Genomic DNA, 72089 nt, shown 5'->3' with positions numbered 1-72089 from the left:
TTGGCCTAATAGGTCAGGTCAGGTCAGGTTGGGGAGCATGCACTAGTACAGCATGTTGCTGCACCCACCATACAATGAAATAGCTCAGGATCCTGTTTGACAGGGCAGACATGCACTCCAGTCTCGCCCTCTGGAAATGACTATCTATCTGCTGCAGCCAGGTGTTACAGTATGTGGGAATCCCTTTGGCCTAGTCCAGCCATTCAGGTCCTCAAGAATTAGGATCCTGCAAGCTGGATCATCCCCGGGGAATCACTCCACATGGCCGTAGTGGTGTAACTGACGCTCCCTCACAATGCAGTTAATTCAGAACTCTATGAGCAGCTGCTCATTCAACACAAAGTCTAACCAGCGGTACCCAAGGATTCTCCGAAGAGACACAGTACCAAAAGAGTCAGGTCTTTATCTCGGGTCACTGGATAGCATCCATGTCTTGCAACCATATAGCAAAACAGGAAGTACCAGGACTCTAAAGACATGGACCTTCGTCCTTTTGCATAGATATCGGGAGCGCCACGTACGTCATTCCAGGGACCGCATGACCCCCATGCCACCCCAGTCCATCTACTAACTTCATAGGAAGAGTCACCAGAGACATGAATGTCACTGCCGAGGTAAGTAAACCTCTAGACAAGGTCGACATTCTCTCCGCAAACAGACACACTGCTGAAGGCTGTGCCTAAGAGGTCATTAAAGGCCTGGATCTTGGTTTTTATCCAGGACACTCGCGAGCCCAGACACTCAGACTTCTCACTCAGCCTCTCAAGAGCCCTGATCAAAGCCTCAATTGACTCCATGAAGATAATAGCAACATCATCAAAGTCAAGATCAGTGATTCTTTCTTCACCACAGCTGCTGAACCCCATGACCTTGCCCAACACCCAGTCCATGCAAGCACTGAACAGAGTAGGAGCAAAAACACACCCCTGACGAACCCCAGAATCAACTGGGAAAAACCCAGAGGTTCTGCCTCCATTATTGGCCTAACAGCATTCTAATTAATTGTATTTGTTTACTTTTGGTGTATTGTCCTTCCATATTGAATGAGATTCCTTTTATGTTTTTTGCCAATAATTTTATCTCTGTCATAGGTGATTTGACCTGCAGCCCTTTTTTTCTCATTGTGTTTGAATGAGTTTCGAGGTCTGGTTGTTGAGGAGATTCTTGCGCACAGCCTTATTGCACTTTGTAATTGATGAAATGAGGGTCCACTGTTTGTGGTTATGAAGCAGAATCAGCCAGGATGGAGGATTCCAGGAGCTGTTTACTACAGTTTTGTGTTACTTTCACAGGGTTGTCAAACATGCAAGTTAAAGCCATGGGCTTCAGCCGTATGGGTCCGGTGTCATGCTGCCACATCTGACAGACATCCTGGAGATGAAACATAAGTCAGTGTTGTGTCTAGCACGAGGAAAGGAAAAAAGAATTAATGCAATTGATCAGGAGAGGCAAGAACAAGGCAGAAAGTCAAAACTAAGAGCCTATCATTCATCTATCCAAAATCATAAGTCAAAATCGTAAGTAAGAAACAAAAGATTAAAAGTCAGGAATGAGTGAATCTAAATAACACTACTACACATACACACACACAAAGAGGGTATTTAGTTTAGTTTACTCACAAGATAGAGATTGTGCTGGAATTTACAGTGTTGCACTAATGATATCATAATGTGCGATTTCTGGAAAAATCTCTCTAGTAATCTGATGTCATGTTCAGGCAATGGAACTCATGGAGTGTATTGAGGGAACAGTCCAAAAACAAAACAAATGAAAATAAAAAGGACACAAATTACCTTTACATATATTAGAACACCCAAAACCTGGAGAAAAAAACGTAAGAAAAGCAAAAATATATGATTTATAAATCATATCATCAGGGGAGTCCATTGGCCCCTCTATCCAGCTACATATGATAAATGCAATGCAATTAATAGTGCAGGGTAATGTCAAATGTTTTGTGCCTTATAAAGTGTATACTTCTGAGTAAAATTAATTAGGAGGCCTGGCAGTAATTCAAGAGAGAAGCAATTGTAGCATTCCACTATAGTACAGATTTCATTTTTAGAATTCTTCTTAGTTTCTACTTTCTGTGCATCTGTAAGGTCAGGTTGTATTTGTTTTCCAGACAAATGAAGTAAAGTGAGTTCTGCGGCTAATCGGCACCTTTTTAAATAAATAAACAGCGTACTCGCATCTTAGTCGGAGGGGTGCAGTAGTGTGGCGAGAGCAGTTCCCAGGTGCGATGCAAAAGTCAGCAGTTCTACACTAAGTACACAGGTGTGGGATCGTCTGTGACCCTACTTGGTGCCGGGAACTGCTAATAGTCACAGCTGTGCCATGCCCCCATTTTAAAAGGGGAAGCAGTGTGAGGAAAGGGGGGAGAAAAAAAAAAAGAAAGACAGTCAGTCAGTCAGTCAGTCAACAGAGTTTAAGGAGAAAAGAAGGCAGGAGGCCGTAAGAATTGGTGCGGGTGTGAACGAGGGACAGAGAACAGCCTTGAGGGAGTGAAGGCAGGCAGCTGGGGGGATTGCCCCTGGAAAAGAGTGTATGGCTAACACTCAGGGGCAGATGGATTGGGTTGCTCCTACTGAGCTGTTCCAAGGAGCCAGAGTGACCAGGAGTGAGGACAGCTCACCACGTAAGGCCAGGAAGGCTGCGGGGGTCAAGGAGGCTTGGAAGGGGACAGCCCCATTGTGAGCACTCAGGCCGTTGGGGACCCGATTCTCAGTCTGCCAAGGGAGCCTGTATGAAGCCATGGGAACGGAAGGCAACTGGACCATTGGAAGGTCATCTGCACCTGCTGAAAGAGCAACTCCTCTGCTGCAAGACCCATCTGAGATAAGCAGGGGAGCCGCCAACCTAAAGGAGAATGCACTGAGTTTTTAAAAAATGGATAGCTTTCTGCCAGTATTATAACCACGTTTTTATTGGACTTATTTATTGATTTTAACCTCCACTTTTCACTCGTTTTTAACGATTATTTATTTATTGAACTTTCAATTTTGAAACACTGCACTATTTAGTTGGCCACTGTTTAGTTTTTTTTTTTTAATAAAAGCACTGAAGACTTTTGCACCATCCCGGTGCCTGGAGTGTTCTGTCAGCTGGCAGTGCTAATGTAGTGTCCTACAACTCCACTCAGTGCAACACCTTACTCCCTACTGTTTCTTAGTAATATCTCTTTTATTATTTGCATATCAAAATCTTGTTAATTTTGTAGATGCAAATGCAACCATACATTTTCAACATTATTCAGATTCAAAATCTTTTAATCTAATTGTATGGTAAACATATAGCAACATCATTACTCCTAGTACATACTAACTACTGTAAATGCCATACGGGATGGACGAGCATCCTCCCAGGAGGCCCCAGGTGGATGGATGGACATCACGGCCAAGAGAGAAGTTGTTTCCTTGCCCGGAAGGGAAACCTCAGGCTAATGGACAGGCTTCTCGACTGGATATACTTACAATACAGGGAAGAACTGTTTCAAAGGGCTATTTTTTCCCTCAGGAAGCTAGATGGCAGCAGCCCTGGATGTCGATGCCCATTTGGACACCAGCAGGGAATGCTGGGAATTGTAGTCCAGCAGCGCAGCCCTGTGGGAGTCTGTGGGTGCCACAAGAGGGCACTGTAAGGAGTTGCACTCGTTACTGTTTGGTACTTCCATACAACCTGGACGTTCTTCCAGTAGGCAAAGCCCTGGCACCAGAAGTATTCCTGGGTCCTCAACAGAAGGCGAGTCGAAGCTAGGAGGGAGGAAGGCAACACTTGACTGCAGGAGAGCAGTGCGGTACAGAGAGAAGAGGAGACAAAAGAAGAGAAGAGACGACTTGTTTTTGTGCTTGTGTTTACAAGGTCTGTAATAAACACCCTTTATTTGAACCAAGGACTGTGTTGGTGTGTATGAATTTGGGGACTGGAACTCACTGGCGTCCCTAACCTTCACACTACATAACACTGTAGTTCTGAGTACACGGTAAGTACACTGTAGTACCAAATGCAGGCTAGAATCAGTCAGCAATTAAAGTATAGATTAACATTAACAATCTGCATACCGAAAAAAAACAAAGTACCAAGAAATGATCATGCATTTTGCTATAGTACAAAGAAGACTTTTAAAGAAATGTGCAGTTCTTTCAAGCCAAAAAATATAATCTCAGGCTAAAGATCTAAATTAGACTGCTATACTTGAACCCGCTACTTTTCTGCATTATGTGACTTCTGATAATGGCAGTCAGCATACACCTACACTCAAACGCTCACCGTGTCACCGAGAAGGATGTGGGAGACCAAAGGTAAGTGCTGATAAGAATCAAATGATGCAAGTTGATTGATGTCAGTATTTTTTTCTTTTATTCTGTAAAAAATTTCACATCTTTTCTCTTTTTTTCTGTTGACAAAAGAGGCTAAGTTGTATGAAGCCAAGATCAGATGATTACTGCTGTTTCTTTTTTGCTTGCTGCCCATTGTGGTTCAATTGTTTTTGTAATGTGTTGCACTGCATGGTTAGGGTTGTTCTAACAGCTTACAGCATGTTTAGCGTCCCCTTGCTTATGTGATTATCATACCACCTAAAAAAAAACTACAGATAAGGTGCTCTTGATGATTAGATGATAAACATGTGTACCACTGCCAAAGGTGTCTGTCCCATGGAGAGAAAAAGACATGACAGCAATGGAAAATGACAACGGAACAAAGGCACCTTTGCTGTCAAGAAAGACCCCTTTAAAATCTACAAAGGGTCATAGAAGCCTGTCACCTATGCATGGCTCAAGGAGATGCATGCCTGCCAAACTCTAAATTTACTATGTGATCAGTAGGATGTGGTTCAGTGAGTGAGCTGTTATTATTCTGAGATACATCTGTGTGGGACCAAAGGATAAAGGCAGCACAGAAGAAATCTTATTCTTATACTTCTTCAATAATCACTCATCATCTATCTATCTATCTATCTATCTATCTATCTATCTATCTATCTATCTATCTATCTATCTATCCATTTGCTTTTCTCTTTGGGTTATACCCTAATGTTCACTCATCATTCTATCCAATCTTCCATTTTCTGTACCCATTTACTCCAATTCAAGGTCGCAGGGAGTTAAAGCCTCTCCTGGCAGGGTCAGGAATCCAATTTTGGATGAGATATCAGTTAATTTCAAGGCACATTGATGCAAATGTCCATATTCATTTATAGCAGGTACATTTAAATATATTATTTACCCTAAGTACAGTATATCCTGTCTCTGATGCCCAATACCAGGCTGGTTCCTGCCCTGAGCTCACGGCTTGATGAATAGGCCTTGGCTTCCCTTGAACCTATAAATGTATTTAGAGCATTCAATTATAGATGGATAGAACAGCATTCAAGATTTATTTGGATGTCTACTGTTTCCTCTTCTGGAGTAAACTGTATTGTTTCCTTCCTTCATTTATTTACTTTGAGCAAAATAGAGTGCTACCTGTTGACTGAAACCCATTTTAGTTCCGATGACTTATAATAAGCACTATTGTCACTATTAAATAAGACTTTCGGAAATAAAAAACATTTCTAGCTGTCCACTGGATTTTCTTAGTTGGAATATTAAGAGCCTGAATCACGTATTTAAATGAAACATAACACTTTCTCCTTAATACTTCTATTAAGGCAGACATCATCTATTACTAGGTGATATATTTATTTATTAAATACATTATTAAAAAACAATATTTCCCTGTAATTTTCACACCAAAACCGGAAGAGAAGGACACAACCCAGTTTTAACTGTACCCTGTCTGAAGTGATCTCAAATTTCAGAAGTCACTGTGATGTCACAATCATGAAATTGCCGATAATTTATTTGATTCTTAATCCAAATAAAAGTTATTTTTACCTTCTTTTCTTTATTCACAATTCTTCCAAAACAATCCATCAAGTATTTGGTTTGTGGAGGTTCCTACACCCATGCATAAGATAATACTCCTTTTTACATTTTTTCATTATTGATAATAGCATAATGCCTTCAACTCAGATTTTATCACAGTGATGTCATAATAATGGCTGCTTAATTTTTGAACTTGAGACGACATCTCCTTGTTTTGCTTTTTCTTTTTTTTTTGTGAGCAAGTTTTTATTAAATAAAGACAAAATGACAGGATAAAATCAATAGATGAACATAAAATAAAAAGGGGCCCAAACCACCTACTTCCACCCTGCCTGCACCAGCTCTTCATAGCATTACTACAATCTGTGACTCTCCACAAGTTGTGTCAACTTCATCAACAATGAGTGGTTTCTCATCAGCACTAATGTTGGAGAACTTGACGCCGAATACTATGCTTCCTTAAAAACAATGTAAACTTTTTATATTGTTCATTTTTCCACTAAATTATACAGAGAGACATTCTGCTTTCTTTTGACTAGCTGCAGATATATCAATCGCACAAAAGGAATAATCTGCCATTGAGCATTGTCTGAGGATGTGAAGGTACCTATTACCAGATCCACATTACTAGCGGATAGTCACAGCAGGAGTGCACAATGAAAACATGTAACTATATATTATTTTTAACAGCTAATATAACAAACATATATATATAAATAATACTTTTTAAAAACCATGCTTATACAGTATTAAGTTAAAAAGTGCACTAAAAAGTAAAAAATAAGTCTCTCATACATCACTCTCCAAATAAAAGGTTAATATTTTAAGAAGTGTTTTCTGAATGTTGATTAATGAAAAGCGCTCACGCTTTTATTTTACGAGTGATGTATGAGAGACTTATTTTTTACTTTTTAGTACACTTTTTAACTTAATATAAGTGTGGATTTTAAAAAGTAGTTTTTATATATATATATTATTTTCAACTTTTTAGTCTTGGGTTTGTTTTAGTATAATTTTGTAATCAATATTTTAACACTTCCTTTCACATTTCTGTTACTACCGCCATCTATTGGTGAAATCTTGAACTATTCTTCATATGAAAATTTCATTTCTTAATTAACATGGATTAATTAATTAATTAGTGAAACTGATTATTGATTCATGTATTGTCATCAGAAGTAAGTAAGTGTGCAAAATGTCAAATCAATTGGACAATAGTAAGTGGGTAAAATATTGATTACAAGATTTGTATGTAATAATAATAAAAACAACACTGCTGTAAACACATTATTGTCACTTATTACATGGGGAAAATTTTCATTCTTTGTACTTAAAAGTAATAATATCTGAACATTGACACATTTAAATATATGATTTTTTTTAAATATGCATTTTACAATATACACAGTATGTTAATGATTTTAATGTTGTATTAAATTCCTATTTATTCCTTATTTGTCATCATCTCTTTTTGTTTACATTAAATGTATTTGTGTTCACAAATATTCATGTAAAATGTTTGCAGAACTCTGAATTAAACACAATTGTAAGGTAGGTAGTCATCACAGTGGATAGGGCACTGGATTTATAATCACAAGTTTGAGAGTTCAGTTTCCACTTCCAACTCATTGTGTGTCTCTCCATGCGCTCTCTCAAAGATCAGTGCTATTAATGTAAAATATACATGTTGTGAGAAGGTGAACCGCCATGAACATGATGACATAGGACAAAGCTAACTCTTATAGGTGACTTCCGGCCATAAAATAAGCCACACTGGTTGTAGAAGCGTCCTGCTATGATGGAGACACCAATGTGATGAAAAAGATGGCCTAAGCGAATTAAGCAGTACCAGTGAAGCATATTTCTTTTTCTTTAAGCACATTAATATATTTCATTTTTATTATTGACTAGCTGTGTTACCCAGCTTTGCCTAGAAAATTACGTGCGACAATGGGTGTCAGTTATACTGCCATCAGTTAATCGGGTCTATCTAAGTACTATGCAACTAACTACCGTATATATTCGTGTATAAGTTGGGTCTTGAAACCCGAAAAATCAATCATAAAATCAGACCCCGACTTATTCGCCCGTTCAAAAATGCAACACATTTTTTTTTAACATTTTCTTGCTTCCTCCAATCTTGCTCCAGTTTCTCAGACACATCGAATTTTGTTGCAGCAGCGCAGTTGCCAATTTCTTTTGCCACTTCAATGACATTTAATTTAAAACCAGCTTCATTTTCTTCTGATCAAATGCTCCATCGTAGTTAAGGGATGCTCTTACAATAAAGGTGTATGAGGATGTGAGATACCAAAAACACAAAACAGTGCAAACGTCGCTTCAGAATAGTTTGGGTATTACCGTGTGGTCACGTAGGCACAATAAAAAAGGCAGTGTGCTCTGTGGTTACTCTCTCAGGTGTACGTTAGCATCACATTTTCTCTTTGACTAATAGTGTGAGTTTTCCGCATTCAATTTATACAACTGACATTATAAAATACCGGAAATTATACAGTAAAATCAAGCCCCGACTTATCTGTGGGAGAACTTAAACGCGAGTGTATACGGTAAGTGCTTTTCTGCATACACTATTTGAAGGTTTAAGGGCCAATGTTATTGGCAGGCTATGTGTTGTAGCAGTTAAGGATTGGACCTAGGATATCAAAACCTGTGGTGGTATGTTCAAATCCTGCTACAGTCACTGTGTGACAATGAGCAAATCACTTCACCTGCCTGTGTTCCAAATAGAAAACTGTATCTTAAATGTTATAAGCCACTTTGGATAAAGGCAACAGTCAAATAATAAGTAATAATAATATTATTAGGTCATTTGAGCTGCTTACTCTTGAACATGCTATACACACTTGTCAATGAGTAAAACATTCCTGCATTAGATCAATTCCTGCTTTTTCTCTTTTCCTAGTGACTTTCTTTTGTTGTTGTTCATTGTAAAACACAATTTTACAGGAAAGTGTATTATTTTCAATTGAAACAAGTAATCAGTAGAAATATTATTACCGTATATCTTCCAATAGTAGCCCCGGCGTTTATTCAAAAAATTATTCAGACGGCCCGACATTTAAAAGAGACCAGCGGTTGTTGGAGACCAGCTATTATTCGCCTCAAAGACGGAATGGTGATGGGTAAATGGGGTTCATTTGGCAGCAAAATACAGTATGGTACCGTATTTACGTCCACAAAATGTAGGCAACAACACCGGATGAACATTTCAGGATTTAATGAAATTATCAGTACAGCAGTACAGTATTATTAAAGCAGTATACGGTATTACCGTAAGCATGAAAAACAGGTACGGTAGACGTCTACTGAACTTTCTTGCCAATGATTCCACCAGCACTGGCCTGCACCAGTCCGAATTTCACACGAAAGCGCTCATCAGCCCGACAAGTCCCCTGTGGAACGTAAGGAAATGCAATAAGCTCCAAACTCACGCATATATATGTATACGTTACGACATGAGATTGGATAAGATACAATAAAGTACAGTACTTACCATCTACTCGTCATCTGAATCGGTAATGATTGCTTCATTATTTGCTAGTTCTTCTTCATGTTCCTCTTCTTGTGATGACAATACAGGTACTCCCATTGCTTGTTGTCGCGCAGTAATCAGTTTTGCACTCCCAGCATGGCATGGCTGGCCCTCCTTAAAGCAGTGGATAAGATTGTCCTCAGATCCATCGCATGCATTGATGATTCCACAATCCTTGAAGGATTTTTTTATCATTTCTGGGGTGATTTCTTGCCAAGCTGATATTATCCACGTTACTAACAAATGTAGTGCCGGCGCTTTCAAATTTCTGCCAGCTGTAAACCCCTTATCTTCTTCCCCTGCCATCCAATTATCATACAACTCTCAAAGCTTGTCTTTGATGGGCTTGTTCCAAACAACATCAGCAGGTTGGACGTACTTGGTGCAACCACCAGGGATAACTGCCTTTGACATTTTATATTTCTTCAGTTCTTGTTTCGTTTCCTCACTGATGTGACAGCGGTAAGCGTCCCAGACAAGAAGTCTCTTCCGTAAACAGAAAACACCGCAAACTTTCTGCAACCACATTATTGTTAATTCACAAAGGCGGTGGGTCATTGGAGATCGGCGCTTAAAGGGAACCGGCTACTATTGGAGACCGGCGTCTATTTGTCGCGACATCTCTTCAAACCCGGCGTTTATTGGAAATGGGCGTCAATAAGAGCCGGCCACTACTAGAAGATATACGGTATATATCTTTTTACCATCATCAAATGTTTACAGTTTTCATTTGTTTATGTCGTTTACTCAAGTACATTATGTCTTTTCATACTACTCATCAGTTGTATGTCTGAAGATGTATATGTAAAACAGTGCTTGAAGTGGATATACATTAGTGCTAGTACCCTATTTGTTACACTGCTGTGTTAAAGTGAAGTGTGGGAGAATGTCACCCCTCAAACTTATCAGACAGAACAACCCAGGCAGGAGGAAGCTTGTCAGTGCACATTTATTTTCTTCTCATGAGATGGAACATTCCTGTAGCCAACTGTGTAGTGGGAGGGATGATCCCAGAACAAAGGCAGAGAGTCCTGTTTATAACCACTTCATTTTCAGACAAGGAGTACACAACACATGATATAACAGCTAACATTTAAACTGATTGGTACTTTCAGGGCATGCATTAATCACGCAGTGCAGTACTTCAATGATTTGCTTATTTCTTACATGTACATGCTAATCATGAGCTGTACACTTTATCTCCTTTTCTCTCATTTGTTAAAGTGTATTCATCCACAAATAGCCATTTAGCCTTGACAGTTTTGTGCATATATACACTTTAAAATGTTTACCATTCCACTTTTTCATATCTTGCACAACACAATTTACAAAGCTGTTACATTTTAACCTTACTTTCTCTTAGCAGGCTAAAGCTAGCTATCACTCCCAATGAAGCAAAAACACTACAATTTTTCTTTCACAGAAATATGAGGATGATGGAGCTTCAAGAGCCACAATTTCTGTGGCTTCTCCATTTGAAATTCAAGACAGACATTTTTCCCTGTATTAAGTACTGCGATCGAAGAGTGGGAGTGGAAAATTGGGTCAGTTTTCAGGAGGTCAACAAAGAGGAACAGATAACTAAGATGAGAGCTGGTACACATCTAAGAGTGCTGGTAGTCAACAGAATAGAAACAGCTCTCTTTGAACCATTCAGCTTTTTATCTTCTTTGAGCTTCCCCAAACTTTCACTTTCCATTTCATAAGGTGATCATGTCTCTTTTATCCTGTCCAGGACACCACCCTGCCTTTACTTTCCAACCACCCTTGTTGGTTAGTGGTGCTATTCATGTGGCCTGTCCATTAATTCTTCCATGTCCTTCATTTGCATAAAGTGTACTCTTAGTGAAGTGAAAAACGTAAGTTATCATAATATTAACCCTTTAACCGCCAACTCCCTAAATATTCCCCAAGCCAGGCGAAATCTGAACAATTTTTGTTTTTTTACTTTTTTACATTTTTTTTACATTTTTTACATTTATTCAAGCAGTATTGACCACTAAATGTTGTGCAAGTTGCCAGTGTATACACGAAATCTATAAATGTAACCTGAATTCTCAGCTAAGCAAAACATCTTGATACCAAACCGTGCCCTTTTCAATGGTAGATACTGTCGAAACTGTAAGCGGCCCTTCCACGACAATAAACTTTCATCAACTGCAACTGACGGTCCTGGCATGTAGGGCAACTGAAATGCTTCAAATAAATGATCAATCAAAGGACGTAGCTTGAACAAGTGGTTGCGGTTTGGATCTTTCTTATCTGGCTCGTTTCTGTTGTCATTCAAATGAAAGAATTTCAGCAGCAAAGAGAATCGGTTACGTGTCATGACAGCTGCAAAAATAGGTGTTGCATACATAGGATCTGTAGACCAGTACATCTCAATATCTGGTTTTCTGATTATTCCCATCAACATCAAAATCCCAATGAATTTTTTCATTTCGTTTTCATCAGTGTCAAACCAAGCACGAACACGGGAATGTGGAGGTAAATTGGGATTTTTCTCAATAAACTGTGCTGCATACAGATTTGTCTGATGAACAAAATGTCTAATCAAATCAGGTGACACAAACAGCTCATAAAACTGCTCAGCAGTGTAATTGTTTACATCAACAATAAAGCCACACGTTCCCTCAAACGAATGCAGAAAAGGTAGTTCACCACGGGCAGCAGCCCAGCTGAGATGCTGGGGATACACCCACTCAGCGCCGTCATCCGATGCGTCTTCATTCACAATATCATGCAGCGCACGTTGCTGCTCATCACTGTCACTAAAATCTTCTTCAGAACTGCTACAATCATGATCAGAACTGTCCAAAATCGCCTGCAAAGCCTCACTTGAAGTCAGTTTACGTTTCGCCATATTCACAGCTGTTACATGCGAATCACGTCACATGACCGGCCAAAACAACCACAGACTTGTCGAAATACAACGTAGTAATAATACCCACGCCAAACCGTCAGTTATACTACTTGCCAGGCATTCATATAACCACAGGCAAATGTGCCGGATAATTCCGGCAATATGGCGTTAGCATTAAAACAGCGGTGCCGGATATATCCGGCAGAGGGCGGTGAAGGGGTTAATAAATATCAAAAATTTAAAAATTTATCAACAAATAAAAGAACATGTATTGGCTAACTTTCTTTTTTCTATAATGTCACCAGATTTCAGTATAATCCATCATAGCATTTATGTGATTTGAAATATTTCATTTTTCTATTGTGGGGGGTGTACCCTTAATTATTCTTAGCAGACACCTACTGCCCTAGATGTACCAACCTGTCAAATTTCTGTTTCTAAACTAAACAGGAAATTGTGTTTTTGTTGATGAGCAAGTGAGTGAATGAGTCAGCCAAGTTTGCATTATATGCTGTAAATAGATTAACGGCTAAAACAGCGATTACAATTTATTGTTATGCAACACTGAATTACAGTGATTTTTTTTTGTTTTGACACTGATCATCAGAAAATAACTCTGTAACACCAATAGAAAACAAAATGCTGCAAAGTGATCTAAATTAAGTACAAATTTAAACACAAATAAATTGAGTATTCACTTAAATCATCACAGGTACAGACCATTGGTTTTAGAAACCACATAATTGGTTGATTAAAGATCACATGCATTTCAATTTTGGTATCAATGCACCAAGTGGCTGCACCAATCAAGCATCATTCATAGTTTTAAAGATTATTTTGTAATGTAGCCTTTCTGTGTTCTATGCCCCTAATGGAGATAAGCTTACAGGAAGGCACCATTCAAAAGTACACCCTCATCCCTGCAGTGGTGTATATTTGGGAGTGTTCTAGCAGACCTCCAGTATGTTGACGGAGACACATAATTATGATAGTTTCATTCTACACATGCTAACTTATTAGATAAATCATTTAGCTTTGACTCCATTGAACATATATAATTTTCTTCATCATCAATACACAGTTATGTCTTACAAATGGAAGTGTAAGTCTGTGATGCAGTTTGCACATTTGTAGCTGGAAATCCACAAAGGGAGAAAATGAATCACATATCTTACAATAGTTCTTTATTACTAAGCTTTCAACTCCTATCAGGAGTCACCATCAGAGGAAAACAATGAGACGTACATCTTGGAGTTAAATCATGTCTGACATGTTACATGCAGGAGCATAGCTATTAATTAATTTTATTGAAGGATGTGGAAATACATAAATCATAATTCCAGCTATGATAAATTAGTTGGAACTATCATAAAATATATTTCAGGTAGAGTTTATATCCTAATTCTTCTATCCCCCATCAGCTACACCTAAGCTTATTCATAGTTCTACAGAATAAGGTGTTGCTGTAGGGCAAAAATTTACATTAAGTATCTCTTATTAGGGTAAACGCATATAACAATTACTCAGCAATGACCAGTACAAGAACAGTGTAACTAAGCATTATTACTATGTAACACCTGCATAATTTGTGTTGCAGTACATTTCACATTCTTATTTCATATTTGTTTTTGGGCTTACCGCTACCTTTTCATGTATTGCACAGTAAACTCGCAGTAATAAAGATTAGTTAAACCACAGTACTGTATAATCACTGTTATATTCTGTTTTGGGTCTTGTTCTGGGATCAGATTTTTGATTGTTTTGAATATTTTTGGAGCTGTTTTGCTTTAGTTGAGATTATGTTAATAGATGTTGTTAATGCTGCTAGATCTAGCTGATTCTCTTTTAATATAATTCAGCATAATTTAATGTTTATTTATGTTTGATGGTGGTGGAGTTGCACCCTAGTTAGATTAGTGTGTTATAGTTTTTCTGTGGCTCCGTTTCTGGCCTTGTATTTATTTTTTTATTTCTCTTTTTACTTTTTCTATTTCACTTTATGTCTGTTCATGAATTTCTTTCTTATTGTACTGAATCATTTTTAACTAAGAATGTTCTTCTGTTTAATCATTTTGTAATTTTTTTGTTTAATTCTGTCATTTTAGTTTGTTATCTTCTTTTTAGTTTGTATGTTGAACCCAAGGGGGTGGGCCCTCCTGATGCTGCCAATGTGTAGTTTAAGGGGCTCTTCTCTGTGGCCTATTTAAGGATCTAATTTCTGAGACATTATCTAGCTACCTCTTGTTTTTTTATTTTTGTTTTATTCAACTCCTCTTTTTTGTACTTGAAAACTGTATGTCTTGAGGTTATCTGCCACTGCGACAGCGTTTCTCTTTTTTTTGCATAGTGAGGTTCTCTTTTTGGTGCTCTCCTTCTGCTGCTCTCTGCCTTTGCTTGTTTTCCGTCATATAGTAAGATATAAATCCTGGCCAACTACTGGTTGATAAACACTGTTCTACATCACAAATTGTAAAAAAAAAAAACATATTTTCTCATGTATTTGTTCATAAATCTTTTTCAGAACTTGCCAAGAACTCATTAATGAATTTGGATAATAAGCATGATGGGTCTGTATAATGCAGAACCTATGCTGATTTTTTTTATTTTATTTGCTGTTTTATCTTATGTGAAGAACTATATTAGAAGTGACTCTCTAGTCATAAATCTCTCTTAGTCAGGAGAAGGTTGAGTACTGAGGTTTATAGAATTTTTTTTATTTTATGCTATTATACTATGTTATTCTCATTTTATTGGTATTGTTTTGTTAACACAGTATTGTTTGCTTCTTAAATAAAAATAAATAATTAATGAAATGTTGCCATTCATTTATTGACAAAAGTTAGCTTTGGCTCATGCTCTTTACAGTTTGCTTCAAAAGTGAATCATTTATTCTGCACCCATATTTTCATGCTGTTTCTTTCAGTGCTTATCTTTGCACTTATTTGACCCAAAGACATTTTTTGACAGAGCTGTTAATTCTAACACTTTGGTTGAGCAATGGTCCTTTACAGTTTTCAGCATGCTCTGCATATACTACATATGACTTTTATTTTCTAACTTCTTGTTAACTCTTTCACTTCCCATTTAAAACACACTTTATATCTGTATACTGTATTTGTACTGTGTTGCACAGGCTGATGCTTTTCTAAGCACAAATTACAAATGTATTGCTGTAACGTTTTGAATGTTACTTATATTGTCATTTATTTAACATTTGTCATTCACATATTGATACATAGTACCTTTAATGTCTGTCTATATTTGCTTCTGCCAATAAGTCGACCAATTTCACAATGTTTTTGTGTGATTTCTTTTTCTTTGAAGGTTTTTAGAATTTTTTTCACCCACATTATTTTCCCATTGTTTTTTACCTGCTCTGCTTTTCAATTTTATGATCAGGGACTTATATTAATGGGAACTCTATGCAAGCTTTCGAGGCAACTCAGGCCCCTTCTTCAGGACAAGTATAAAATAAAAAATTGATAATGATTTTGTTTCCTCGTAATTAGATTATTGTAATACGTTGTTTACGAGCTTGGACAAATCTTCCCTTTCGTGTCTTCAAGCTATACAAAATGCAGCAGTCAGGTCATTCCGAAAGAGAGATTGTATTACGCCTGTTTTATACTTTTTACTTTGGCTTCCAGTGGTGTTAAGGATTTGTTTTAAAATTCTCAAGTACTATGGTGTTGTACTGTGTTTACTATTATGGATGCAATGAGAAGTCAAGCAAAATGACACCTTTGAATGGCTAACTAAGGAGATTACAATATGCAAGCTTTCAAGGAAACTCAGGCCCCTTCTTCAGGAAACATATGATCTTGAAGGGGCCTGAAGATGGGGCCTGAGTTGCCTTGAAAGCTTGCACTGTGAATTTCCCCTTGGGATTAATAAAGTATCCTATCTATCTATCTATCTATCTATCTATCTATCTATCTATCTATCTATCTATCTATCTATCTGTCTTGTAATCACCTAATAAGGTGTCATTTTGCTTGACGTCTCATTGCATCCATAATAGCAAACACAGTACAACACCCTACTATTGCAGTGACTTTAAATATCTGACCGAAGCCTTAGTAGAGAGCTTAAAAGCCAGGATTGTCTATTTCTACCATTTTACGTCTGCACAATCCTGCCTATTAATGATTTTTGTGTGGTCAGTTTTCATGAACCCATTGCTAATCTCAATCACTGACACATATTTAGCTCTAAGGTTATTTTTTCCCAAATCTGGCACCTGTGCTTAAGATACAACCAGGGTTTTTTCTACTGGCATGTAATTACTCGTTGATTTATTGTCATTTTTGATTAATTAATATATTCATTAATATCAAATTAATATTTTTCACATTTTGATTTTATTTATAATATACTTTTTTTCTTGTTATCTGTATTCTTCCCTATATGTAACTTTAACAGAGACTTTTTCCATTTTGGGTAGCAGTTGAGGGTCTAGTAGGATTGGGCTGAGCCTCTTCTGGGCTGACCAGTGAGGGTCCAGGCTTGATTTAGGGCTGTTTGGATGTCGCTTGCAATTTTTACACTACATTGGGAGACTCCATATCACAACTGCTCATTTGGCCCATATTTTACCTAACTAATTTTAATTGTCTTGAACTAGTTTTAATTGGCTTGGCAATTACTGCACATTGCAAAGAAATTCAGTTCCTTGATTGTTATTGAGCATTGGTTAAAAAAAAAAATTGACTTAAGCTGTAAAAACAAATCGGATAAATTGTCCAATTAGAAGGGTGGAATTTAACATTTGAAACATTTTTTATTTATCACATTGCACAATTGAGCAATGAAGTTGCATCACTCAGATTCTACGCTTGGTCTCTCTTTCTCTCACACTCTCTGTCTTGCAAGTGGGCTGATTTCTGATCCGAGAGATATTACTGTTACCAGCTTGAGACACAGATAAGCATTCCTCATCTGTAAGGACGACCACATCCCATTTACATAGCGATATTGTGAAAGTCATGCAAATATTAAGAGAATGAGGAGCCTGAGTTTATGTGAGGTTTCAATTTGAAGAGGTGCAGTTAAACTGGGTATGATCATGGGCATCGTAGTGTAATGATTACCCCAAGCCCAATGGGGGAGTGGGCACCTCGAAACTTATTTTCAGGAGGGAACGGCCCAGAGACACTGTTTATGTATAGGGCCCAGAGTTCAGTGCTACAACCCTGGGTATAATAATCAGAAAACTGGATTAATGAATATTTTTGCAGTGAAAAGTGAGATGAAAAATTAGTCAAACCTCTTTTTTTTATTAAATGCCAATTAGACAGTCCTTTATATACATATAATCTTTACTCTAAACTGCTCCCAGACAAATGATGTTCAGCTACTTTTTGGGGAGCTTTGACACTAAAGCATTCAGTCTGCCTGCTCAGTCGTCTAACAGCCATCAATTAATTATATGTTTGTTGTATTTGAAATGTAATGTCTAGTCCTATGACTAATTGCAGTAGCAAACTTGTGCCTTACCCTAAACTCCTTCTCTATTGCCTATTACTCTGAATAAATGTAAATGAATTATCTCTTTTCATTTTCATAATTAAATTAATGACATGGGCCCTGTAAATACTAATGCATTTTCATTTGAAATGAAATGTTCCCTTTTCGTTTACACTACCCCATTTACTTCGACCCCTGAAAATGAACACTTTTAAAAATGCTTCCCAGAGCCATAAACTTCTGAAAACGCAGTGCCAGCATTTTGGTGTGAATGGGCATAAACTCTGTGTTCTGATTGGTTCATGCTTATTTAGTGGCCCTTCCCTTCCTGCTCCTTACAACGGCTCATTCCCTGAGTGATCACCCTTCATGGAATGTGGTATATTGTGAATTAAGGTTTTAAATAAAGTTGTTATAAACCAGATAACCAAGGTAAATATATGAATAAATAAGTGTGTGTGTGGTTAGTAACGAAGAGTAATGGAGACGGGTGTCTTTTGTAAAGTTCTATTTGGTGTGCTCTAATAAACTAAACCCCATTCTGAGTTAACCATCTGCCTTGCACTGAATCATTTACGGAAGCTTCCAGAGCAAATAAAGAATATGACACGGGAAGATAACATTTTCCAGCATAACGGGCATAAGTGAGTTGCTTTCCTTGGGGCTTTTTGTGCTGCTTACATGTACACGTCTAAATCGTGTTTTGTAAAGTCTGAATCATGCTGCATACATGCGTAAAAAGCAAATTACTGTACATACTTACCGGGTGCTACAGTTCTGTGATAAATACCGATGCCAGCACCAATACCATTGTAATGAAAAAAATCAAAGTTCCATGAAAATCAAATTGTAAATATCTCGGCTGATAGCATTTAATCAGCATTTATTATTTAAACTCAATCTGTTCAGTAAGGAAAAGCGCAATTTGCAGCAAAATTAATAATAAGGCGCTTAACGAAGTGGATGTGTGTAGAATGCAGCCAAGCAGGGCAGTGAGAGACACGAAAGTACAATGCGATGATGATATAGATGCATGCACTCGCTTATTTTGTTATTTAATCATTTATTTAATATTTGTTAGATTTACAAATGTTGTTTGGTGCAAAATGTGCTCCAATTGTTGTGGACTTATAAGTTAAACCTTTTTTTTGTGTCGCTTTAACATTTACTTTTTTATTTTATAATGAGAAGTCAAGCAAAATGACGCCTTTTATTTTTATTTTTATAACAAGACAACCGTCGCCAGTTCTGTTACTTTCAACCATAATGAATGCATGAATGTGACACGGGGGTAATTTGCTCCGGCACCTTTCTTTTTCTATGCTGTGAACGTGGTATTGCAGTCCTGACCTGAGAGTTTTGAAAGCACATAAGGGAATCCTTAACGGAGATCACAAGTGAAAGCGTGGTAGTGTGGATAGCTGCATACGGCCAGGGACCCTGCCCGGTGGGGATGGAAGGACGGATGAGAGCATGTTCAGGACATTATCTAAGGTGACCATCGTCCCCGTTTTCCGGGGACAGTCCACTTTTTCAGACAACTGTCCCCACTCAGAAACATGTCCCCGGTTTAAGATTTCATCCCCGGTTTCAGCTGGTTCACTTTCTTGAATGTATCTCATCACCACGCTAATTTGAACTCGGTGCGCGTGCGCGGTGTTTTGATGGAGGTTATGCTTTACCGCATCCTGCAACTTTGGCGAGAAATCACGTGATAAGCTTTCGCTTTGTAGTCTATGCTCCTCTATGAAGCCATGTCCCCGGATTGGCCCAAAAAATTCAGGTCACCTTACATTATCTCCCATGGGACACTAGAGGACAGCCACTCCGGGCAGCTGGGGACCACAAATTCCTGCGGGACATGCTGGGAGTTGGAGTTCGCTGCAGCCCTTGTTGGGTTCTGTGGCTTTCACCACACCTACGGACTTCCCGAATGAGTCACCTGGAACACTTCCAGGTGCGGCTTAAAAGGAGCCATCTGTCACTACTCTGGAAGCCAGAGATGGGAGGGAATGCACAACGCTTGCCGGAGGAGGAGTAAAGGAAGAGAGGGAGTGAGGGAAAAGAAAGAAGAAGAAAAGAAAGTGCTGTGATTTGTGCTGTATTGGTACTTTATTGTACTGTGCTGCTGTGGGGAGTGAGGGAGAAGCACATCCTCACTTAATAAACATGTCTTGTGTGCTGAACTTGCGACTGATGTCTGTCTGTGTCGGGTTTGGGCCCTTCAGGCCACAGAACATAGCCATAGATAATAAGCCACATTTTTTTCTTGTCATATATTCAAATATATTGTATGTGAAATGATTTTATATGTTTACTTAGGTAAGGCCATCATTTAATTAATAATAATAGCAGCGGTCCATACTGCTTTTGGATTTTAAATACTAAACTGGTCACTGCCTGTGTTTGCGTGTTTTTTCTTGGAGTTACTTTAGTTTTCCTTCCACAACCCAAAGATAACTGACAACTCCTAATTGCCTCCTTGTTATTTTTATTGGGCTGAATAGCCTGTTCTTGTCTAGATTGTTCTAAAGTTCAAATGAGTAAGTATGGATATGTGTGTGAGTGTGTCCTTTGATGGACTGTAACCCCATCCAGGGTTTGATACTGGAGAGATGGATATTACTTACAGTATATGAGCTATGTAACTTGCCTTGTACTGTATGTGAAGACACATAGATTGGCAGTTAGTATTAAATAATTTGTGTCACATGGAGTTTCTAGTGCAATATTGTGAAGTCTGGTAGAGAAGATAGTTGAACAGACCATAAACTGTCAAAGTCAGCTTTAAAGGGGACTCTGCCTGCGACTCTCTTGATTCACTGACACAATGATTTACTTGTGTTTCAATGGATGAGTAGTAATTTTCTCAAACTAAATAAAGAGAAAAGCAGAAATTTTAGGGATTGGCAAAAATGGATATAATGAGGGCATTAGAAATAAATTGGATAAATTAGAATTAAAAGTCAAGACGAAGGTAAAGAATTTAGGGGTAACTATTCTGACCTAAATTTTAAATCACATATTAATCAGATTACTAGGACATCATTTTTTCACTTAAAAATATAGCAAAGGTTAGACCTCTTATAACATTGCAAGATGCTGAGAAATTAGTTCACACTTCTGTTTTTAGTCAACTAGATTACTGTAACGCACTCCTCTCAGGACTACCCAAGAAAGACATAAATTGATTGCAACTGGTGCAGAATGCAGCTGCTAGAATCTTAACTAGGAAAAGAAAATCAGAGCACATCTCTCCAGCTTTGATGTCACTACAGTGGTTACCTGTGCCATTTAGAATTGACTTTAAAATCCTGCTTATGGTTTACACACCCTTAAATAATCTCGCTCCATCCTATATTTCGGAATGTCTTACAACTTACACTCCAAATCGTAACCTTAGATCTTCAAATGAGTGTCTGCTTATAATTCCAAGAGCTAAACTTAAAAGAAGTGATGAGGCACCTAAAATCTGGAATCGCTTACCGATAGAAATTTGCCAGGCTAATACGGTGGAGCATTTTAAAAAAGTGCTAAACACCCATTATTTTAACAAGGATTTCTCATAGCTTCATTTTAGTGTAACCCTGATATTCTGTATATACATTTAATTTAGATAGATAGATAGATAGATATTTGTCGTTTTTATCATAACTCCACAATCCGTACTAACCCTCTACTTTCTCTTCTGTTTTTTTCCATTTTTCTGTGGTGGCGATCTGCACCACCATCACCTGATCAAGGCACCATGCAGTCCCTACGTTGATGGATTGAAGGTCAGAGGTCCACATGAACATCATCATCAAGTTCTTCCTTGTGAAGTCTGAAAACCATGAGGACTGATTGAGATCATTTATGTTAGGAACAATGCCTAGAGGGAGCTGGGTGGTCTCGCGGCCTGGAACCCCTGCAGATTTTGTTTTTTTCTCCAGCCGTCCAGAGTTTTTCAGTTTTTTCTGTCCTCCGTGGCCATCAGACCTTACTTTTATTCTATGTTAATTAGTATTGCCTAATTTTATTTTTATATTTTGTCTTTTTTTTTTTTTCATCCTTTAAAGCACTTTGAGCTGCATCATTTGTATGAAAATGTGCTATAAAAATAAATGTTGTTGTTGTTGTGTGGAATTTGAGGGTTGGATTGTTTGTACTGCACACCCAGGTATAATTAAATCAAAAAAAGTTTAATCTGGCTGGTTGTCAGATTAACTGAAAAGCTGTGATTTGCCACTCTTTCATTAAAAATCAAAGACTTTTGGTTGGAACAAGTATAGTATATGATACTTTTCTACGGCAAAGTTTATCATTTTTTTCAAACGTTTATGTTTGAAAATGTAGGGTAGTAAAAGGAAAAATAGACAGAAAATGTTAAACTCAAGTAAAGTAGAAATATTCTCAAAACATACTCAAGTGTAGTAATAAAATATTTCTACTTCATCACTATACACCACTGACACACCTCTTTGAAGAACATCTTTGGATTTTTTAGTCTTTTTAACATTTTGCTTTGCTACTGAATACTGGCAGCTGTGCTGACCCAGTCAACTGTAAAGACACTTAACTTTTGGTTGAATTCTAATGTTTCATCTACAGTATCCCTGGCACTCACTGACGTACTACACGTCCTGCTAACAGTTTAGCTCTCTATTGTTTGGTAACTTTTGTGGCAGACATCTTTGACAGAGTTAAAGGTTACTTCAACCATAATACCTATTGCTTATCAAATTTTACTGTCATATCCGTACTCTGATTTTTATTTGTGTTTGAGCTTTACCAAAGGTGAAGTTATTTACTGATATCTCAAAATGCAATAAACATGTCTTAATCTACATTTAAGATATTTTGAAATTGGATCTGATTTGCATTATCTGAAATACATTTTTAGATATCTTAAATTTATATTTGAGGTTTCTTTAACTGAGTTGCAGTGTCTTAAAGTTTCTGTCCCTTTTGCAGCATATGAAATGCATTTGAGATATCTTGAATGGTATGGTGAGTCAGTACTGAGATATAATAAAATGTATGGCATTTATTCTGAGACAGATAGGAAGTTAAATAAAGAAAATATATTTAATTAACGATATCTAAAAACTTTTTAAGATATCTATAAATGTTAATGGCTAGCAGTGCTTTGTGTTCAGGATGCAGTCACAGTATCACATTGACATATCATCATGTGAATACGACTAAATTTGATTTTCTTATAAAAATTATATCATAGCAATCAGTTTAAGGGTTATGTGCGTAACAACGTGATATATTTTATTTGACAGTTTCAAACTATTATTCACTATGTGAACTAGCTCGCTCTGTTGGTTTCATTCTTTTGGAATTTCCCCACAGGGGAATTCTGACACAAGTGATACCACTGCCTATAATATCTCTAATTCTTGCTTTGTTTTTTTTAATCAGTCTTGCGTCTGAACCCAGACCATAGTCATTTTTCTTTTGTAAAAAGCACCACAAGCCACTGTTTGTAACTTTGTGTTGGCTGTATTTTTAATGGGAAAAAAAGTTTTTTAGTCTGGGTGAGGAAAATACATTTGATTTTTTAGATGTCTTTAACAAATAAAAAACAAATGACTGCTAAAAATTGAGAAACTAATTACATGATTCAACTACATACAATTATATGCTCTGTACACTGTATTTTATATATATATATATATATATATATATATATATATATATATATATATATATATATACAGGGTGTTCCAAAAGTCACTATACACTTTTAATAAATTCCTAAAAATTATACAAGAAACTGAGTTTATTAATATTTCTAGCATCAACAAAGGAGTCGTTGCAGTTTTACTTGCTAGGCCTGCCATCACGTTCCAAAGCCTTGAAGACTAGTTGTATACCTCCACATCAGTGCCTCCATTTTCGACAACGTTAAGCCACCTTCAGACACAAGCCTCTCCAACTTTTGCATCATCTCTTCCCCGACCTCGCTGCAGGCCATGCGGATTCTTTCCTCTAGCTGTGACAGGCTATGGGGCTTAGTGGCATACACCTTGCTTTTGATATAGCCCCACAAAAAAAATCACAAGGTGTAAGGTCAGGGGAGCGCGGAGTCCATTCGAAGGGACCCCTTCAACCGATCCATTGGTCAGGAAACTTGATGTTCAGGATATCTCTGATTAACCTGGCAAAGTAGGGAGGGGTGCCATGGTTAAGGGAATGATACGCTTACAAAAACTGCAAAGCCTAAGTTGTCATATGCTGATGGCTTAAGTCTCTCCAAATGATACCTGGAACGAAATAGAAAAAAGGAAGTGTATATTGACTTTTGGGACAACCTTGTGTATATTGTGATGGACAGCACGAATGGCGAAAAGGTTTCTTATGTGAATGGGATGCCAGCCCTACGGAAGCACAAGAAGGAAAGTATAGATCATCCTGCCTTTGCCAGGAGACAAGCAAAAGGTGCCAGTATGGCAGTGGGTTAGACCACAGAAAATACCTGGCTGGGAGGTCAGTATGGTAGAAAGATCGGGGGAGACAATCTGGTAGGGCTACATGCTCCTCCAACATGCTAGGTGGCAGCCTCCCTAGACGACTCTATCTGTGTGGACACCCACAAGGCATGCTGGGAATAGTAGTCCCAAAGAGCAGCCTTGTCAAGATATGTGGGTGCCACCAGAGGGGTGCTGCAAGGATCCATTTATTACAACTTTGTGGGACTTCCAATTGACCTGGAAGTATGTCCAATGGGCTATGTCCTAGCACCAGAAGTATTTCCTGGTCTAAGATAAAGAAGCCACTCGATCTCATCCAGGTGAGTTGGACTTGGGTGGAAGATGGGCAAAGCTTGCCTGGAGGAGTGAAAGGAGAGGGAAAAAGAGAAAGAGAAGAGCATGTGTGTTTTTGTTACTTTCAGAGTTTTTTGTAAGGTATTTGTGTGAATAAACATTTTATTTTGAACCTGGGACTTGTGTTGTGGTGGTTGTGTCTGGGGTTTCGGGTGCCACAATGCCCCCTACTAGTCACAATATATATTATGCTGATAAGAAACACTTCAATCAAGTACCTTGTAGATGGGTACCCTTCATGTACAGAAACAGTTTAGTTCTCTCTGAACATTTTAATCACATACTATTGAATTACTCACCTATGGTCTACTCAGAGACACTTGACTGAAATTAAACACAATTCTGAAGAAAAAGAATGGAATGCTAATCAGGCAGTCAAGGGCTGATATCCAAAACTAAGAAAATAATTTCATAAAGACGGAGTGGGAGAAATTACTCTGTGTGGCTGGATTAAGTCTCTTTAGGAATGTTGGGTTGTGTTTTTCAAGGTTCAAGTTATTTTTTTTATTCAGTAATGTTTACACAAGAAAACATAAAATTTGCCTTCTCAGCTGCATTCAATAATAAAAAAAAATACACAGCGACAAATAGGAAACATTCCACACAAATTCTAACACAGGTGGACCATTTGAAAAAAATAGTACTTTGTTAGCTCTTTTTACTAATTTGAGTTAGAACAGCTGCACAATACATATGAAGGACTCTGCACTACTAGAATTTTTACCATCTTTGATATTCCTTATTAAAAATATTTTATAGCACTAGGAAGAAAGGAATTTCTGCAACACTTTAAAGTGACTGACCTCCCTGATTAACTGAAGGAAAGTGCTGCTTGTAATGGGTGTCTGTCATCAGACACAAACTTATCAAATCATCTATGGCAGGCCCAATAAATGTAGATCTTTATCAAATTTTGATTTGTCAGACCATTTAACCAGGCAATGAAACTGAAAGTGATGACAGGCTGGATGACACTGCGATAAAAAGCCAGCATTAATGTTAATATTAAATAAATGTTTATGGAACTGTTTGTCTTTTTTAAAATTATATTTTTGTGTTAATGTTCTAGTTAACAGTACAGTTGCGGCCAAAAGTTATGAGAATGACACAAGTATTGGTTTTCACAAAGTTTGCTCCTTCTTTGTTTTTTGGATTTTTTTGTCAGCTGTTTGGTATACCGAAGAATAATTACAAGCATTTCATAAGTTTCAAAGGCTTTGATTGACAATTACATTAAGTTTATGCAAAGAGTCAATATTTGCAGTGTTGGCCCTTCTTTTTCAAGACCTCTGTAATTCATCTTGGCATGCTGTCCATCAACAGCTGGGCCAAATCCTGACTGATGGCAGCCCATCCTTGCATAATCAACGCTTGGAGTTTGTCAGAATTTGTGGGTTTTTGTTTGTCCACCTACCTGTTGAGGACTGACCATAAGTTCTCAATGGGGTTAAGGTCTGGGGAGTTTCCTGGCCATGGACCCAACATTTCGATGTTTTATTCCCCGAGCCACTTAGTTATCACTTTTGCCTTATGGCATGGTGCTCCAACATGCTAGAAAAGGCATTGTTCATCACTAAACTCAAGACATAACAGAATTAGTAAAAATGTGCCTTAACTCAGTTTGGACTTACCAGAGTAAGGAGATAATTCAAAAGTACAATGTGCTAAATTAAATAGGAAATCACGGTGAGCCCCTCAAACAACATGGATGTCTGATGAAAATGTGGGGCAATGGACAATTTACACTGAAATAACTGAGCACTCTATAGTGGCTAACAATATTAGAGTGTACAAAATGGTTTAGTGCTATACAATGTTTTGGGAGACAAAACATATGGATTGTTCCTTAGGTTAATCACTCTGGGGAAGCAAGTCAGCTGAGAAACTGAAGTACAGTAGACCCCTGTGAAGTCGCGGTTCAGGGTTCGCGGATTCAGTCGCTCGCGGATTTTTCCTTAGAACCTAACTATTAATTGTTAGCGGAAAGCGCAAAAATCCTCCGAAATTTTTTATGGCTGTTTTCGTGGCAATACTGTGTTGTAGAGAGAACAGGAAGTAACCGCTGAGGGAAAAGCAGTTTGGGATGGTGAAAGTAGCCAATCTGAGAGTGTTATTCATTTCTCCTTGCTGCTGATTGATTGCTGCCATGTGACACGACTCCAGCTGAGTGTCCTCGTGTTTTCCATTTTGTTATTGTATTCATTTTGTTATTCTTAAACACACAAGATGTCGCTGAAATGCCCTGCACCTTCTAAGGCTTCTGGCACTGAGCCTAAGCACCAGAAAAAGTTTAAAGCACTCCAGGAGAAGGTTGAACTACTGGATTTGCTCTGGGAACTAAAAAGTTATGCTGCAGTAGCGCGCCACTATGGCTTTAATGAAAGCACCACATGCTACATAAAGAAGAACGAAGCAGCAATCTGGAGTACCGTATCTGTAAGTTTCTGTGATAGTGCCAAAAAGGTGACAACTGTAAGGAATAAAAACATCGTCAGGATGGAATCTGCCTTGGCATTGTGGATCACCGACAGCAGGAAGAAGAACATCCCCTTGGACGGTAACATCATCCGTGAGAAAATTGTATCAGCAGTTCGCTACAGGAGACAATGTAGTAACTTCCCATCACAGAGTTCCTGAAACCTATAAAGAAAAGCCAGCACGAAACCCCACCAGAAGAAGACCCATCCAAAGATACGACTCCTCCTGAAGCGCCAGAAGAAGAGGCGCCACCCAAGGAGTTTTAAATCCTCTGCATTGTACTGCACAGCTACTTCATCATCATCATCAATATCATTCATCATTGGTGAGTACCTGTACATTTTACTGTATAAATTAAATGAAATTATTATGTATTTACTCTACTTATAACAAAGAAAACGCGCTTGCATAAATTACAGTACATACAGCGGTAACATCAATATTTTACATTCTAGCACCGCGAGAGACATAGCAGTACAGTACTGCACAGTAGACGGGTTTACCTTTACATTTTGTTTTTATGTAATGTATTAAGGTAATTTTTTAGGTAATGTATTAATGTATTAAGCTGAGTTTACAACAACATTAAAGTGCTTTGGGGACATACTGTATTTAGGGTTTAAACTATAAAAATAGGCATTTAAAAGGCATTTTTTAACCACATCCAAAAGTCACTGTTTTTCACAATTCGCGGGTGCTCAAGGAACGTAACCCCGTGAATTTTGGGGGTGTACTGTATTGCAGCAGAATCTTTGAACAAAACTTCTGGACATCACAGATGAATTTCTTTTCACAGAAGAGGTGGAGAAACTGGACCAGCATTTATTTATGCTTAGAAGAATGTCAGAATAATGTGCGTCTGGAGGATTCATTATGTGTATTTAGAAATTAAGTCTCACAAAAGTGATGGTTAACAGAGAATACAGCCATAATGGAAACAGTACACTGTAAGAAAAAGTATTTTTACAGAAAAGTTTAAAGTATTTTCATGTTATTCCAAATAACTAATATCTTCCTGTATAGAAACATGCTCGTCAGAGGGTCACCTTTCTGGGCTCATCCGAGGTAATCAATACCACCCTGGGACAAGAGGGGTTGCTGTTGCTAATGGTATCATCTCTTTCTGCCCCCACAGCTCTGAGAAGACGCCCAGTGAGGGTAGCTGGTTCTGATGCTTCCAGTGGGAGGACTATAAATTCAAGGCACTCCCAGAAAGTGCTGTGTCATTTGGTTATAAACTCAGTGAAGGATGGAGCTCGACCCCAGACCTGACCACTTTACAGAGGCGCTACCGCCTTGTATTTTTGAGCCACCAAGCACAATTTCTGTTACCAATATAGATAAGATTTTTGATCTTGTGTCATACCTCACTCAAGAACAGAGCAATGAACTGCAATTTAACATTTTCTTTGTTATTTAACAACTTTCCCCAGTTTTTAAAGGAAATCATATCAATCTTATATCTGTAAATTTAGTTTTATTGCCATTTAAAGTAGCATTACAGAAAATAACTATTCAAAAAAGAAACATAAAATTTATACCCTATAAAAAAAAATATGGTGAAAAGTACGACAGCAATGGGTGACAACCAAAAACCTCAAAATGACAATCAACCACCTAAAATAACAGTAATCTCTATTACATCATTAAGTGGTAAGAGACTTCATTTTAACAGATACTCCTTGTATCCTCAAGGTAGATGTCTGTTAAAAACATGTTTTCACATATTAGAAGGTTTTAAGTACTTCAAATCAGTACTGAAACCTTCAACTAATGCAATTGTCACTTAAGTGATCTCATCGTCACCCAAATGAACACTTTTGCCAGACCATAAAGAGTAAAAGGGCTGTTTTTTGCTAGTGACTTTGTGTTTACATAATTTTCATTATTAAGTTTCAAGTTTGACTTTACCTCAGTTAACTCTCGGGCAGTTCCACTTCATTCCAAATCAACATTTTTACATATGTATATTAATAGATTTATATTTTTACTAAAAATCTGCATTCTTTTAGAGTTTCAATATTGATTTAAAATATTTAAACCCTTTTAATATGTTAAAAACATGTTTTTTAACAGACATTTATCTTGTGAATACATGGAGTATCTGTAAATTAACAGTCTTTTGACACTTCATGACTTAATGATTATCATTTTAAGGTTTTTCGTTGGCACCCATTGCTGCCATAGTTTTTACAATTTTTTTTTTACAGTGTTGTGAAAGAGTCTCAGAAGATCACTGGAGGAAAATTCAAGTAAAAGCATAAATGTCTACAATGTGGAAGAGCAAATCTTAATGATAATAAAGGCAGGAAGGGACACAGGGAAGGTGCAAAAAGTCAGTGGTACGAGAAAATAAACCCTGAAGACAGTAAGGTAAAAGACTGTGTTAAAAAAAAGATTTCTGATACTACATATAGGTAAATAAAATGGCCAGTGATCACTCAGGTGTTGAGCACTCATTGCAATAAGATTCCACAAAAAAAAAAAAAACACACCCATAAATCATTGTAGGGCCAGAAATGAAGGTAGATTCTGACACAGCAGTTTCTTTAATTTCAATAGAGACATTCAGAGGAGTTCTACTCCCCACAGCTTTGCATCCAAAAGACATTATTTTGAGAATGTAATTGGGGAAACTATGTCTGCAAAGAGCTGTTGATGTGCAAATGAGAATAAATATGTAGCGATCATAACCGCTACGATTCAATTACGGATTGCAGGTCAACCCCAAACTGCCTTCAGACCCCTTCCTGCACTGCCAAAACATTACATCAATGAATAGAATTGATTTATACAAAAATGACCCAGAGAAACGGAGCAGAGAATCAAAATGTAATTAATGACATATGTACAAATCATACAAATTCCTCCAGACGTGCAGATTCTGAAACCACCCACCCCCTTTTCCAACACATACAGTATACAAATAACATAAAAATCAAGGACCCAAAATATCACACAATGTCCACTCAGCTTTGTTTCTTTATAAGATAAAATATCCCACAATGTTTCACATTCTTCAGACATGCTATCCCATAATAAAAGATTGTTATTTGCTTACACAGATCTCGATCCTTTCAACTGTCCAGTCCATTTCAGTATACTGTATCAGGATTTCTTCGAGGTGGCTACCATCAAACTGTATAGGACTTTGTTGCTCCACATGAAACAATCTCTTTCCTGGCTTCAGATAGCTCATGGCTGACCCTTCTGCCATAAAGCTTGGGCTCTGTTTTTTCTTCTTCTCTTCCTGGCCATTCACTGTCTTTTTTAATGTCTATTTTCATGGCACACACCTGGAAATGGCGGCAACAGACCCATACCTCATGAGGGTCCTCCCTATTAACATATATCTACTTCGATCTTCAGTCTTACACTATATTCCATATGTACTCAGACAGAGACAGGGTTCACATTGGTTATAACGTAATAGAAAGATAAACCAGCAAATAAATTTATGTGGCAGTGCTACAAATAAGCAGACAATTCTGCTCCCACTGTGTGTAGTAAATGATAATCAACCACCACAATTTTGCAGAGAGTGGTTATGCAACATATGAAATATACTGTACACTGTTCACCAGGACATAGTAGAAGCTGTGTCACAGAAACATGCTGTACTCTGTTCTAAAGATGAGCGATAAAGAAAAGTGAGGCAAGTGTGCTGCCAAAGCTAAACCATAAACTTGAATTCTGTCAGCCCTGACTCATTCAATGTGCTCTGTTGGCAAACACTGATGTAAAACTGGAGTATAGTCATCTGTACAATACTGTGACTATGTAACTCCAGTACTCCCAGTAGTAACGAAAACACATGAAGATGTCAAACTCTAAAACTTATTCAGTGTGTTGAGCACTATCTAATACCATGAATTGGGGACCTTGTTGTGTCACTGGCAGGAGAGAAGCACCTCAGCAAATCATGTCTACCTTCCGATGCAGGTTTAAATGTCATGAAAATTCCTCACAGTCGCCACTTACTGTAAAGGATACAGTTGCCATACTGTTAAGATTGCATTGATTCCAGCCATATTATTGGACAGGAGCCTACCCAATTGCTATGTAAATTGATCCGCTATTTGGTGTAAAGGCATACTGGTGCATAGCAGAGAGAGCATTTGGTGCAGTCTCTTGACATCTTGAAATTATGAATTGTGAGTTGATAAAAGAAAATCGAAATACCTTCATTGCACTATTGATGCTACAGCAAGTCTGCACAGGTGTCACAAAAAAGAAAGGATAATAGGGATTATGCCAGCTACATCCAACTTCATTCAGTTGAGATCATTCCTGGTCCTGATTAATTAGTACTGCAAATTCATACCTGATTTGGCCGCGTTCCCGAATCCATTAAATTCTTTTTTGAGTAGGGTAGCACATTGATGATGGTTAGATTGGTGTCTGATGGGTTTCATTTCTCTGAGTGGTGTTTGTAATGGTTGGACCCACAACCATGATGACAGATTGTAAGGCTTCCAAGAACGTCCCCCTAAACAGGCCAGGATCTTCACTAATCTGTCCGTATGTGGCCTTCCCACAGGCAGTCAGCCCCAACCTTCTGTCCCAGAAATATACAAAAATACTCAAAAAACTGTCTTTCAAGGGGAAGGAACTATAAAATAACCAGCCTGGTGAAACAAGGCCACAAAAAATCTTATTAAAAGAAGAAATTCATTTGGTTTTAACAAAAACAAAAAAAAATGGCAAAAATAGGAAATATGAAAGCAAAAAGGATTTGCCTAAAAAGGCATTCCAGAGCAAACAAGTCCTAATAAACAATCAAGAACAGAAAAGCCAAAAACAAAAACAATAAATCTACGAAACCAGAAAATCAGTACTCACAAAGAAATACAAACTCCAAATATCAATGTACCACTGAAAGACCACCTCCTCAGGTTCACCGATAAAGGCTGAGGGTGGTCCTTAGCAGTGGAATCATGGTGGTCCTGCCTCTTATGGTTCCACCCACAAAACACATGGAACATATAAACATTGAAATACATAAATATTAAATAATGCATATAAGAATATTAACAAAAATAAACATGAAAAATACTTAAAACACAGCAATAAAGAGAAAAGCAAACATAAGTCAGGGAATAAATCTTGGCTGTAACATAACAGAGTTGTTCTTGCTTTCAAAACGGTTGTCTGCAGTTCCATGACAATAAAGGTCCCAGACATCATAATTTAATAAATTGCATTTTGAGACAAATATTGATTGATGTTTTGCTATATCTCTCTAATTATGTCTGGGATCAAAAATCGCCCTCTTAGGCCACAGAGACATCATGCTGAAGCTTCTTCTGTTATCCCCAGCTGTGTCTCTGTCATCTGCATCACCTCTGGGATGAGGGGATCTCCTTCTTTTCTTACAGGAACTCCAGGCTAGAATTCCCTCTGTGGACTCAAATAAAAGAATTGGTACTATCTTGGGACCCAAGAAGAGGATTATTATCATAACTAGCAAAATACCCGCGCTTCGCAGCGGAGAAGTAGTGTGTTAAAGAGGTTATGAAAAAGTAAAGGAAACATTTTAAAAATAACGTAACATGATTGTCAATGTAATTGTGTTGTCATTGTTATGAGTGTTGCTGTCATATATATATACATATACACATATACACACACATATACACACATATACAGATATATTATATATACATATACACATATATTTTTTATATATAGATTTTTTATATATATATATATATATATATATATATATATATATATATATATATATATATATACACATACATACATACATACATACATACACACACATAGATGCACTTACAATAACATACAAATCAATATAAACAACATTAACATCATTATCATATGAGAATATGAAGTAATATATAAGAAGCACATTTCATATAAATATAAATTATTAAACAGTAAAATCTTCTATAATTTGCTACCGTGGCTTTTCGTTGGTCTGTCCAGGATTTTAAATCAGCTGTAGCTTGCAAACCGTTTCACCTATTGACTTGAAATCTGGTACACATATAATACGTCACGTCTGCTATCCGCTTTATGGGTGATGATTGTATTACTCTTTTTATGTTTATTTTATTTTAGAATCAACTCCTATCTGCGCACACCAGGGCGGCCGTGGGCAGATACGTATGGTGTATTCACTCCATGTTATCGTGCATTGCGCTGTCACTGGTATTTTGATAAAAGAATTTGAACAATATATAAGAAGCGTATAAATTATTAAACAGTAAAACATTAACATTTAAGAAGTAAAGTTACATTGAGTACTACTGCAGTGCCTTCGGGTATACCTCATTTTTTGTTTGCCCATTACATGCTTAAATGTATACATTTTTTGGTGTACCTACCCGAGAACACGCGACATATAACCGAGCGTGGGAGAAGCATGGATTTTAAACACGTGTTGAGTTCATCTGCTGGTCTCCCTCGTGGAATAACTGGTAATGTTTGAGTAAAATGTACAGCGAGTAAAACGACATTACCTCCTTTTTTTTTTTTTTACGATCTCTGAGATCTTGCTTTTTTCGGTTCAAGGCTTCATAAGCTCTTTTATGTGCCATGGTGTACTTAATAAGTTCTCATCTTTGAATGTTGCAAGACTTTCGCCTTGTATGTAGATCGGGGAAATTACATTCATTGCATTCCTAGTCTGAATCACAATCTGATTGTATGGGTGCTTACCTGGCACTGTAGGGTTGCCACCCGTCCTTTAAAATACGGAATCGTGCCGCGTTTGAGAATGAAATTGCGAGTCCCGTTTTGAATCAATACTGGACGGGATTTATCCCGTATTTTTTTTATCATTTTTTTTTTAAAGCAGCGTGTCATGCAAATCATCCCACACGCATTTATGAAGATGCCTCCTTTCCTACTTTTGATTGGGTAATACTTGATGTCATCGTTAGTTTGATTGGTCTTTTTAACTGTCCAGTGAGGAGGGCGTGTCTTTTAAGTAGAGTCTGCAAAGTGTTGGCACTGAGATGTGGCGTGATCGCCATAGTTGAAGCCCCTAACGTTGCGGTCAGCAAGTCGGCTAACATCCGCCATGTGCCGTCTTTCAGTTGCGAGAAGCAGATCATAGAATGGTTCAAACTGTTGCCCCTAACGTTGCGCCACGGCGTGTGGTTCGTTTATACCTCGTGTCTTCTCATTAAACTTTTATCTCGCGAATATGTTATTGCAATCCGCAGCGGGAGCATTTCTATAAACTTAATTTAAACTTACGTTTTACACCGTGCTTTGTTTCCCTTATGAACATGCTTGTATGCTTCACTCGCTCCGTTCTCAATTGTTTAATTAATTTTTTGCTCTTCGCTGTTTCCGGCTCTTCCTCCATTTCCCCCTACTTCGTTCTTTTATCTCGCGAATATGTTATTGCAATCCTTAACGGGAGCGTTTCAATAAACTGATTGAAAATAGTTTTGCATTTACCTTTTTAGTAAAAGGCGAGCTTTTAAGCCTGAGAAATCACCCCGTAAATGCACACGTTTAATTGCACATGTGTTAATATGTATGGTTACACAGTATTAAAAGACAGTGAACAACATCAGTTACCTTTGTTCCCGCGTTTGATAAAAGGTGAGCTTTTAAGCCTGAGAAATCACCCCGTAAATGCACACGTTTAATTGCACATGTGTTAATATGTATGCTTACACAGTATTAAAAGACAGTCAAAAATTAACGTCATTTACCTTCGTTCCCGCGTGTGTCTCGTGCTGTAAATCTCTTCCTTGTTTTTAGTTCACGTGATTACGTAGGAGGCGTGATGACGCGATACGTGACTCCGCCTCCTCCATTACAGTGTATGGACAAAAAATATGTTCCAGTTATGACCATTACGCTTTGAATTTCGAAATGAAACCTGCCTAACTTTTGTAAGTAAGCTGTAAGGAATGGGCCTGCCAAATTTCAGCCTTCCACCTACACGGGAAGTTGGAGAATTAGTGATGAGTCAGTCAGTCAGTGAGTGAGTCAGTCAGTCAGTCAGTCAGTCAGTCAGTCAGTCAGTGAGGACTTTGCCTTTTATTATTATAGATAAAAGCAGAGTCTTAAATAGACAAATAACAGTGGCCATATAGTAAAAACAGTAAATGTCTTTGTTTCCTTTCAAAGCGAAATTTCCCCCTGAGGGAAAAAAGTTCTAGCTATCGATCTATTTGTCTCACCTGATTATTGCTAAAAGCAAACAATGAAAAGAAAGAGTATTTTTAATAAAACAATAATTGTCTTTCAAAACAGGGAATAGATTCCTGAGGTATGCTGCCAGTGCCAGTGTAAATGTTTAATGAAAGCTTTATTAAAACTGACAGGTGTAAATTCCTGGGGTGCAGAACAAGGACATTTTAAATTTCGAAAGGATAGTATGAATGGCTCACTTGACTCATGGTGCCAGTAGTCAAAAGATAATAATTGACACAGTTTATTTTCCTTGTCATCAATAGCAGTACTTAAAGAAATAATGCTTTCAAATGAGCTACATGATTAATCATACATTCTTATAAATATGTTTGAATATTGTTCGAGATGTCCTGGTTACATTTTACAATTTAATAAATACAGTACAAGAGTTGTTTTGTGTAGCTAAACTATTGCTAAAAATATGTGCTATTTGTATTGTGTATAGATGATAAAATTCTAATAAATGATTTGGCCAACAGTCCTGTCTGAAATGTTTGATGCTATTGACTGACCTTGTACTGAACGCAGAATGCTTTCCAGTCTGTTTGACCCTTTTTATATTTTCTGGAGTTCTTACGGTTCTCTGTGGTCCATAAATATAAATTAGTCGAAAAATTAATCCATGCAGTTTATTTACCTTGTCATGAATAACATTTTTTAAAAATAATGTTTTTAATATAAGCGCCACCATTAACTTAACAACATATTTTTCTACATAAATATCCCAGTTTTTAATTCAATAAACTGAGTAAATAAGTAGTTAAATTATTCCTGAAAATGTAGGATAAAAGGATAAATATTGAAATTATAATTCAGCAAAACAGTTCATTGTGAAATGTTTAATGCTATTGTGCTGAATGTTTATAGCCCTTGATATTTTCTGACAGTTCTTCTTACAGTTATCGGTGGTCCAAACATGTCCCTCACACTACTGGTAGACTTGAATTTATCACACCACCTTAAAACAGAATTAAAAGAAGGAATTATTCCTCACCAAAGCACATTAAACTTCATGCAATATCTCGGAAGACACTTTGACATCCCGCGAAACAAGGCAGTGAGACAAAAGGACAGTTGCTATACAGGCTTTTAAATTATCAACATGCAGCGTGACAAGCAGAACACACAGCCCGCCAGCAGCAAAGCAGCAGCAAGCCAGCAGATAATCTGACCGCATCTCGTTAGCGTGTGTTCAGCTCCACCCTTCACAACATGAGTTGCAAAGACGCGAATTGGCAAAAGGACAGCTGCTGTACAGGCTTTTAAATGATTGACATGCAGTGCGACAAGCAGAACATGTAACTTGCCAGCAGCAGCAGCAAGACAGCAGCTGATCCGACCGCAACTCCTTAGCGTGCATTCAGCAACCCTTCACAACGCGAGCAGTGTAATACGTCCTGCGAGAAAGAGATTTAACCACGCCTGGGACCGGAAATAAAGGACAAAGAGTAGATAACAAAGTAGAACGTCGTAAAAGAATTCAAAAACATTGGCGCAGTACACATGCACAGCAGGTTAGAGATAATGGAAGTACGAAAATTCCAAAGTATCAAAAAAAGGATAGTAAACATCGCATTAGCACAAACAAACGGAAATTATTACTCAGTGAAATAACGGAACAGCGAAAACAAATCAAATATATTGTTTGGATTTAAACTTTAAGTCGGAGACTTGTAGATCGTCTAATTTGTGTTGCCAGCGAGAATTAAAAGATTCTAAAAACGTTGTTACGGTATGAAGTCCTGTGAGATAGAGACTTTTTACATGAGATTCTTTCAAGTCACGCCCTACTTACAACTATTTGCAAACAAGACCACGTCATCTAACCTCAGTCGTGTGAATGCTTTTGTCAGACACACTTCCTACGCTCTCACCTCTTATAAATTTTATCAAGACAATAATTGTGTACGTTCTAGATGACACGTCAATGACAAATCGAAGAAGAAAGAGCATGGACAAACATTCGAGAAAGTCGTTTTATTTATTAGAGAGAAAGAAACGATATTCACTAACAGGCAGTTATACGTTGTGTTGTCACGATGTAAGTCCAAACAAAATTCAATGCGATCTTGAAGAAAAGTTAATTCCAAATATTGTTTTTACAAAAGTTTAAAAGTAGAAGTGAAATTAATGTATATGTAACAATTCCCATGAAAATAACAATCTCTTTAAATTGTATATCCAGTAAACCAAACCCGGGGGTGGGCGAGCGAAGCAAGCAAGGAGCAGAGCCCCCTAGTATATATATATATATATATATATATATATATATATATATATATATATACGAGGGGAAGTCAAAAAGTAAAGGGACATTTGAGAAAAGGGGCATTTATTCTAATGATGGACTTCAATGCACTTTTCCCAACGTTTCACAAGTTTTTTGATTCCGTCAGAAAAAAAGTTTTTCGGTTGCATCTGCAACCAATCTTGCACCGCATCAATGACTTCTTCATCACTTGCAAATCTTCTTCCCCTTAGCACTTCCTTTAATGGTCCAAACATATGAAAATCGCTTGGAGCCAGGTCTGGACTGTATCCATTCTCCATTCGTAGATCTTGCTTCGCGATAAACAGTTGTCACCATACTGTCCTTGCATTCGACGAATAATGTCCCCAGGTTTAACACCTTCCACAAACAAAAAGCGAATCACTGCCCTCATTTCCTCCTTGGTGCAGATCGACAATGGAGCTGTCATGTTTAACGGTCTGCTACACTCCAACGAATAACACGGGAATAAGAGTTACACGTTGTATAGAAGTGTTGGCTACTACACTCATTCAGCGCTGGATACGAGCAGTGTTACCAAACTCTGAAAAGAGAAATTAAAAAAATCCCTTTACATTTTGACTTCCCCTCGTATATATATATATATATATATATATATATATATATATATATATATATATATATATATATATATATAGTAAAATAAGGACAAAGACAAAGAGAATGGTTTGGGGAACCCCAACCCCCAAATACTTTGAAAATGGTTGGTGTGCAGTGGTCCCTGGTCAAGGCACCCTGTATTGATGGAATGAAGGCAGGTGCCCCAGGTGTCCACAAGACCAACATCATCAAATACTATCAGGTGAAGCATGAAAATAAGGAGGAATGAATTAAGAACATTCTGGGCGGACTTTGGGCCTTGGAATTCGTGCAGATTTTGTTTTTTTTCTCCAGTTCAACTGGAGTTTTTTTTTGTTTGTTTTTTCTGTCCCCCCGGCCATCTGACTTTACCTTTTTTTTGTTACTTAATTTTTTAATATTATTGCCTAATCTTAATTGTTTCCCTTTTCTTGTAACTTTCTTTTTGTCATCTTGTAAAGCACTTTGAGCTACATTGATGTATGAAAATGTGCTATACAAATAAATGCTGTTGTAGTTATTATAAAGCATATATACATTGTCTATCATATTACATCTAAAGTAACCCCAAATGCCTAGAGTCAACTTCCTAAAACTGGACATTGGACAGGCCCAGCAGCATTCAGTGACATACACCGGTGCAATAAACAGACATACAATATTATGAAACTGAATGAAAATCAAACACACTAGATTAGAAATAAATGACAATGTGAAACTTTCAGATAAAAAACTAAATAATGTGGTTATGTAAGTAACCTGAAAGACAGAAGGAAACAGAAAAAGGGGAAAAATCATTAAGCACATTTTAAATTACAACCAAAAAATTCAGTAAGTGTATTTTTGCTTATCACATATTTGTCTTTATATTAGAAAACACACATGGGATAACTTGACAGGTAGGGAAACGTGACAGGACAGCAGTTAAGGTGACAAAGTTGCATGTTCTGTTATTCCATTCATGCAGAATGTGACGGTGCGGGTTGGCTCCTTGCTCCCACTCTTGTCTAAGAGCCTCTTGAACTGACACCATCGATAACGTAACTGGATGAGCTTGGCAGATGAGGACACATATACACCAAGGGGATGGTGAAACAGTGCTCAGTGCTTTTATTTAAAACCATTTAAAACAAGTGTCCATAAAGTACAGTGTTAGTTAGAGGTTACAATACAATCAAATAAATATTCCTTTAAAAACCTGAAGTTAAAACCAACAGTGAAGCAAACTGTCCCCTGTAAACACGTGCCTGGTGCAGTCCATTAAAATCACCGTCTCCCCAGCTTATCCTTATGAACCTTGCAGCTGAGGACATGCCTACCTGACAGGCACAGCCATCTTTCTCCTGCGGTCTGCAGGTCCAGGGCCCTGCTGCTTTCATGGCCTCACAGTAGGACCCCCAATCCAGACCTAGGCTCGGGTCCTTCTCTCCCATGGAAATGTGCACCGTCTGAGCCTTTGTCGCTGACTCTATCCGCCTTACACTGAGCTGCAGTCCTGGTAGCTCCTGCTCAGTAGAAGTGAACCATCACTGCAACCCACATGCTCTCCTCCTGGGGCTCTGCTCCTCCTGGCTGTCTGCCTCCTCACTCCTGCACCGGCTCTTCCCTGTTACCTGCCAGCTCCACACTCTCTTCTTTAACCTCCATTCTTTTCTCTTACTCTTCTCTTTTCTTTCTTTTCTTTTTCCAACACCCACACTTCCCGTTTTAAAGAGGGATGAGTATCATTGTTATTTATTTATTTCAAATTGGCCATTTTTTTTCTGAGCCATGGACCCACTATACCACACAGAAGGGACAAACCTCAAGATCCAGGGAGTAACAAAAGGGGTCTCTGGAGTTAAGGTCAGGAGAGAAGAAAGGGCAAAAGTTAATTTTGTGTTCTCATCTGTGAGAGGAAGTGATGTTGGTGCTGACAAGTCCATTGCAGCCTCTGTCTAATTATGATGTGCAGAAGTCATACGTAAAGGATCTCTGACAGGGCACCATACTTTAAGGACAGCAACATGAAGCCTGGCCATCACTTTGCTGTCACTGACGCAGGCATTTTGTTTGCCAGTAGTTTGAGCAGCACTATGGGTGCAAGATCTTGAACAGTCTGATATATGGACCAGTGTGGTAGTCCTGCTCTGGGGTGTGACCAGATTTTGTTACAGTTGGGACACAGTAGAGTAGCTTAATCTGAAATACCTGGCAATACTGACACACAAAATCCTTACCTTTAACTTGCCAATGGCCTCCTTTACTTTCTTCTGGTGACATTCATGATTTTATGACCTTTATCTTTCTGTAACCTAAGCTTAGATTATGGACATTTCAAAGATGACCAGATTAGACATCATTCTACCTGAATACATTTAAGTAAAATGGCCCCTAATACGTTTTTGTGTGTTTTCCAAGGCGTCAGCACATCAGTGTTGATCAGAGGATCTTAAACAAACTAACAATACCTTGTAGCAGTACGCTTTTTTCATTCCAGAAAAGCCTGCATTTTGTCCATCAGTATGGTTTTTCCACTTATCCAATACATTTATAGTTAATTTGTACTTGTCTCTCCCTTGCATTATGTACTGGGATCTTGGGGAAGAAGAAAGTAATTAAATATGGCTTGATTCTGGCCGAGTTTGGGACATTTCACTCAATCTTACTTTGGGCTGGGAATGTAACTCCTAATTTACAGTACTAGGGGGAGATGTTACACATTTCATCTGCACCTTCTTTTTTTTTTTTTAATTTTATTGATTTTATTGTAGTCATTCCATACAAACAGATCAATTTTTACTTTAAAAAAAAGGATTGAAAACAAATCCACCCCCACCCCCCATCTGCACCTTCTTAGTAGTACCCCAGCCCCTGACAAACCCTTTGCCTGCTGGGAACTCTCATACAAAAATGTATTTTTGTATAATGTAAGCACTTTATTTTCCTTTTCTCTTTTTCCTTTTCAGTAGTTGGCCCTTCATTTGATTTGGAGGTCAAAACAGCACAATTATATAACTAAATGCTCACACACACATACACATAAACTGTATGTGTATATATATATATATATATATATATATATATATATATATATATATATATATATATATATATATATATATATATATAATTATATATATATATTTATACATATGAGATTTTTCTCTGTTTATATATTTCAGGTATCAAAGCAAACTATTTCCTGTTGTTTATGAACCACAAGGCCCATCTCTCCTCCCTCTTCGCTAAACTGACACGGATGTTGGTTATATATCAGGACAAACCAAACTCACAGCACAATTTTCAAGCCAACACACAGCAGCTTTGCTTTTCTTTGGATTTTAGTAATTTTGAAAAATGATCTACATGACTCTGTTTTTATTATTACTAATGCAGTTATCAGTTTCTGCTCAAAGTGGATCAGGAGATTATGATAGTGGTAAGTGCCCAGCTTGTTCATTTATAGAATGACAGTGACAGATATATTTCATGCCATTATAATCACAGCTTAAAGCATATTAGATGTCTATTGAGACATCTATCTTAACAACAGGTCTCCGGAAATGAGCATTTGTGTTTAAATAGAGTGATTATAATTCTGCTAAAAGCATATATAAGACATGTTGAAAGAAAGACAAGGCTTAATTCTTTTAAATATATTCAGTAAATTAATACTTGATGGTAATGTGTTCCTATTTACACTGAAAAAAACTTGTGAGATAAAGGAAACAGAAGATGTGCATATCACTTATATAACGCAGTAAATGTATCAGAGAAAATATCAGCACAGAACTTGACATGCAGAACTAAATATGCTGCTATAAGCTAAATGATTATTAATGACACCATTTAATACATTTATAACCTACAATTTTGTTATGACACTTCCAGTTCATCAGCTCTGAACAGCTTTGGCACAGCACAAGCTTTTATAAGAGACCCTTTACACTTCATAAACATTTGTTTATAAAACCGATGTAACCCATCCTAGTTAGCAATTATAAATTAAAATAAATGCACATACATTAAGTTGCATTCAGATTTTTAGTAGGCGATATTGAGTAAGTCATGCTAACCTATCCATATGTATGTTATACAGTGCTTTAGACAAGTGCCACAGTTACAAAGTATCTTAGCCTACAGACTAAGCATCAGCAGAAAATCTTGTTTAAACTGAAAAATCTTTCTAACTTTGAAAAATCATGTTTAATTTGAAATCACATATTTATAACATGTTTAAGTTATTTCTGTGACAGTTTACCTCAGCAGCATCAGAGGCAAGCAATGCAAGATCCAGTCCCTTAGAGTCCAGGTTTGCAGGTTTGTCCCATCAATGGGGCAATTTAATATATAAATATAGAACAAGGCAGGACCCAACCTTGTAAAGAGTGCAAGTCCATTACTGATCTTTAATTTGGATGGATTTAAATCTCCTGGACATTTTTAAAGTTATATAATATACATAAGATATGTATTATATATGTTTAATACCGTATATATTATCATATATGCAATGAAACACTGGATTAGAAAAATGCAGTTACATTGTTCACTTAGTGCCCTAGTTTGAGGTTATTTTATTCAAACCGTTTTATTGTGGTTGGCACAGTGGTTAGAACTTCTACCTCAAAGCTCAAAAATCCTGACTTCAAATTCCCGGACCCAGACACAGCCTGTGTGGACGTTGATTGTACCCTGCCATGGACTTGCATCGCGTCCTGCATTGTCTCCTTCTTCATGTCCAGATAAGCACCAGCTCTCTACAACCCTAAACTGGTTAAGCATGTTAGGAAATGGAAGGGTGTGTAGAATTTTTTATCACATATGAAGCATTTACTTGGGAAGACCAGCCAAGCAAAATGACACCTTTTATTGGCTAACTAAAAAGATTACAATATGCAAGCTTTCGAGGCAACTCAGGCCCCTTCTTCAGGCAAGATGTTTTCTCTACATTCATAATGGCTAACACGGTACAACACCCTAGTACTACTTGGGAAGACCAAAATTTCTATATACAGTATAGTGTTTCTCTTTACGTCCATATTCCTACTGTAAGGTCACAGTACAGAATTCTTTTTGAATCATCTTTTAATACATTTTGTGAGGTGATCCTCTAAAAGAAGCAATAAAGTTTAATCTTTTCATTTTTAAGAGATATCTTTTTTACAGGACAGCTGTGGGTAGAGTGTGTGAGGAAAGGACGTCATTTAGGTTGTCAATTCAGGTCAAGTTTTTTGTCATTTATACTCGGCACATTTAAATTCTTACTTGCATGTCTCCTCTGAATAATCGGCATTAAAGCAAAACCTACCAAAATACATATACACACACACACACAAGTATACATAGTATGTAACACACACTGTATATAAATACATATATACAGAATATATACAATCATATACAATACATACAATTTGCATTCACAAGTATTACATATAAAAAGTATAGACACTGTTTGTTATGTAACAGTATTTGTTCTTATGAATTATGACCTATGGGAAGAAAATGTCAATTTGCCAAAAGGGAAGAGTGAGAAATGGTTATGTTTGCCTTTCTAAGGCGGATGGTGTTTTATACGTCCTGAACAGAAGGCAGCTGGGTTCCAGAAATATATTTCGCCAGCTTACTCACCCTTTACTCTCTTGAGCCAAGCAGGTAGTGGGCCAGTATGTGATACAGCCAGTGAGGATAAACTCTATGAGTGCACCTGTAGACGTTTTTGAGAACACATGGTGAAATCCAAGCTGTCCTCAGATGCCTGAGGAAGTAGAAGTGCTAGTTAGCCTTCTTAACAAGAGCTGAAATGTTTTGTGCCCATTTCTCTTTATAGGTGATGCTTACTCCAAGTCATTTAAAGCTTATCACCTTTTTAATGGCATCCCCTCCAGTGCAGATGGAAGTGTAGTCTGCCTTTTTGCTTCTTGAAGTCTATGACACAATTCTGGCATCATTGAATCAGCAGATAGACCTCTTCTCTGTAAGCTGTCTTTGTCATTGCTAGTAGATAGATAGATAGATAGATAGATAGATAGATAGATAGATAGATAGATAGATAGATAGATAGATAGATAGATAGATAGATAGATAGATAGATAGATAGATAGATAGATAGATACTTTATTAATCCCCAAGCGGAAATTCATAATTAGGCCTGTGAGATGGTATTTTCAGTAAATTTAATTATAGAGTTGCCGTGCATTTGGCCACACAGTCATAGAGTACATGGAGTAGTAAAGTGGACTCAGCACACTACCCTGTGGAGAGCCTGTGTTGAAGGTCACTGTGGAGGATGCGATGCTGCCAGTCTCCACATGTGAGATCTGCTTGTTAAGAAGTCATAAACTGAGGGGTTTGGTTGTCAGCTTACCTGGTAGAACATTGTTAAATTCTGAGCTGTATTCTATACACTATGCATCTTATCTTTGACTTACATTGATTTTATTGAACTTCAATAAAGAATTTAATTGCTAAAAAAAGCACAAAACTATATTAACTGACTAAAATTGAAAACAATAAAAACAGTGAAAACGTTTCAATCAGTGACACTCCATTTTTAGCCTACATAGGCCACACATCCTGGTGATTTTCATTGTAACCATTTACTTAATTTATCCCCAAATCTGGCCATTTTCTGACCCCATTGATAAATCACACTTTTTTGAGGTTACCAATTCTTTATGAGGCAGGGCATAAAAATAAGTACTGCAATGTGAAAAGTCAATGTGAACTGCACAGTAGAATCTGAAATCATTCATCTGCTACTGTCCAGATGCATTCATCCATTTTGTGACATGCTTGTCCAGTTCAGGATTGTGATGGGTAGGTGACTATGCTTAAAAATATTTCTGCTCTTGGTGGGATCCCACACCAGTCTATAACAGGCAACATGCAAACTCACTTATACTAGACCAATGTGGACATGAGAAATAACCTACTTGTGCTGGGATGCTTTTATTATTATTTAGAAAGAAACAAGAGGAACAGATCCTAAAGTAAGGTATGGTCCAATTGCACTCATTTGGGCAAAGAATTTTAGCATTTATTAATGCAAATTCTTGATGAATTTCACATTTCTGTATTATTTGGATTACAGTGCTAAGTCAAAGTTAACTTTATTTGTCAGTCGAAACCACATATAGTGCACAGGCAAACAAAATTGCATCACCTGACCAAATTACACTGCACAACCATTGTTTTGAAAAGTCTTGCTTCCTGAAAAGTTTTTGCTGATTGTGACAGGTACCTACTGGGTATGCACAAATATAGTTTTGGTTTTACTGCCTCACGTAGGAACTCAGAGAAATAGACATTTATATGTTTACTGACAATAACGTATTTAGTCATGTTTATGTTTCGCATAAGCTATTAAATTCAACAGAATTAAAGTGTTTTGCTCCTGATTTTCTTTTGTATTCAATATATGGTGCATCATGTTGCAGTGTCCGACAGTAGTCAGCAAGCATTGACGGATTCCAGTTGCCCTGGTATCATTTCTCCATTGTAGCAAAGTTCTGGTGAAACCTTTTACTGTGTTCGTCACTGACAGCACCAAGATTTGCTGGGAAGAAGTCCAAGTGTGAGTGGAGGAAATGAATCTTGAGTGACATGTTGCACTTCATTGTCTTGTATGCTTTGAGAAGTTTTTCTACCAGCTGAATGTAGTTTGGGGCTCTATAATTGCCCAGAAAATTGTCAACATAGTCTTGAAGGCTTTCCAGGCAATTTTTTCTGACCCAACTAACAGATCTTCAAACTGCTTGAAACTCATAACATGTCTGATCTGGGGGCCAACAAAAATGCCCTCTTTGATCTTGACGTCAGTTATTCTTGGGAACATCTGTCTTAAATAATGAAAACCTTTGCCTTCCTTGTTCAGTGCTTTCACAAAATTCTTCATGAGTCCCAGTTTTATGTGAAGAGGATGCAAAAATATCTTTGCCAGGTCGACAAGCGATTCATGTGCCACATTTTTCTGTCCTGGAACTAACTTTTTACGGAGTGGCCAGTTCTGTCGAGAATAGTGCGACTCTTTGGCACAGCTGTTCCATTCACAGATGAAACAACAGTACTTTGTATAGCCGAACTGCAGTCCTAGTAACAGAGTAACGACACTAAGATCTCCACAGATATTCCAGTTGTACCTGCTATACTGGACGTGCTTCAGCAACAGTTCCATATTCTCATACGTTTCATGTGTGCTGCATAGCCAACAGGTACTGAAGGATAAATGTGGCCATTGTGTAGCAGAACAGCTTTTAGGCTTAACATTGACAAATCAATGAAGAGACGCCACTCTTCCGGGTGGTGATCACAACCCAAGGCCGAGAACAATCCTTCAATGTCACAACAGAAACAGACAGTCTCGAACCCAGCAGCTCGGCTTTTGCTTTTGACAAACCCAAATCTCTGACCAAATCGCTCAATTCGGACTGTGTTATCAGATGTGGATCGCCTGATGAGCATGGTTCAACATCCGGGTCAATGTCACTGTCAGTACCCTGCATTGCAGTTTCTTCATCTGGTTCGTCTAAGGTCTAGTCCTCTGGTGGTTTTGGAATTGGAAGACTGTCGTCATGTGGCATGGGTCTCATTGCTGAAGGCAGATTAGGATATTCAATTGACTTCTTGTTTTTGGCAGAGAAACCAAACACATTAGTCAAACAGATGTAACAGTCCATCACATGGTCTTTCTGTTCTCGCCATATCATCGGAACAGCAAACGGCATTGCCTTTCGAGTGCCTCTGAGCCAGGCTCTCAGATTGACAGCACATGTCGCACAGCAAATGTGAGGTGCCCATTTCTTGTCTTGATCACCAGTTTTGCAGCCAAAATACAGATGATAAGCTTTCTTCACAAGAGCAGCCATCCAACGTCTCTGAGGTGCAAGTGTATATTCACCACAGATATAGCAGAATGTATCGCGACTGTTACAACATTGACAAGACATATGGCCTGACACCAAAACATCTATAGCATCAAGCTTACTTACAGTTATATTGCTACAGATGCTATACTTTAATATACTGATACTATACATACACACCGACTATCTATATTAACCAAATGAGCAGGATCGGTGTATGCAAGCCACCTTTATAGCATGCTGAGACAGCGTCAAGCTCGTTCAGACCTGCCCAGGATGTCAGCCTCCACAGAACAGCTTCCAACGTGGCCTGATTCCATGCCTGGACATGCCCAGGCTGCACAAACCGTTGTTGATAAGTCACTTACGGGAGCGAAAATGTTTGGATACAAATATAAGAAAAAATCATGACAAAACTGAAACGGTACATGATGGGTACATTTTGATGTGATATTCGTGATCAGCACCCAAAAATCTATAAGAAACACTCAACAGTGTTGAAGAAGCAAAAACTTTTTTGTGCAGTGTTATGTGTAAGAACAGCCTATAGAAAGAAACAAGAATAATAATGAGAGTAGATGAGAATAGACAACAAAGATATTTACAGTATAATCAGAAACCCTACAATATAATACAATCCAGCACATAAATTTAACTTAATAGACTATAACAGAAGTCAATCATGAACATATAAATTATATATTGCACTGTATTAATGGACTAGCGCTATATCAGTAAACTAATCATGATTTAAGAGTCTAATGGCTTGTGAGATGAATCTTTTATGAAACTGCACTCCAAAGGGCAGAATACCAAACAGAATATTGCGGTGGTGAGTGTGGTCTCTGATAATGTTGTTGGCCCTGTGTTTGCAGCATTTGCTGTAGAGTTCTACAGTGGGAGTAGGAAATGTCCCAATGATTTTCTCCATTGCTCTCATTACTCACGCCAAGGAAATCTGGTCTGAGGTATTCCAGTCCTGACACCAGACAGAGATGCAGGTTGTCAGTACACTCACTATGCTGCCTCTATAGAAAATGATGAGGATGGAAGTAAGGAGGTTAGCTCTCCTAATGTGCCACAGGAAGTGTAATCGCTTTAGTCCTCTCTTGACTAGGGAGCTGTGTTGGGTCCAGGAGAGAATCATTTGTTACCTCTGTGCTTGTGACTGACTCCACAGTGAAGCCATTGATAGACACAGGAAGGAGGGTGGTGTGGTTCTTTCTGAAGTTAACATTCAGGGTCGGGTTATTGTTCTTACACCAGTCCAGTAGTTCTTTAACTACTTGTTTAATTGCAGATACAGAAAGCATATGATGAGAATCAGTCACAATGACAGACAAAATCTTGGTATTACTGTTTTATTTTTATAGGGTTGTACTGCAACTCGATATCTTTCCTACTAACTTAATAATTATTTTGTATTTCTAGAAAATAATGCTATTTGAAAAATAATAATGAAATTAGTGTGTAATCAGAAAGCAATACATAGAAATAACTGCCTATAAGTTCTAAATTATGCCATGTTGCTCAACAGACTCTGAGATATGTGATGTGACGTGCCAATCAGAAATCAGTGATCTTGACAAGCTGCTCTTTTATGTTGCATGCCAACTGGATGAATGTGCTATTGAAGATATTCAAGGACTGGAACTATGGTAATTCTTTTTCCTCAGCTATATCAAACACATTTTCTGACGAAGTATAGTCTTTATGCTTCAAAAAATGTATTTAGAGAATTATAGTCCTACATGATCAGCTTCAGAAAAGAAACTAAAATGGGTTCTTCACATATATTATTACTTTCATGTCCATGGCATGGTTATGACTCCAAAACTGTGATTCATTTAGTCCCCCCTTGCTTTCTCTCAATTGAATCTCATTAAACATTTTATACTTTTATGGACTATAGGTATGACAATTCAGTATGTCTTATTTACGCTTTATAGTGCAAAAAAGATTACACTACATCATTAAATACAGAAACTAAACATTTAAAGGAAAAACAAAAAAAAACATCAAAATTGACAGTTTCTGGAAGTAAGTGGATGTACTACCTTTTATTATAGGCAGCAGGATGGAAGTGCTTCCAAGCATGAATGGTATTCTCACATTTTCTCATCCTTTTTGCTGGTCATAGAGTATTGACTTAGGTGTGAACATCTACAGAAATGGAATGTACTGTTCTCCTGGTAGCCCCTGTTTGTCCAAGTTGGTACGATTAAGAACTCCCCAGTCAGCAGGCTGTTTTTCCTTGAACATATTCTGCCCTTATATTATGTTCCAGCTCTGCATCTCTTCTATTTTTATTTCTTTATTCATGTTTTGGAAGACTCAACCAGTTTAAAACATATTCAGTGCATACGGAAAGTATTCACAGCGCATCACTTTTTCCACATTTTGATATGTTACAGCCTTATTCCAAAATGGATTAAATTCATTTTTTTCCTCAGAATTCTACACACAACACCCCATAATGACAACATGAAAAAAGTTTACTTGAGGTTTTTGCAAATTTATTAAAAATAAAAAAATTGAGAAAGCACATGTACATAAGTATTCACAGCCTTTGCCGTGAAGCTCGAAATTGAGCTCAGGTGCATCCTGTTTCCCACTCTGCAGCTTAATTGGAGTCCACCTATGGTAAATTCAGTTGACTGGACATGATTTGGAAAGGCACACACCTGCCTATATAAGGTCCCACAGTTGTCAGTTCATGTCAGAGCACAAACCAAGCATGAAGTCAAAGGAATTGTCTGTAGACCTCCGAGACAGGATTGTCTCGAGGCACATATCTGGGGAAGGTTACAGAAAAATTTCTGCTGCTTTGAAGGTCCCAATGAGCACAGTGGCCTCCATCACCCATAAGTGGAAGAAGTTCGAAACCACCAGGACTCTTCCTAGAGCTGGCCGGCCATCTAAAGTGAGCGATCGGGGTAGAAGGGCCTTAGTCAGGGAGGTGACCAAGAACCCGATGGTCACTCTGTCAGAGCAATCCACCAATCAGGCCTGTATGGTAGAGTGGCCAGACGGAAACCACTCCTTAGTAAAAGGTACATGGCAGCCCGCCTGGAGTTTGCCAAAAGGCACCTGAAGGACTCTCAGACCATGAGAAAGAAAATTCTCTGGTCTGATGACACAAAGATTGAACTCTTTGGTGTGAATGCCAGGCATCACGTTTGGAGGAAACCTGGCACCATCCCTACAGTGAAGCATGGTGGTGGCAGCATCATGCTGTGGGGATGTTTTTCAGCAGCAGGAACTGGGAAACTAGTCTGGATAAAGGGAAAGATGACTGCAGCAATGTACAGAGACATCCTGGATGAAAACCTGCTCCAGAGCGCTCTTGACCTCAGACTGGGGCGACGGTTCATCTTTCAGCAGGACAGCGACCCTAAGCACACAGCCAAGATATCAAAGGAGTGGCTTCAGGACAACTCTGTGAATGTCCTTGAGTGGCCCAGCCAGAGCCCAGACTTGAATCTGATTGAACATCTCTGGAGAGATCTTAAAATGGCTGTGCACCGACGCTTCCCATCCAACCTGATGGAGCTTGAGAGGTGCTGCAAAGAGGAATGGGCGAAACTGGCCAAGGATAGGTGTGCCTAGCTTGTGGCATCATATTCAACAAGAATTGAGGCTGTAATTGCTGCCAAAGGTGAATCGACAAAGTATTGAGCAAAGGCTGTGAATACTTATGTACATGGGATTTCTCAGTTTTTTTATTTTTAATAAATTTGCAAAAATCTCAAGTAAACTTTTTTCATTCATTGTCATTATGGGGTGTTGTGTGCAGAGTTCTGAGGAAAAAATTAATTTAATCCATTTTGGAATAAGGCTGTAACATAACAAAAGGTGGAAAAATTGATGTGCTGTGAATACTTTCTGGATGCACTGTATGTTCAAGTGAATGTATTTGTTTGAAGGTTTTGTGCCAATATGAAAGTTTGAAAAATTAAATTACAGAATGTTAGCCCAGATATTATAATAGATTATTGTAAAAAATAAAAATGTAGTCTTTCTTAGAGACCAGCACACTGTCCAGGGTTGGTTCTTGCCTTGTGTGTAAATGTCTTTGAAAAAGACTTGTTTCTTATTTCCATAAGTCAATTTAAGCAGGTTCAGAAAATGGTTCATCTGTTCAGAATTTTTGTTACAGGCCCTCAAAAATTTGCTTTAAAAGCTAAAATCATGTACAGTAAAAATCTGGTTTCTTTTAATTTGTAAAAAATATATGAACACTTAATACTTTTAGTGAAATCAAGTCTTCATTTTGGCCATAATTTGATACGTGCGGAGATATTTTTTCAGAGATAAACTGTATACCACTTGTATGTTAAAATGTGTACAATTGAACTAATTTTCCTGTGACAATTTCTGCTAGGGCACACTTTAAAGGGGAGGCTGAGAAAGGGGAAATAAAAATGGCCACTAACTATGGCTTTCTTTTTCTTGCTTCTTCTCTGCAATATCTGAGTGTAGTAAAAACAGATTGTAGGCACACAAAACCCTAAATACACACAATACAGTGCAGGACTGGATAGTGCCGGCCAGTAAAAACAGAGGATGGGATCTAAATACATAGCAATAAAGAACACAGCAGGAATTGTATTTAAAATAATGTGGATATCACATGCTGAGCGCTGCGGTGGGCTGGTGCCCTGCCCGGGGTTTGTTTCCTGTCTTGCGCCCTGTGTTGGCTGGGATTGGCTCCAGCAGACCCCTGTGACCCTGTAGTTAGGATATAGCGGGTTGGATAATGGATGGATGGACATGCTGAGCACTGCTTTCTGTTATCTTTTGGCAATAAACACTTTAACTGGATTTTGTTCCCTTTATTGTGTGTTGATGCCTACCCTGGATTTGTTCATCCAGGATTTTTTGTGTCTTACTTGAAACAGAGCCACATGCATTTGTTCACATAGGTGCTGACTCTTTGCAGTAGCTATACCAGAAAGTAAGGTCTTAAAAATTAATATAACTTAATATAATACATAATACAATTAATTAATATTATACATAGTTATTGTCTGTTTTTCACCTGCATTATTATCATTCTTTAATTTAATATTATTTATTGTATCAGTATGCTGCTGCTGAAGAATGTGAATTTCCCATTGGGATTAATAAAGTATCTATCTATCTATCTATCTATCTATCTATCTATCTATCTATCTATCTATCTATCTATCTATCTATCTATCTATCTATCTATCTATCTATAAATTATCTCTGAAAACCACCAAATATATCAAGCCAGATGGAACGAAAATAGTCACACTACTATGATTGGCCAAGAAAATTATAGATGTTTTCATTACTTGCAGAAGAAGATCTCAAATCAAACAATTTCAATCAGACAAGGAAAAGTTTTATGGGCAATACTAGTCAACAAATTAAAGCATTGGAGCATCAAGACCAGTAGAGGATTCTAAAAGTATTGTTTTGCAGGAGCCAAAACATTCTCTTTAAAAAATCAGCTTTCCCAGACAGTTGCAGATGACTCCTATGTCAATGCCATTTAATTGACCTGCTAATAGCTTTGCAGCCAATGAGCCATATGTCACTTACATTGTACTATCAGAAGAAAAAACATTAAACACTGCAGTGGTGTAAATACTAGACAATGTTTGTTAGGAAGGCATAGAGGACAGCAGGCATGAGAAATGATTAGCACTGCTGCCTCACAGCACTTGGCTTAAAGAGTTCTGTCTCTCAGGTTAGCTTTGACACAAGATTGCTTGTCTTTCTGATTAAGAACCCCTCGAAGACTTTTCTTTTTCATTTAACCTCCCAGTCCATCTATCCCTATTTTTGATATGACAATTTCTCCATCCTGTGTCAGAATAACATATATGTTAGATTAACTGGTGACTCTAAACTGGCCTGCTTTGAATAAGTATAGATGTACCTGTTCTCTGAGCATGTACTCAATGAAGAAAGTTACACAAAAAAATTTGGACATGAGCGCCAGTAGCCTTTGCATCCTAGGAACCAAACTATTCGATACATTTCAGTAATTATTTACTGCTGTGATGCTGATCTTTCTGATCATAAAAAAGGTCATTATGATAGCAATTGACGAGAAGAATTCATAATTAATTCTTCAATAATTAATTACAGATTTATGGTATTTGAGGGTTCCTCTAGAGCAGGGGTAGGCAATGTCGGTCCTGGAGTGCCACAGTATGTGCAGGTTTTTGTTCCAACCCAGTTCCTTAACGACAACTCAATTATTGCTGATGAAGCACATATTGCTTAAGTGACATTTTGATGCTTCATTTTAGTGGTCTCGCTTGTTAAGGTTCTCCAACCTTAATTGCTTATTTCAATCTTAAACTGCTGCATTCAGTGTTTTAATTGCTCCTTATTAGCAATAAGATGTAAAAGACAAAGCAGCCAGCAGTTCTCCAGCTAGCTTTTTTCCAATTACATCTGTGTGTGTTCATCATGCATGGTTTGATTTAATAAAACACTTAATAGAAAAATGTGACAGACTGAAAATGATCTGTTTTAGGCTTCAAATCATTTGGATGATATCCTTGGAAAGGAAAAAAATCTACGATATAAAAGCCTTACATTGCACAGACTAACAAGCCATAAAATTAAATAAGGTCTGAAGTTGGCAAGGATTGGTTTCTAATTAAGCAATTGGGGTGAATGAAAACCTGTAGCCACTGTGGCTCACCAGGACCGACATTGCCTACCCCTGTTTTACATCTTATTGCTAATAAGGAGCAATTAAAACACTGAATGCAGCAGTTTAAGATTGAAATAAGCAATTAAGGTTGGAGAACCTTAACAAGCGAGACCACTAAAATGAAGCATTAAAATGTCACTTAAGCAATATGTGCTTCATCAGCAATAATTGAGTTCTCGTTAAGGAACTGGGTTGGAACAAAAACCTGCACATACTGTGGCACTCCAGGACCGACGTTGCCTACCCCTGCTCTAGAGTACATCTTTCTCTTGCACAATTTGGCTGAAAAACTAATCAGTACATCATCATCTCAGGCTTAAGTTTTGATTTTGGTATTTTTCCATCCAAGCTGTTTTAGCTCTACACCATCCTCAAGAAACTGTGACACACAGACACACACCCATCATTGAGATACCGATGTTTTCAGTATCAGGGGACCCTAAAAAGTCAAGATCCGTTGAAGATCGAAATTTTTGATGAATCTAAAGCTTTTACTCCTCCCCCTTAGACGTTAGGTTATAGTGGGGGAGGGCGCAAGGCAAAAATAAATAGATTGAATGTCTCTTTGAGTATGCCCTGCTATCATGTGTACCCAGTGCTACCCTATCATAAAGAGATGAGGCCGTAGAAAATGGATGGATATATGGAGGAGATGATGGAACAAGTTGCATCTCACCATGACGCAGCTCATTACAGATTTAAAAACGCTCTCTGCCCCTCCAAAATCTATTGCGGTGGTTTATTCTGGCAATGTAAACTAGTGATTCAGTTTGTTAAGAACAATAAAACATTTTCTAGGGTATGGCATATGTTTGTTTAGCTTTAAATACTAATGTAAGTCTCTCTTTGAACAAGGTAAAGCATTTTTAAACTTTTCTTTATTACCCCTGTGTGAGTTTGGAAAGATAGCAAACATGAGGAGCTGATGGACATGAGGCCCTTTATGTCTGTCATTAAACAAATGTAGCAGACACGCTGGTATCTTCCTCTGTGAATTAAAACCCACATCTCTCAGGCCGTACTCAGTTTGTTCAGCTTAAAACTTTCAAATCCCAACCCACTGCTGTTACTTCAGGTGGGCTCTGTCCTGGGGCCCTTCCTTTTCATTATTTACCTCCTTCCCCTTGGTAATATCTTTCATAAATATAACATTAGCTTCCACTGTTATGCTGATGACACCCAGCTCTATCTCACTAGCAAACCTACTGTTTCCTTTCCACCCTCCTCACTTATTGATTGCATAGAAGAAATCAAATCCTGGTTTTCTTCAAATTTTCTTAAATTTAATAGTGACAAAACTGAGGTTCTCCTCATTGGTACAAAATCAACATTATCCAAATCTGATCATTTTTCATTTGTTATTGATAATTCCTCTATCTCCCCTTCCCCACAGGTTGAGAGTCTGGGTGTCACCCTTGACAGTACTTTATCCTTTCAGTCCCACATCAATAACATCTCCCGGTCTGCATATTTCCACTTGTGTAACATTAATGGTAATCGCCCCTCGATCACTCTCCACACCACTGCTATCCTTGTTCATAGCCTTGTCACTCCTCGTCTCAATTATTGCAATTCCCTTTTCTTTGGTCTTTCTCGCAAATCTCTTTATAAGCTTCAACTGGTCCAGAATTCAGCTAGAACCCCCTTTATTCACCATATCACTCCTGTTTTGCAGCAGCTTCATTGGCTTCCAGTTCAGTTCTGCATTCAATTCAAAATTCTTCTGTTAACTTTTAAGGCTATCCACAACCTTGCCCCTCCATATCTGTCTGACCTCCTCCATGTTGCCACTCCCTCCCATACCCTTAGATCCTCTTCCTCCATCTACTTGACTGTCCCCTTCATCCGTGTTACCACCATGGGAAGCAAAGCATTCAGTTGCTCTGCTCCCCAGCTCTGGAACTCACTACCATCTGAGCTTAGAAATATTGAACCATTTTCACTTTTCATATCTAAACTTAAAACTAATTTGTTTAAGACTGCTTTTTCTCTTTGATTACAATTACTTTGTCTGATTTTAATTTTTGTATTTTAGTTTTGTTTATAATCTGTGTTTTATCCATTGTTCGGTGTCTTTGAGTGTTTAGAAAAGCACCTACAAATAAATAAAATGTATTATTATTATCTCTCATATGCTACAGGACTCATTGATAGTACTGTACATAAAGGTAGTGGTGTGATTTAAATATTTATGACCATTGAGCTGTCAGCTCTTCAAGCATATTCTGTGAGCTACCTACTTATACTAGCGTTAAATTTTACAGAGCTATACTTTGACCTTAAAAAGACAAAAGTAATTGGTAAAATGACTACAGGTTGTATGTTTAGTGTGCCAGTTGTGGGACAGCAGGGGCTGCTGCACTAATGTAGAGTGGAGAGACTCTTTTACTGTCCATCAGACAAATATGTAAAACAGACTGCAAATGTGCCAATCTTTTTTCCAACTAAACTGAAAGGTATTCAATATCTAAACCAAATCCTAAAACCCTCAGATTAGGCTGTGCTTGTAGCAATGTTAAAACTACATGCTAGTTAAAATGTTTAATGCTTTGAGGTGCTGCTCTCAAGACTTACACATATTCTGGTATATACAAGGATAAAGTTGTGTGATGTTTAGTTCCATCAAAACTTAAAGTGTAGGATGAAATTGTCATCTGTCCAAAACACATCTAAGTTGTCCTTTTATTTCCAGATTTCATGAAAGATAATAAAAATTTGTTTCTAAACTGGCCTGCTTCGAATGAACTTTAGGGATGCCAGTTCCTTGTACCCCAAGAAAAGACTATATTTACTTCCTTTATTGAACAGACTTACAAGTTTCAACTGTGCAAACACAATTTAAAAGGTTTCTTTAATAACTAATTAACATTTAAACATGATTAATTAAGGATAAGCTAAGAGAGATTACCACTAGAGCATTGGCGTAATAGCTGTTGAAAGTGGGGCTTTGCACTTATATGTGAATAATTAATTAAAAATCAGTCATTTCAACCAAGTCAAGTCAAGTTGGGGAGCATGCACTGGTACAGTGTGTTGCCACACCCACTACACGACGAAACAACTCGGGATCCCAGTTGGCAACCCTCCAGGCAGACATGCGGTCCAGTCCCACCTTCCGGAAATGACCCTCTATCTGTCACAGCCAGGTGTCACGTGGGCAACCCCTTGGCCTGGTCCAGCCACTCGGGTCCCCAACAATGAGGATCTTTCAAGCTGGATCACCCTCGGGGAAACGTGCCACATGGCCGGAGCGCCATAAGTGACGCTCCCTCACAATGCAGGTAATGTGCCTCATTCGGGACTCCATGAGCAACCGCTCATTCGATACAAAGTCAAACCAACGGTACCCAAGGATTTTCCGGAGAGACACAGTACCAAAGGAGTCCAGTCTTCGTCTCAGGTCACTGGATAGCGTCCATGTCTCTCAACCATATAGCAAGACAGGAGGCACCAGGACTCTAAAGACTTGGACCTTCGTCCTTTGGAATAGATATTTATTTCAAACAGTAAACTTTATTTAATTCAGTGTGGAAGCTCCAATATTAAGAATTCCCTCAATTACTGGAGGACAGAATGATATTCCACTACAGTGTATTTTGGCTCTCTTGATCTATTGGTGCAGACATTGTAGTCCATTGGTCCATTATTATTATGGTCATCACAGGTTTGGAATGTAGGAAAGAACCCTTGTGACCACTAGAGGGAGCTCTGAAGGTACCAAGTTCTTGTCTATAAGCCGCGGCTTATCTAAGGAAAAAAGTTGTGAAAATGAAAAAATAGAATATCGGCTTATACATAAATCCGGTTTATACAGTAATCCCTCCTCCATCGCGGGGGTTGCGTTCCAGAGCCACCCGCGAAATAAGAAAATCCGCGAAGTAGAAACCATATGTTTATATGGTTATTTTTATATTGTCATGCTTGGGTCACAGATTTGCGCAGAAACACAGGAGGTTGTAGAGAGACAGGAACGTTATTCAAACACTGCAAACAAACATTTGTCTCTTTTTCAAAAGTTTAAACTGTGCTCCATGACAAGACAGAGATGACAGATCTGTCTCACAATTAAAAGAATGCAAACATATCTTCTCTTCAAAGGTGTGTGTGTCAGGAGCACAGAATGTCACATAGATAGAGAAAACAATCTCTAGGAAACAAATCAGTGGTGCTGTTTGGCTTTTAGGTATGCGAAGCACCGCGGCACAAAGCTGTTGAAGGCGGCAGCTCACACCCCCTCCGTCAGGAGCAGGGAGAGAGAGAGAGAGAGAGAGAGAGAGACAGAGAGAGAGACAGAGACTGAGTTTGTTTTTCAGTCAAAAATCAATACGTGCCCTTCGAGCTTTTAAGTATGCGAAGCACTGTGCAGCATGTCTTTTCAGGAATCAGCTTTACAAAAGATAGCAACGTGAAGATAATCTTTCAGCATTTTTAGACAAGCGTCCGTATCGTCTAGGTGTGCGAACAGCCCCCCTGCTCAATCCCCATACGTCAGGATCACAGATAGTCAGCGCAAGAGAGAGAGAAAAGTAACCAATCTAGCTTCTCAGCCATCTGCCAATAGCGTCCCTTGTATGAAATCAACTGGGCAAACCAACTGAGGAAGCATGTACCAGAAATTAAAAGACCCATTGTCCGCAGAAATCCGCGAACGAGCAAAAAATCCGCGATATATATTTAAATATGCTTACATATAAAATCACAATTTAAATGACCGCTACGCGCGTGTGTTGACTCGGCGACGCCCAGAGCAGAAAGAACGCGCTCCGGCCGCGCCATGCGGGAAGTGAGAGAGACACCAATATCTCACACTCTCTCCCCCCTTAAAGAAATTAAATGGGTGCGAGTGAGACCACTGACCTCCCTCTCTTCTATTAGTTATAGGTTATAGTACGTTCGGCTTATCCATGAATCCGGCTTATCTATGATAAGATTTTATTTTAAAAATTTGTATGATTTTTGGTCTCCGGCTTATACACGAGTCCGGCTTATAGACAAGAACCTAGGGTATATCTGCAGTACAGTATTCAGGTTGTACCCAGAAGCAGTCTTTGACTAGATCTTAAAAGTCCTTCCGGCTAGAGGGACAGTGAACTTGAATTCGGGAGGTTAGCATTTAGCAAGGGCTCAGTAGGTTGTGGGAAGTACAGGTGAGGGTGTGGAGTGGGAATACAGTATATGCAGCCACCACACATGATTCATAGGTGTTTGCTGTTTTATTGTTTTTCTGTACTTTGTGTTATCCCAGTAGTTTTACACTTTTCCTTTCATAAAACCCCTTTTGTACTTTTGTCCTGTTTGGCTTGTCTTTCTGTTCAAGGACTGTGTCCCTTATAGTCCACAGGAGTCAGAAAGTAAGGTCATGTTAAGTTTAATGAAACAAGTTTGTGCTTTGAGTGCATTTGCTCATGTAACCATATAACCCAATGAGACAATGACCACCTCTGATGATATAAACACATTCTTAGATATTTTGAAAGAAGATGAATAACATAACAAGATATGTTTTGCCAAGAAGCAGACTTTGATAAGAAGACAATGTCATCTCAATACATAATAAACCTGCAAGATCAGCATCTCATAGAGCTTTCTGTGCATAACGCTTGTGTACTTGAGCATTTCTAGCTTTCCCTTTTTTTGTGCTAATAAAAATTTAGCACATTTTAGGAAAAAAACAGCATCAACCAAAAACACAGACCCCAGCAAATACAGTACTGTATACTGCAAGGTGAAGTAATGGCATTCAAAATACTTGCCTAGAAAAATACAGTAAGAAAAATGTTCAATTTGCAATCAATTGGAATAATAGAAAGATATTAATATGACTAAATATCTTAACTTTTTTCATGTAGTGAAGGACCAGGAGTAAAGCATTCAATGTTGATTACGAAGAACTAAATCACAAATGGGAGAGCAACGTTACAGTAACAGAAATGTTCTGTTTCGAGCACATATCACAGTCTTTTGGTTATAACTGTGATTTCTAGAAAAGAAAAAGATTTAAGAAAGAAAAGAACATTAGATAGATAGATAGATAGATAGATAGATAGATAGATAGATAGATAGATAGATAGATAGATAGATAGATAGATAGATAGATACTTTATTAATCCCAAGGGGAAATTCACATACTCCAGCAGAAGCATACTGATAAAGAAACAATATTAAATTAAAGAGTGATAAAAAACGCAGGTAAATTGTATTGTTGGAATTGTGAAGTGTGTGAAAGAAGAAAGCTATATAAAGTATTTGTGAAAATAAATTGATTTATTTGCACCGGGAGCTGTGACTGTAATATTGTGTCAAAGGTATGGGGCCGAGAAACACACCCTAGTCACCACACAGCCATTTAGAAATATTTGTATCTTTACTATAACTTTCTATTAATTTACTTTGTTCTCACAAACTCCACAAAGAGCCATAGCAAGGGTTGGGGCAGCCACCTGTATATTAATTTCCTGGTTGCAAAAGTTTCAAAAATAAATGACAGCACTGATGTGCACAAACTGGAGTCCAAAACAGAACCGAGGGAATAGGGGAAAGGTGGAGGCTTTTAAAGGTCAGGATAGGAAGTGACGTCAAAGGGGCCGGGATCGGAAGGGTCTTCAACCATTGGCTCGAGCCCGGACGTGACATCAAGGGGGCCGGAGCCAGCAAGGCCTTCCTCTATAGGTCCAGACCCAGAAGTGATGTCAACAGGGCCAGGTGGAACTTCCCGTGAATGGTCTGCAAGAAAGCAAGAAAAAGAGTCAGTGCACTCTGCCACATTCCGGTCAGATTCAGAATTGCCCTCACTCAAGCTCTTTAGCTGTGTTAATTATGTAGATAAGAAAAGTAACACAATTACATATTTAAAATTTTCATTGCTTACTAATTCCTGTCTTTATAATTTGTTTCCATACAGTGAGGACAAAAATCAATGCAAAAAAAATGGAGGAAATAAATGGAACTTATAAAACAGACAACGTTGGTGTAACTTATCAGACATTTAAACTGTGCATCAGTAATAACAGATCAAGGAACTGCTTCGCTAAAGATGATGTATTGCACATTAGTAAGTATCGCTTCTTTATTTCTTGTTACTCTTTATAATGCAGTGTGGTCATCCATCTATCTGTTCATTATGAAACTGGCTTGATCATTTGTTATGTTTAAGGGTAGAGTCCATTCTTGCAGCATTAGGTGAAGGGCAGTGCTGGTCGAAGCCCAAATATACTCCCACACTCTAAAAAATAAAGATGCCAGAGCGTTTCTTTAGAACGATGCCATCCGGGAACCATTTTTGGTCCCCAAAAGACCCATCCATATGAAGGTTCCAGAAAGAATTTTTATTTATATAGATCTGTATTAGGCTTCATACAGTGAATAACCATGAATACTGTAGATGGTAAAACATTGGTCACATTAAAAGGAAAGTACAATAACACAGGCAAAGTCTAGGCCTTCTTAATCTATTAGTGCTCTGCTTGAGGGCCTACCATAAATGATGCTTTGTCAAGCAAATGTGCTACAAGGAACCACACAACCCAGTAAAGAACCTTATAATGTCTTTAAAGAAGCATTATTTCTAAAAGGTATAGGCAGGGAGTGTGGGATGGACATTCACTCCTTTATTATCCAGAAAGGTGCCCCTCACTGTCCATAACAGGGACAGAAAGATTTGGAGCATACGCCAATTGAGTTACATAAACTTCACCCCTCCCTGACTGGAGCATGTGCCCCTTAACTTTCATAAAAGGGGTCCCTCGGGTGTTGGCAATTTCAGCGGCAGCCTAAGTTGCCTAATGGAGTAACCGGCACTGGTGAAAGGCAGAAACCAACAATGGATGAAATGACCATCTTGTCACAGGCCATGATCACTTGTGCTCTCAAACTCACTTAGACAAAAACAGTTTACGGATGCTGATTAACTAAATGTAGACATCTTCAGGGATGTTAGAGGAAAATTAGAATTCCCAGAGAAAACTCATCTAGAGAGGACTATAAAGTAGTGATACTGCAATGGTTTGAAGCTTTGAGGCATTTACCCATGATCCTTTTACAATTTCTTGTAAGTAGCACTTGATGATGATCTGAGCAAAGGCAAATAATTGCAAAGTTCAAGAAAACTGATATACAGTACTGTAAAATAAGAGTTCAGGTGTGCTTTTGTACTGCTTATACTGTCAGTAGACAAAGAAGTTGGATGGAGGTCGAGCAACCATCCCAAGAAACAAAAAGTTTTAACACATTATGGATGCTTTCTTGCATGTGGTGCCATATTAAGTAACATAACCCATCTTATCAGTTATGTGCAGGTTGCTCGGATGTCATCTGATCCCTAAGCTTTAATGTGTTGAACAACAATTAAAGAAAATAAGAAAAATTCTGGACAGCTCTCCAAGCATATCAGTGTTTTGAATGTTTGGCAGATTTTGCTTTCTGCATATGTTTGTAAATTATAGAAAACCTGTAGTCTAAATCTTCAACGTTTATAATTTAAAGGGTGGTGCAGAGGCAAACACTTCTGCCTCGATGCTTCACAGTCCTGGTTTCAAATCAGGAATGGAGTTGAGGTTTGCTGTGTCAGCCTGGATTTTTCTCTGGGTATCTCTGGTTTTCCTGTCACTTCCCGCTGGTGTACAGATTAGGCTGCTCAGCAACTTTACAATGCCTTTGTATGAAGAAGTGATAATGCGTGCTTAATGGTGCCAGCAGGGCTGGATTTATATGAAAAGAGGCCCTAGGCTATTCCACTTATGAGGCCCTTTCACTTTCATTTTTAAGTTTGTAAATTACATGAGAGATAATAAAATATGTAATACGCTTTGATCTTAACCAATTCATTTTTATGTTTGTTTATTAGTCATATGCGTAGAATTTCTCCTTATTTTCGGTTCAGTGTTTTAGTGTTCACTGTTTTTAGAATAGTGTAATTTTAATTTTGCTAACAATTTGAATGTAGGCCCCTCTTGATCTTGAGGCCCTAGGCTGAAGCCTAGTTAGCCTATAGGAAAATCCGGCCCTGGGTGCCAGGCAGAGGGCTGTTAACCAGTTCACAGCTGGCCCTCCCTTTGTGCCTAATGCTGCCAGAATAAGCTGCCTCCCAACTACAGCCCCTTACTACATTTTTGGGTTCAATAATGGATGGATGCTCATTATTTTTTCTCATTACATTTAGTATGAATTACCATCTGGACGAAGAACATCATCATGTTCAGCCTCTATTGTTCCATATTTGGCAGCGTTTTGTGTGATTTTAGCTATCCTTAAATATGGCAGTTTTGCTCAAACTATGTTTCTCACAGGCCTTCTGAATATTGTCAGTAATTAATTTTTAAATCGGTGTGCATTGAGTCAATATTAAAAAATGGAACCTGAGCATTTTTCTCTTTGGGACCATAACAAACACACTTCCTTCCTTTAATAAAATGACAATGTAAAAGTGACGTCTGTATGTTGAAATGCATCCATTTGGATTAATGCACGCCATTGGGATTTACATGACACGCAATTTTTTTTTTCGCCTTTGTTTTCCCCAGTATGAAATGAAAGTGCTATGTTTGCCCCGGAGCGACCCTTTTGCCAAGTATAGGCACGCTGCGAGATCCCCTCTCTTCACCGTCAGTGTCTGTCCTGGCAATGCTGTGCTGGCTTTTGAGTAGAGCACCACCTAGTGACAAGTCTAGCACTTACCGTGTCGGCCGCAATGTTTTGCAGATGCATGATAAGTGGAGTTTACATCATTTTAATAAGGTAGAAAAATGTAAACTCTGTTTTTTAATAATTGTTTGCCCTAAGATGAGAACTTTGTTTTCTGTAAAAATACAGGAGTGTGTGCAGCAGTTATATTAATAAAAAAGTAGCAATAACATACTGAGTGGACACTTTATTAGACATGTTGATGCCTTCTGTGTAATTGACTTGCTCAGTCGGTGAGCACATCACAAATGTATAGCAGCAAATTTTCACAAAGATACATGAACAAAGTTATCAAGCACCCTGGTGGATACTAGTATTTAAAGTTAATTTAGCAAAACGTTCAAAAGAGTTGGACAACTGATGTCAGACTGAATGGCCTGCTTTCCTCTCACTTCAAACTTATTAGTAAAAATGACACTCTGATTCAATGTTGTATAACAATAAACTGCAACTTCCTAAAGGATGAACGCTTTTTATAGTTACTGCATGTTATTGTTAAATGACCTACTTGCTAATTATGGAATGCTATTCAGTACTTGCCTGAACTTTTTGTTGTCTCTTATTACAGGATAGTTGCACTGTAATTACTCAATAATTAGCTGTCTAACTGCCAGGTAACTAAGCATTATTAATAATTATATATGAAACCATTGCAGGAATTCTTTTAACATCTCAGACAGATTTGGTCTGTGGGACATTTTACTGATAAAAGTCCATGAAACCAGGAGTTGACTTAGGCAAGGAATGCTCTAAGCTGGAGATTTTGTTTTCCTTAACTCTAAATCCCAATTCTTCTTATTTCCCCACTTCTATGTGGGGTTCATGTGCTTGATCATCTAAATCTCAATTATTACAAATAACAAATTCTTATATAGACAACATTTATTGTCATTAAACACTGACATTCGTTTCTGCTTCCCTGTTTGTTTGCCTTGATAATTGTGTTTATGTATGTAAATGTAAGATTGAGTAATTTACTGTTATTGTATTGTTTAAAATATGTGTAAGTACTCTGCGAAGAACTCTACGTTAGAAAAAATTGAAATGTATTGAACTGAATAATTTGCAGTTTTATTTGTCTGTTCAAATGAAAAAATGATAAGAATGTAAATACAAAAATATAATGAAATTTTATTTATATATGCCATTAAACAAAAAGAGAAAAAACACATTACTGCATGTTTTATTTAAATGTTTTACGGAAATACTGTACATGTTTTAACCAACTGTGAATCTTTTCTATTGAAGTTAAACCCGAGACACCTTCCATAATGAGAGTAAATTATACTGAAGAAACAAAAGCAGCAACAATCTTCATTTCTTCAAATGCCAATGCCTTTTTGAAAAGCAAATTAGTTTTTAACATTGCATATTGGATTCAGAATTCCTTAGACTACAAGGTAAGTTGATTTTGTTCAGTGTTTAGTGATTTGTCTGCCAATTTCCTGCCTTACATTCATCATTGATTTTTGAGTTGGCTGTTTGCTTGGAGATCTGAGGGTTTGTTGGTTGGCACACTGCAGGTGGCACACTGGGTAGCCCTGCTGCTTCACAGTGCCAGATTCAAATCCTAGAGTGGTCAATGTATGTGATAGGTTTGTGATTCTCCCCATTTTGATGTATTTTGTGTTTGTAAGGTGGTTTTGCAGCTCTAAATGGTCAAAGTACAGTCATATGAAAAAGTTTGGGAACCCCTCTCAGCCTGCATAATAATTGACTCTACTTTCAACAAAAAAGATAACAGTGGTATGTCTTTCATTTCCTAGGAACATCTGAGTACTGGGGTGTTTTCCGAACAAAGACTTTTAGTGAAGTAATATTTAGTTGTATGAAATTAAATCAAATGTGAGAAACTGGCTGTCCAAAAATTTGGGTACCCCTTGTAATTTTGCTGATTTGAATGCATGTAACTGCTCAATACTGATTACCTGCAACACCAAATTGGTTGGAATTGCTCGTTAAGCCTTGAACTTCATAAACAGGTGTGTCCAATCATGAGAAAAGGTATTTAAGGTGGTCAATTGCAAGTTGTGCTTCCCTTTGACTCTCCTCTGAAGAGTGACAGCATGGGATCCTCAAAGCAACTCTCAAAAGATCTGAAAACAAAGATTGTTCAGTATCATGGTTTAGGGGAAGGCTACAAAAAGCGATCTCAGATGTTTAAAACTGTCAGTTTCAACTGTAAGGAAAGTAATCAGGAAATGGAAGGCCACAGGCACAGTTGCTGTTAAACCCAGCAGGTCTGTCAGGCCAAGAAAAATATAAGAGCAACATATGCGCAGGATTGTGAGAATGGTTACAGACAACCCACTGATCACCTCCAAAGACCTGCAAGAACACCTTGCTGCAGATGGTGTATCTGTACATCGTTCTACAATTCAGCACAATTTGCACAAATAACATCTGTATAGGGTGATGAGAAAGAAGCCCTTTCTGCACTCACACCACAAACAGAGTCGCTAATTGTATGCAAATGCTCATTTAGACAAGCCAGATTCATTTTGGAACAAAGTGCTTTGGACTGATGAGGCAAAAATTGAGTTATTTAGTCATAAGAAAAAGCACTTTGCATGGCGGAAGAAGAACACCGCATTCCAAGAAAAACACCTGCTACCTACTTGTCAAATTTGGTGGCAGTTCCATCATGCTGTGGGGGGCAGTGTGGCTAGTTCAAGGACTGGGGCCCTTGTTAAAGTCGAGGGTCAGATGAATTCAACCCAATATCAACAAATTCTTCAGGATAATGTTCAAGCATCAGTCACAAAGTTAAAGTTACGCAGAGGGAGAAGTACAATGTTCTGGAATGGCCGTCACAGTCCCCTGACTTGACTATCATTGAAAATCTATGGGATGATCTGAAGCAGGCTGTCCATGCATGGCAGCCATAAAATTTAACTGAACTGGAGAGATTTTGTATGGAAGAATGGTCAAAAATACCTCCATCCAGAATCCAGACACTCATCAAAGGCTATAGGAGGACAGTGTCTAGAGGCTGTTATATTTGCAAAAGGAGGCTCAACTAAGTATTGATGTAATATCTCTGTTGGGGTGCCCAAATTTATGCACCTGCCTAATTTTGTTATGATGCATATTGCATATTTTCTGTTAATCCAATAAACTTAATGTCACTGCTGAAATACTACTGTTTCCATAAGGCATGTCATATATTAAAAGGAAGTTGCTACTTTGAAAGCTCAGCCAATGATAAACAAAATTCCAAAGAATTAAGAGGGGGTTCTCCAAACTTTTTCATATGACTGTATATGTGAGTGTGCCATTTATGGTTAGTCCCTGATTACAACGAAAGATTGGAATAATTGTTCACAATTTATTAATAGAGGTTTTGACAATTTTCCTAATTACCCAAACCAATAATACACTTTCCCACTGTGATATTAAAGTCTTTTTGTGCCCCATTACTAAAATTAGTAAATTACATGACATGCAGCCATCCTCGTTTTCTATCCCATTTGTAAATTATTTTGTCCAAATTCTAAAACTAGGAGCAGGTGGTGTAGCTTATTCTCTTACCAGAACCAAAATTTATTAGCCGATTAAAGGCATCACAAGAAGGATGGAAGTCAAGTGTTTGTTAAAACATTGCACTCCAGGAGGTACTTCATCTGCCATTCCTAAGAGTATTTTCTTTCACCTAAAATAGTTTCCTGCAATTTAGTGTGAGAAATCATAGATTGAGTTTGTTATGTCAATATGATAATTGAGTTCTAATGAGGTGAAATTCAGGCTGAACTGAAAACAATTAGTAATTAGATTAATAAATACAAGAATATGTCCCAACTAAACAGACTGAATTTATGAGGCAATTCTGGTATACAGACGTCAGGAATAGATAAGGAATGCATGGATCAGTGTCAGAACCAAGCTAGGTCTGATACCTAAACACTTTCTGTATAGAAGGTTTAATCAAAGACTCACATATGGAATGGACTTGGTAGCCAATATAAAATCCAAATGTGAAAGACGCGGCATTTGATTTGAGACCAGACCAGCATCACCTTCTTTTCAGATGGCTGTGAAAAGGAAACTTCTTTGGTTATGGATAGGATGGATGGCACCGTTCCTTGCTCACTCTCTTGGTTTGCGGTCTCTGGTTGGTGGTAGTGAACCCAGGTTTCATCTCTAGTAACAATTATTGCTACAAAGTCATCCACTTCCGCTTCAAAGTGTGTCAGTAGTTGCTGACTGGCATCATCACACGGTTGTTTCAACTCAGCTGCCATGGCACAAACCTTTCAGACACTTTGTGGAAGTGGAGTACATCATAACGTATGCTGAACCATGATAGGTGTCCAGAAGTGCAGCTGTTTCCTTCTCTGTCATTTAATGATTTTCTGCCAGGATGTGTTCAATTTCTGCAGTCAGCTCTAGAGTCAATACTTGGTGTGTCATAGGACTCACTCCATTTCAAAATTTTCTACTCCACTTGTACACTTGCTGGAGTGACAGATATGCATCATCTTACTGAACTTTCATTCACCAATACATTTCAATAGACTTTTCCCCCTTCATGGCTCAAAAAGAGAAAAAAAACTGAGCACTGCTCCCGTTTGGTGCATGTTTCCAGTGGGCCTGCCATCGATATACTGTTATTGGGACTCTTCCACCTGCTGGACACTCCTAATGTTATTGCTAATGATGTTGCCAACTTCCATGATAATGGTACAGTGTTTAGAATTTCTATCACAATTTTAAGGATTTTCGTTTGACCCACCCTTGTGCAATAAGGATTCAAGTACTTAGTGTAAACACAGTATTTACGATGTGTGTAATTGCATGGTTCAAATTATTAGCAAAGTAACATTCATCCGTGATGTAAGTAATCCATCGTTGATTGCTAGTGATATCATTTGCTAGTACACGGAGTCCTCGGGTTACAACGTCTCGACATACGATGTTTCGAGTTTACAATGCTCACTCCCATAAAAACTTAAAAAAAATTGAGATGTGAGTATTTCGGCTTACGCCGCTAGTGTCGTACTTACAGACTATGTGGGCGAACTAGTTTGGTTGTGCATGGTGGAAGAATACACAATAACACTGCGTATGAGTGAGGGAGTTGGCGAACTAGTTTGGTTGCGCGCAGCGAAAGTACACAGCGTATGAGTGAGGGAGTTGGTGAACTGGTTTGGTTGCGCGCAGCGAAAGTACACAGCGTATGAGTGAGGGAGTTGGTGAACTGGTTTGGTTGCGCGCAGCGAAAGTACACAGCTTATGAGTGAGAGAGTTGGTGAACTGGTTTGGTTTTACAAATGTTTAAGGATAGGTAAGTCACTTAGGCTAGGGTGTGTTTCGACTTACACCAAAATTTGGGTTACATCACTGTTGTAGGAACGGAATGGTGTCGTAACCTGAGGACCCCCTGTATAAGAATATTTTGTAGGTGATTTACATCAGTGGTTCACAACCAGTAGGTCATGGCCCACTAGAGGAGCCTGCAAACTCAGGGAGGGTCCAAATGATCAGTCATTGTCCAACTCGCTACATCCTAACACTGGGTCACAGGGGTCCAAATGATGACGGAAAAAAATTATAAAATAGCATCAAAATAATTAAAAATCAAGCTACAGCAGTGGTGTCAAGCATTTATTTAAATTGGCCCATTTCATCATATTTAAAAACATATTGCATACATTGTGCAATGACTGTCAGCCTTCTCAAAGTCCCTTTTACCTTTTGTTTCATATGTAGATTTGTATCTGTATATAATTTAACCAAATTACAATTTGTACGTTGGACGAAAATACGACTCCAGTGTCTGCTCTACTCAGCACATTGCACCGCAGCTACGGGCCTATAATTAGAATTGTAATGATCTCCTCATAATTGCTCAACAAGAAAAAGTGAAAAGAAGCTGATGTGCTAAATTACCATAAAGAAATGTAGTGCTTCAGCTTCAGCCTGATGCCAAAGATCAGAGTTTTCATGAAGGAGATGGTAGGTCAAATTTACACACGCTGCTGCTTCTGTCAGACTGCACTCACTTTTTAAAAGTGTCAGGGTTGGTTATCATTTTGTGGCTTACCTTACTGCCGCCTTCTCCCTACACAATGCTTTTGGTAAAGTAAGTAAGTTAGTAAAGTTAATTTATAAAGTGCATTCCACAGACAAAATGTCACAAGGCGCTGTACAATAAAAGAAAAATGAAAAAGATTAAGCTAGGCAAGACATAGACGTATTAAGATTCATAATAGGGTAAAATCTATCAAATATATTAAGTAAATTAAGATAAAGTAAATACAAATAAAATTAGTAACAATAAAACTCTAAGCAAAAGCCTGGCTAAACAAGAAAGTTTTTAACTGTTTTTAAAAGAGTCCACAGAGAAGGTGAAGAAGGAGATTGTTCTGAATCTTCGGTGCATAGGATTAAAAGGCTCTATCCCCCCTTGGTTTTAATCTCGTGAACAACTAACAGATTCCGAGCCTGAGATCTAAGTGTATAAGTGGCAGTAAGTTTGAGAGGGAGACTGGATAAACAGACTTGAGCTTGTCCATTCAATGCTCCATATACAAGTACAAGAATTACAGCTTGCCTGAAGATGGGACCTGAGTTGCCTCGAAAGCTTGCAAATTATAATCTTTCTAGTTAGCCAATAAAAAGGGTCATTTTGCTAATCTTCTCGCTATATACATGATGGCTAACACGGTACAACATCCTAGTACTAAAGAATTTTAAACAAATCCTAAAAACCACTGGAAGCCAATGTAAAGAGTATAAAACAGGCATAATATAATCTTTCTTTCTGGAACGACCTGACCACTGCATTTTGTATAGCTTGAAGACGCAAAAGGGATGATTTGTCCAAGCCAGTAAACAACGTATTACAATAATCTAATTGTGAGGAAACAAATCCATGAACACCTTTTTGAAATATTCCTTAAATGAAAATAATAGGAATGAGAAATAGATTGAACATATTAGTTAAAACTTAGAGAGGAATCAAATATAACACCAAGGTTTTGAACATTGGACTTAGCAGTCATGCAGAAGGATGCAAGCACCTGATTAATTTTAGGATAAGTGTCAGGAGAAACACTAATCATGACTTCGGTTTTGCTGGAATTTAAAAATAAGTCATTGTTAGCAAGTCATTCTTTAATCCGTGAAACCTACTCAACTAGTTTGGACAACCTATCGAGTTGGTGTGGTTTCAAAGAAATATACAGCTGAATATAATCAGTATAAAAGTAATAAAAGATGTCTTTAAAAGACTGAATGATCCCTGCTGAAGGAAGGATGTTAAATGAAAATAACAATGGACAAAGGATTGAACCTTGGGGTACTCCACAATTTAGAGAAGCAGTGACAGAAGACAATTTACTCATACCAACAGAAAAGCTCCTGCTTGATAAGTAGGATGAGGACCAGTCTAAGGAAGAGCTGGAAATACCAGCAAGCTGTCTAAGCCAATGAAGTAAAATGTTACAATCTATGGTATCAAAGGCTGCACTAAGGTCAAGCTAAACGAGTACAGAACAATTCCCTACATCAGAAACCATTAGGCAATCATTATAGACCATTAAAAGAGCAATCTCAGTGGACTGCTTTTGTCTTTTACATCTGACTTGATCATTGTATGTAGAGAGAAAACAGATTTACATTTCAACTTATGTTAAATGTGGCTATCGCTGGTGAAAATGCTACAGTGATGAATCCAGAGGGTATTAAAGTTGGTTTTGTAGTTGCGTTTTGAATAAATATCTGTAATTACTAATTTTGCATTTTAAAATTGCTTTTATTTTTCATTTTCAGAAACATTTTCTGTTTTTAAAAATTGTAATACTTAAGCCCAGTGAGTGGTGAGCAGCTTTTGTTCATATCAGAATTATCTACAGTGGCAAATTCTATATGTTGCTGAATACTGGTTATTGTTTTTCCCTAAAAATGCCTACTTATTTTATGTTATAATTAAGAAATTATGGGACTTGTAAAATAACTTTCATTTAATAAAAACATATAGGCTCTTTTTGAAATTGCCCACTAATTGTATTTTGTGCTTCTCAAAACCATATGCAGTGTAATATCTGTTAATAAATGTAAGTTTAAAAACAAGCACATTTGTCAAGACTGCAAAAAAAAGTACAGGAGGGAAAATAACAGGGTCTGTGTAGGGAGCGGGCGGGAGGGGGTCACAGGTGGTACACTGGGAGGAATAAAAGTAGAGGACCACTGCTTTACATCATGTTTAGCAAGAAAAGATCACCTAGCAAATTCACTGCATTAGAATTTTGAGGACTGGGTGTTGAATTTTCTTTAATATCAAGTTAAATAGTAGGGATAAGAAGGCAGCAAATAAACCATGAAGCTAATTTTCTCCTGTTTTTTTACATCTAAAGGAACAACACACCTTGACCCACTCATACAGCAGCCATGCTCTTGGTAAAAACAAGACACAACCAGTACATTAGTCAGTGAGGTGCCAAAATCTCTACTAATAGCTGATGAAAAACAGAATATATCTACTCTCTATATATAAAATTCTAAGCCTAAAAGTGCAACGATTTTATGTGACGTTTTAATGTCACGCTTTAAATCAGGGTTATTTTAAAACCTACATATTATGTTTGGTATCATTCTTTTCAGAATTTATCGAACTTTAATGTGATGTTGTTAGATTTTCAGATTCTTATTCTGTTTTTTAAATTATAAACTAAAAAATATCAAGAATTCACGTCCCACGAGACGAGACTGTGTGCCAAGAGATTTAACCACGCCCAGGGCTGGAAATAAAAGATAAAGAGTAGGA

At 37.8% G+C, this 72089-nt stretch overlaps 1 long non-coding RNA gene across 1 annotated transcript; it reads left to right on the top strand.

Moving 5' to 3' along the window:
- The first annotated feature begins 41265 nt into the window (after window positions 1–41265).
- Window positions 41266–63342, top strand: LOC114652212 (uncharacterized). Its single transcript, XR_007935143.1, has 4 exons — window positions 41266–41516; window positions 48482–48602; window positions 60546–60695; window positions 63163–63342. It is a non-coding gene; the product is annotated as an uncharacterized LOC114652212 (long non-coding RNA).
- The last annotated feature ends 8747 nt before the right edge of the window (window positions 63343–72089 follow it).

This window comes from Erpetoichthys calabaricus, chromosome 5 (assembly GCF_900747795.2).
Source record: "Erpetoichthys calabaricus chromosome 5, fErpCal1.3, whole genome shotgun sequence".
Taxonomy (NCBI): Eukaryota; Metazoa; Chordata; class Cladistia; order Polypteriformes; family Polypteridae; genus Erpetoichthys; species Erpetoichthys calabaricus.
This window is presented reverse-complemented; position numbering and strand designations above follow the sequence as displayed.